This window comes from Porites lutea, chromosome 2 (genome assembly GCF_958299795.1).
Source record: "Porites lutea chromosome 2, jaPorLute2.1, whole genome shotgun sequence".
NCBI classification, from domain to species: domain Eukaryota; kingdom Metazoa; phylum Cnidaria; class Anthozoa; order Scleractinia; family Poritidae; genus Porites; species Porites lutea.
Window position 1 is genome coordinate 31,189,770 of NC_133202.1, and position 64,404 is coordinate 31,254,173.

The window sequence follows — 64,404 nt, forward strand, 5'->3', positions numbered from 1 at the left end:
CAAAATTGGCATGTTTGGAAATCAAAGATGGCGGATCCAATATGGCCGCCAAAAAGGTAATTTCATATTATAGCAGCGCCATAGGTAGCTTTAACACCTGAGTCAAGCTAGTATCCAGTTGTTATCTAGAACTATCATTTAACAGATTTTTCAAACAATTAATCTTCATTACTTTAGTTTTTATCGACCCTCTGGTTCAAAAGGCTACTTTTCTACGTTACCATGGCAACCAAAACCAAAATCCATCTAACTTTGCTACAAAAGCCTCGAAAATCACTTGCAAACCAGTGGTACCATTTAATCATCTAGACGTGCCCCATAACATGAGTAAAAACATGAGTAAAAACTTATGTACGTACATTTATTCGACATTGTTGAAAGCTGAGTGACGTCACTTCATCACGTGATAAACCCTATAAAACTACTAATTTGACGTGGTTATCATACATTAAAATAAACTAGAGGAGTCATAGTTTTTAAAAATATAAGCCACTCTTTGTCCCTCTTTTTGGTACCAAATCATCAAATTTGGGGTCCTGGCCCATGGACTATTTACTTTATTTACTCATTCCTTCGTCGGCTGAAACATGGAAAATCGTTACAAAGAAGGTGAGTCAATTTTTCTTCACTTAAGCTGACATTTTAAGCGAGAAAAATCCGTATTTTGCAAAGCATCTTTTTGCAAAACAAGAACTGATTACGCGTGCAAGACTTCGTGGGCAAGATTTTGCGACTAGTAAGAATTTTTCTTTTAATCAATTCCATACGAAGAGTTTTGCGTTTTTTTCTAGGAAAAGTTATTTTATAAAAGCAATAGAAAACTTTTTTCCTGTGTTTGCATAGCCTGATATAAACACTCGAGGCGTTGGGAGAATTCTCGACGGTTATGCAAACCCTCGACTTCGTCTAGGGTTTGCATAACTGTCTCGAATTCTCCCAACCCCTCTCGTGTTTATATCAGGCTATGCAAACACAGAAAACGTTTTCTATTGCCTAAATGAAACTATGGTATTTTTTAGGGTTGTATCCCATAATTTTGGCATGATAGGTTCACGTTACCCGGCCCAGTCTCCCACTGTGAATCACGCTGTCAACCTTCACTCGGGTGGACATTACGTGAACCTTACGTGACAGTCTTGTGCTCCTGTCATGACTTCGCTATTTTGATGATCAGAGCAGTGATCTAAGCAGTGATATTGCTTTGCGGAATTTCAAACTAAGACATGGCTTCGTCTCTTAAAACCTCTGCAGAGTTTTCTGCCTTGCAAAAACATTATGAGTCAGCCTCGAAACTCCATATGCGGAGTCTCTTTGAGAGCGACGCGCACAGATTCGACAAATTCAGGTACAGCTTAAATTTTAGCATGTTCACCAATGCATAAGAAAGCTTAATTATTTTCCGAGTTTCCCTAACAGTGGATTTAGTTGTAGTTTCCTTCGTCTCTTTCAACCTGAAAGTGCTTTTAAATACTTTTAATGGGATGTTTAACTGAGGTCGAGCTAACAGCTGCTAGTTTTAGTTGTTTTGTAACGTCAAAGTAAATTTCGTGACCCAACTTTCAGAACATTTTAAAGCTTACAAGCTCTTATAAAGATTGATTAGGTGAAGTAAACAGTTTATTCGATTTTAACATACTTTCCTTTTATGTTACTAAAAAAATTCCACAAGTATCGAAAATAACGTGCCTTGTTCACTTTTTCATGTTTATTTCATTCATCAATATCATTCTTTATTATCAAGTTAAGTTTATGTCTATGAAAAATATACCTATAGCCCGAAGTGTTTGGCCTAATTATGAACAACCTTTTTTTCCTTTTCTTATGTAAATCATATTGTTCAAACAATAATATTTCTTTGTATTATTTTTTCAACATGACTCCCAAAGGAAAAGTAACAGGAAAAGATATTGTCAGTCTATTCACTAAAGACTAGGGAGTACACTTTCAAAAAACAAACAAACGCCCAAGAACAGAAGACAGTTCACCAGCAGTCCCTTTTTGAATAGTTGAGAAGATGAGCTAATGAAAGGGAGTAGGATGGGGTTAATTAAGAGGAAGGAACGGCACTTGCACAGACTCTCACTGATAAGACTTTTTACTCTCTCAAGCAAGAGTAACAAAAATCAACCTGAAAACAAAAACCTGAAGTGAGCCCAGTGCTAATATTTGAACCTGTGAAATCCAGGAGCAAAAGTTTGGTGCCAATGAGCAGTCCAGGTGCCTTACTATCTGTTAATTTGAGCCTTATGGCCACATGAACGACAACTGTATGAAGTAAATGAGCTTCAATATTTTTTTCCATAGCACACAGATTGAAACTCCGGATGGCACTATTCTGGTGGACTATTCAAAAAACATCATTACAGAGGAGACCATGAAACACCTCATGAATCTGGTTTGTTTTAAGTGATTATCTGTTAAACATTTTATTCGAATTAAGAGGGCTAGATGACAAAGAAGTTTGTTTTTCTTTTTTTTTGGTAGGCCAAAGCAAGGGGTATTGAAAGTGCTCGGGATAAGATGTTCTCCGGAGAGAAAATTAATTTTACTGAGGTTTGTTTAAAACTTTGTATAATCTCAACTAAAGTATGTTGTAGTTTTACCGTAATTATTATCTTTTCATTGCTGAGTAATGGTCATTTCCCATTGCTGATTATCAGCAAAAGCTTTTAAAGCATGTAGTAGAAAAACATTAATACAACAATGGTATTGCTTTCTTCTTACCCACATTTACATGTACCTCATTACATGAAATTTTGGTGACACTTTAATTCAGCAAATTTAGCACCAAAATTAAGTGTCGCTAAATTTAAATTGTCGCTAAATTAAAGTAAGTACAATATGAAATTCTTCCATCTGGTCAGTTTTCACACATGTTTGCTATTTGATATAGTCAATTATGACGTGTCTGGTGCACATTTCAGTCATTTCAGCTTGATAACTGAAATGGATGAATCGCAAAAATTAAGTGACTTATGTTCCAAAATTTATGAAAAATTGCTTTATTAAAGCGTTGCTAAATAGTTCAAAATTGCTGATTTTTAGTGTTGCCAAAATTTCATGTAATAACTAAAAGGTTTTTCCAGGCGTCCTAGTAGAGGAGCATAGTAAGAAAGATATTGTTCTAATTATCCTGTTAAACTGATTAACCACCTTTCAGGACCGAGCAGTTCTTCATGTGGCTCTCAGAAACCGTTCCAATAAACCAGTCAATGTAGATGGCAAGAATGTAAGTTGCTGGTGTATGTGGGAATAAAACTCAGTACATTTTTCTGAAAAGATTTGTTCCATGTCCAAAACTACTTTAATTATCTTTTACAAAGAACAGTATTAAAACCTCATAATAAAATTAATTAAACATGATTATTATCTGACTTGCCTTAACTTGACCTTATCTTCAGTGTGCTTTATATGCAGTGGAGAAGAGTTTCCGAAACAATAAGTTCATAAGTGGATGGAATATGATTGTGCGGGTGATCACAGGCCTGAATAGGACTGTTGTTGACAGTTACTGACATTTAAACAACGTATGCAGTAGTCAACTTCAAAATCAACATGAGTTGTGTCACATCAATAATTTTTTTTTTTTTTTTTTTTTTTTTGATGGTCTTAAACTCTGGTTATTGACCTTATTGGGCTGACACCTGAGCTCGCGATACAGTCAAGTGATTCTGTCCAGCAGATATAGTTATACCCTGTTTTTCCAGCTGTCAAATGACCATAATATGGATGTATATATTACCAAGTTAAACACAGGTTACAGGCTCTCATACTAGCTAGAAAAGTGACGTCTCACACTGGTTTCCCTGTTGTGCGGACGGAAGCCAGACGGCGGACGTACGTTCACGTGACTACCAAATTTTTTCGGATACAAAGCTAACACAATTTTCTTACTCATGGTGCTCACGCACAAGAGTTCCGCAAATACATGTAATTTAGTGCAACAAATTATGTGACTTTAGAGCAATTATTTAAGCATAGCACATATGTGTACATTGATTAGATTTGCAATGACCAGCACTAATAGTTTTGATTTTTAAACATTATTTACTAGGTTATGGATGATGTAAATGCAGTTCTTAAGCAAATGCGGAATTTCACTGAGGTACAGTAAATACATACATGAACATTCGTTGCACATTTTACTTTGTTTTAGGGAGACAGACATCTATCTTCTCGGTTCCTTAAAATAAAATATTTGATGGCAACATAAGAAATTTTACTTTAAAAAAATAGATGGTTTGTTTGTAAGAATTGTTTGGTGCTGACAGCACTGAAAAATTGTAGGACAGTAGGTAACATATAATTTTCCTACATACATCATATAATTTTCCACTTCTTCCACAGGATGCATGCTCATGAGAACTTACAGTAGATTTAGCTATCTCCTTTTTGACTGACAGTTCTCATTACATTCTGTTATTTTATAGGCTCTTAGGTCTGGTGCTTGGAAAGGTATGTTGTAGCTTATACATGAGAAAGAAATAAGTGTTAAATGTCTTATTAACTCGACGAAAACACGATATCTCCTTGATATGCCCCTGCTTATGTACATCATACAGGTGTAGGAGCTGATGGACAGCACAAATTGCTGGCTCAGGCTCCAACTAACCCGTCCACTTCCCCACCCAACCCCTGCTAGACAAGGTTTCTTTCCGGTGTGGATTTTATTATGAACGAAGTCGTTCGCACCGCTAACATTCGTGTAGTTGGCGTGTTGCAATTACACGAATGTTAGCGGTGCGAACGTTGTTAGTATGCTTCCTAAAGACCTCTCTTTGCACGGTATGGGCAATATTAAACCGTGAAAACTAAAACGCCGCACGAAAATTCCTCATTTTCATGCGCATGAACATGAAGAATTTATCCCTTTTCTCGTGTCTTGCCTCTCCTTGCGCGCTGCGATTTTCACGCGCTTGCGTATTCGGTGCGCTTTGCTATCCTTCAGCTGAGGAAAATAAGGGACTTCATGTACTTTAGTTCCTTTTCCCCTTAGTCTAGCCCTAGGGGAAACAGTTATATATTTTGTTTCCGGAGAATCCCAATAGCTCGGTCCAAAAAAAAAAAGGAGTTTGTTGTCCGGTGGCGCAGTGCTTACTATAGTTACTGACCTTCCACCGGTGCAGAATCACATTTTTTTAGGCTATGTTCACACGTGCGGACACGAAAAATTATCCAGTATAGTATGAACACTTGTATATCCCATATGGGACTCTCTACTTTATAGAGATCGGCGCGGCGCAGCATCGCGTCCTCGCGTCCTTTCCCAGAAATCATCGTTCTTATGTGTGAATCGAAGCCCTAACCGGTATGGTTTTCGTTCTAGCGCAGAAGCTGTCCGGTTTAGTGTGAACTTAGCCTTAGTTTGGTTGAATGTGAGTTTTTAATCTCGTTAAACACGAACCTGTTTAGTGCCAGAATGGACAGTAGAAAGCACGTGCAATGTAGGGAGTTTGAGTTAACGAGATTCTGCAGTGATTACACTGAAATGAGCTCACGGGTGCAAAAAGTAGACGGTGTATTTTGGTGTATTGTACATGTAATAACCTATTGGCAATGAATTTTGTTTGTTTGTTTGTTTTTTTTTCAGGCCACACTGGCAAAGTAATTACAGATGTTGTCAATATTGGAATTGGAGGATCTGATTTGGTAAGCTTATCAATTGGTCACTTCGCGGTTGGGCGTAAGGCTAGGTCTACAGGTACGTCAGTTGTATCAAATTATGGGGCTATCAAGGGGACGCTAAGGCTTGTTTTATTGCCTACTGAAAGGTTGCTGCGTTTAAGATACGCAGCTACGTGACTCCATGGCTAGGTGGGTACAGTATGTTGCTAAGGTGTACATGGCTATCTGGCTACGTGGCTACGCGGCTAGGTGTCAACGGGGTTACAAGGCTAAGTGGTTACATGGGTGTGTTACATTTTTGGCTGCTGGGTGCTACGTGGCTACGTGGCTGCATGGCTATGTGGCTACCTAGCTATGTAGCCGCGTGGCTGCCTACGTGCCTATGCGGCAGTTACGCGGCTAGGCGGCTGAGTGGCTAAGTGGATACTTCAGCGCCTCCACATGGCAAGACGTGATGTACGTTCATAATTTCCTTTCAGGGACCTCTCATGGTGACTGAGGCGTTGAAGCCTTACGGCAAAAAAGATCTGCACGTTCATTTTGTGTCTAATATTGACGGAACTCATCTGGCTAAGACTGTTGCAACACTCGATCCAGAAACAACCTTGTTCGTTGTCGCCTCAAAGGTATGGTCGATTTGATATGCAGGAGTAGTTCAAATTGCTGTTAAGCTCCGTGCAAACGGACGCAAAATTGTTATCCACCAGTCACAACATTGTTGGATGTTACCTGTTGAGTCCGTTTGCACACCCTTTTGCATGTTGTTGCGCAAAGTTTGAAACGGGTCAAACTTTTAGCCAACAATGTTTGGAGTTGTTGGTCAACAATGTTGCGTCCTTTTGCATCTCCCAGCAATGTTGGGAGTTGTTGGCCAACAATTTTGCGTCCATTTGCACGGGGCTTTAGTTATTGACATTCTTATTATCTTCTCGAACATTAACTTCTCACTTTTGATCATTCACATTAACTTCTGTCCTATCTATCCTTCCCTCTATGTAGCTCGAAAAATCAGTCTAAACTTTTTGTTTTGGGGTACATGATTTGATTTTGGTTGGTTTACCTTTATGGCTTGACATGCGTTCCGCTTTGTTTTGTCTCTATTAAAATCGAATAACACGGGACTTCACGGTTCTTTTTTCCTACTTAACTGTGTGTTCAAACTTCTTTTGCAGACATTTACCACAATAGAAACTATTACAAATGCAAAGACTGCACGAGAGTGGCTTTTGAATAAACTAAAGGATGTAAGTTACTTCATTTCAGTTGCGTGTTGCCGTTGCGCTCGAAAAACCAATCATAAAAATGTTCAAATCTGTACTTGCACAGTGGACCAAACATATTAAAGTGTCAAAAAGTCATTTCACCTCTTTCAAAGATTTAATGATTGTGTTCTGTTCGTACCAGGTAGGGAATGGTAAATGCAAATAGATCTCGAACGTCGGTTTTGTGGATTATGTACCTGAGACATATTATAAAAAGCCACTGTTATTAAGAGAACAGGAAACTTTCAAATAAATAGTTGTTTAAATAAGAGGCATTTGCATGAGAATCAGTCCATTTGCGCTCAAATTATAATTCAATACCTCTTTCACCAATGAATCACTTCTAAGCGAGATGAAATCACTTAAGTCATTTCATGAACCGACGAGAGAATGAGGCGTGTTAAGTTAGAGTTAGTTTTATTTAAGGTAACACTAATCAAAATACCCTGGCTCCAGAGGTTCGTTATCTAAATACCTAGGATGAAATAACCGATGCACACGCTTTGGTTCGGATTCTGAGACGGAAGAATCAGGAATTAGGAAAGAAAATAGAAAAAAAAAAAATTCTTATACATATAGCACCCAGAATCCATATGATGCAAAGTGTCATTTGAAATTTCAAAGTGCCAGTAAAAAAGAAGCTGCTATTTATTTTAAAGAGTTCCTTTTCTTATTTCCTATCAGCGGTGAACAATGTTAACAAAGTGGTATTTTTTCTTTGTGTTAGAAATCATTGGTTTTAATTAGGCTTTTTCAGTCTAAAGGATCATATCCTTCCCTCGACAGAAATCAGCTGTTGCCAAGCACTTCATTGCTCTTTCCACAAACGAGGTATGCACATGGTATAGTTCAACTTTGTTAACATAGATTAACACATTACGAAGGGTTATCCTTCGCTTTTTCGACCTCACAACAACTCTCCTCACCTCATCTTGCCTCTTCGCGCTCTGTTGCGCAGAAGCCAATTGTGTCTGATTTCAGTTATGATATTTACATTAACCCATCGCCTACCTCCAACTTGAAGGTTCAGGCGATGTAATTCATCTTGTCTTTCACCCAAAATTTGCCCAGCACTTTTGAACCCAGCACGCCGACCAAGGACCCAACTGGTCTAGCCTTTGGGAACACCAAGGTACGAAAACCTCTCCACAGTCACAGACATTAAGGCGTAACCCTTAGAGAGGGATTGTTCGACAGCATCGTGTCATTCCGGAGCTATACTTATTCCTCCTGGAAATGTTGCCAAAAATAATGCTTTTGAAGTTTGTAGAGCGGTTTTCTGGTGGCTCGCTCGTTAAAAATGACCAAAATTGCCAAAACGTTGTTTAGAAGTTGCACACTACCTTGTTATCTATTCCTTGTGGGCAAACTTTCGTGATCCTCTCCTAATCTTTTGTTTCGCACCCATAGCTCTGTTGTCGTTTTCCTTCGCTGGCATTTACTAGGCTTTACTTCGGTGGGAACAGTTTTTTGCAAAGCCTTTGCTCGGTAGGATTAGATTGAAGGAAGTCCATGAGGGTAAGGGAAAAAGGTCTCCATGGGAAGTTTTTTTTCTATATAGTTCCTTTGCTTTTTTTGTACGGCCTGTTTACTCAACCTTGCTCAATCGGGTGTGGTTTGAAAGATCCATAAGTGAATGTAAACACATACGACTTAAAATGTGGATGCGGTCCTTAGTTCAGGAGAATCCACCTACAAGTAATCGCGATGGAGTCGGAAAGAACGCAAGTTCATTTTATAAGTGGTTCCCTATAGTCAGGCCCTTTCGTAGGAAATTGTTATAATCCCATGTAGTTAGCACTAACAACTAAATACCGCTTTTAGTAAAGGTTAGTTCACGTTTTTGGGAGTGGCGAGAAAGGTTTTTCATCAATGAAAAGAATTACCCATTGAGACGTTATGAAAGAAGTATGTCTGTCAGTTCAGATTGCAACTTTGCACACATTAAAATTAACGAATTTATTTGAACGCTATTTGGTCATTTCATTTACAGGAGAAAGTCACAGAATTTGGAATTCTCAAGGAAAACATGTTTGCTTTTTGGGATGTGAGTAATTTAGGCAATACAAAGACTGATTAAGCACTACTATTTAAATCAAACGGCAACCAACACATGACCACGTGATGAATTATTTCCGCCATTTTTCACGTTTGCCGTTGAGTTGCTTTTTACGTTCACAAAATGCTCGGGTAAAAGCTCCCTTTTTTGTCTTTAATGTTGTCGGATACATTACTGTACGATTCAATATAATGCTGTTATGTTTAACGGTGCACATGATGCAAAATGTGAAGAAAGTGATTTGTATTACAAAAAGCCGACTGTCCGTGCGAAAACACTTAAGAATTGAATATTCGCCTTTGCTGGATGGCATAGAGTGACAAGTTTCCCGTGATTTGGGGTTTGCGCGAAAATTAAGCACAACATTTCCGTCCTAAAACGCAAGGCTAGAGGAAAGAGGTTCTCCTTCTTTGTTTTAGGTTTCCAAGTTATTATCTTTTTATCGAAACCTTTCGAAAAATAATGACGATTTTGGTTGTTTACCATGTACAAAAAGTATCCGGAAAATCCTGTTTGAAAGTAAATGGAACACGACTTTGTGGGTCGTTCTAGTAGAGAATTTCCGGGAACAACCGAACATCTGATAAGGTAGTCTTGTTTTTCTGGACGGAATATTCCAAACGGAAATTCGTGTTCCATTTCTTCAAAGCTATCTTTGATAACAGTTTCACGCCTTCGCGGCCGTTTTCGGTGAATGAAACTGATTTTTGCAAATGGTAGACGCTGTTCCGGGACGAAATTAACCAGTCCCGAATTTTGCTTACCATCTGCCCTAACCGTGAACCGACTGGTTTGCACATGTAAATCGTAAACAACCTTTAATTACTTTTGTTTTCAGTGGGTAGGAGGGCGTTACTCTCTGTGGTCTGCCATTGGAATGTCAATTGCTGTGTACATCGGTGAGAAGATTTTTTCATATTCATTAGTCAGAAGTTTCTGTCACACCTAGTGATTTTAGCAACCAAGCGATCAGTAAATTACAGCTGTTAAAAGTGCAGAAAAAAAGGGTACTTGCTATTTGTTCCAAAGAAACCGATCGGAATGACCGCTGAATGATTGTAAAGGTTTTTCCGGCAGGAAGGGGAATGACGTTTACCATTTCCAATAAGCCATTTCCGAGTTGCTCCAAGCAAGGCTAAGTGGGAAGGTATTGATACGAAAATTATTATGTATTTATTCTTATGTTAATTAAGCTCGTACTTAGCCTCGTTTAGCCTTCGACTGAACAGCAGACGCATTTCCGGTCGTCGCTTCTCTCCCTCCGAAAAATAGCGTCTGCGGAGGGAGAGAAGCGACGACCGGAAATGCGTCTGCTGTTCGCAGGCTAAGCCTCGTTTTGAAAGTGAGAGTTTTCAGAACTCGGAAATGGCCTTCTCGCCTTCCGGTTTTGTCGAGATGGCGGATGAAACCTTTAGTTTGCACATGGAAAAGACTAGAAACAGGGGAAATGAGCCGAGAGTGCACAGTTTGTCGACTTCCCCTTCCGAAGGGTAAGAAACTGACATGTACCTCCAAATTTGGAATTTCTAGAAAATTGTTGTCATAAGGTAAACACCTAAGCTCTACAGTTGTACCTTTTTCTTTTGCTCTTATCTGTAGGAATGGATAACTTTGAAGCTCTCCTTTCTGGTGCACATTTTATGGTTAGTGAAAGACACTTCTCCATAATTTTATTTGCTGCATTTCTTCAGTCGAACCTCCGCTAACGTACGCCTTCGGTGATCGCTGGTCGACCTTAATTAGATTTTACTGCGTGTTGTTTTTAGTTTGCTTTGAGGTCCTCCAGCAACTCATTTTTAAAATAAATTTTTCATTGCAGGACAATCACTTCTGTTCAGCTCCTTTGGAGAAAAACGTGCGTATATCTTCTCTCTTGTGTCTTGTTACGTGTAGTGTAGATGTCATGAAGATTCAAAGAAAAGAACCGAACGATCTTCCTTCTCTAGAGTTTCAACCCAGTCGCTCCTGGGAATTTTGCCGAAAAACGCCTTTTGAAGCTAGTCAAGCCGTTTTCTGGTCAATATCTGGGGTCAATTTTTAAAACTTTTGCAAGTATTATTTACAAGTGTAGCCATTGTTTTAAAGTCTGGAAACAATAGCTAGACTTGTAAAAGTTTTATTTAATTGACTCCAGATTATAAAGGACCAAATGTTAAAGTTGTCATTGACCGTTAAAGTGATGACGTCATAAGTGGCGTAAAAAAAAGTCACGGTAAATCCGCACGGGTGGTTTTGAACGTTGTGTATTCTTCTAGTCGCGTGTTGGTCCGGGCGTAAGTATTGTGGAACCGTGCGTTTGCAATATCACCGGAGACAAAGGTAAGGCTCTGCTGAACGAGTGTTACGGCTGTCTTCTTCTTTTTTTTAATATTGCCAATTAAGCTTTCTTTTGCGCTGTGGAGTGATTTAACGAAAGCTAAGAAATGAATTTGTAAACGTCAAAAATCACAGCGCTTTGTCAAACAAATGTTTCTCCCAAGCCAGGGTTCTATCTAGGATTTATCATTTGGGGGAGAAGTCCTGAGTGGCCGAAGGCGACAAGCCTCCTAGAGGCTTTACCGTAAAAAGGCCACCTAGAATTTTCTGGAGCCTTTCTCTGGCTGAAATTTTCGAAATTTTCGGATCACTAGACTTTCAGCTAGGAAATCCGAACTGATGAAAAATTTTTAGGGGATAAAAATATGCCTATATCTACCGTTTAAATACTAAAATACGTTCAACAATGCTATGTTTAAGTGGTTTTGAACTATATTCTCGTCAGGTGCCCCTGACCTTCTTTTAATGTGTTGAGCAGTTATTTTTATGGTTTACTCAATTTGTTGGCCGTTTCCTACTGTTAGAAATTCGGGGTCATGGTATAGGTCCTTTAATGCCTTAAACAACTAACCACATGTACATGTACTTGATCGGAAACTCTATTATTACAATATAAATATGCTTCACTCTTTCCCGGGAAATGCTTTGGAGGCTTTTATTTTGTTTTAACATGCTTATTTCTAACATGGGACCGTGTTACAAAGTGCATTTTATGATTTTCAGTTAACGAACATTCCTTCACTGTTAACAATATTCTTGTTTGTCGTTCTTGTATGGTATTAGCTCTTGCGCGAAAGACTTTTGGTTGGATTACCACGATCCTTTGCGCAGCTAGGTAGGCACCATGATGGTGTCGGGTTTTTAAAGTAAAAAGCCCCACCAATTCTAACTGCCCGGTAGTAGACGTCGGCAAACGTCATACATGTCTTGCGCCTTGTCTTGCGCAACCATCCTTTGCGGTACTTGTTGCTACACACCTTTTTCATGTCGCGCTGGAATGCTTTGTCGCATTGGAGTCGCGTCCATTTATAATGTCGACCCTGAATTAAAAAAAAAAAAAAAACGGTAAGAACTTCAAACTAAGTTTTGTTCTTCTACATTATTTTTAATGTGTAGGCACTCAAAGGATCATTTCGATTATAAGAACTGATCCTTTAACCCAGTAGGATGAAGTATGCGACTCCTTCACTAACGAGCTAAAATTACCGTCCTTTGTGCAGGTACTGTCAAACGGTTGTCGAACAAATGCCTTGTTAAAATGCATGATACAATGTAGATTCTTTCTTTCTTTTCAATTGACAGAACCCTTTCGATTCTATGATTTATATATATATGTTGTAGTTAAGTTTTTATCTCAAGTAATTTTTGTTTTTCTTTTGTTTTTGAGTATGTTAATGTATGCTAATGAAGTTGAAATAAAGAAAAAATAAAAATTACCTGAGATAAAAAATTAACTACAACATATATATATATAGAGGATATTACACGGCGGCGCGAAGATATGAATTTTCTTTTCGAGTGGCAAAACAATATTTTACGAACGAGCGCAGCGAGTGAGTAAAATATTGTTTTTGCCACGAGAAAATAAAATTCATATCTTCAAGCCGCCATGAAAATGTTCTTTTTATTATATAGACAGAAAGACCTGGATAAAACAATAGAGAGAAATTACCGAAATTACGTCATCGATAAACTCACTTGTGAGATTATGGAAAATAAACCACTCGGGTCCCGGATGTAGTTTTTATGAATTTTACGAGTGGTATATTTTCCAGTAAAACACTCGTGTCTATATAATAAATATATATATATATATATATATATATATATATATATATATATATATATATATATATATATATATATATATACACCCGTTTTCAGAAAGGTTTTCATAGAGAGAGATATATAGATAGATATATGCTTTTGTTTTCTTGCACGTGCACCCGTGTGCATTTACACTTGTTATTGTCCAACTTGTGAGAAAAAATTGGTTCAACGATAAATTTTCTTTTCGTCAGGTTCTTTGTTCCAATTTGTCAATTAAAAAAATAATGCACGAACATTGTCTGCAATTCTCTTGATTTACATTCTCTTGAAAATTAAAGAATGAGGAATTCGGTCAGATCATATAATTGTTGTCGTTACAGGATAAGGGTGAAAACATCAAAGATTTTCATTTTTAGAACAACGCAGATGGAATGAAAAAAATGTGTTTCGAAACCGCTGAGAAGGAAGATGTGACGGTGGATGTCCATATTGGATATGTGGGAAGGAGCAACAATATTATAGCAGTCGATTAAAACGGACTAAGACGTTGACGAGGTTCATAGAAGCAGACTTTATCATAACCATGATGAGCTGGTCATATATCTTAATGTCTCACCTTTTTTCGTGTAAAAATCACGGCCTGTAAGGCAACGTCTCATTGAAGACAGAATAAACTGTCGGCCACAAATGCTTTCAAGTTAGTTTACAGTTTCTCTTAAGCACGCTCCTGGACAGCGCATTTTTTAATACACTCCATCAATAAAAATGCTTCGTCACTTGCTACAGATGCCACGGCATTTGGCCTACCAATTCGGTGACGCCGTATAACTCGCGGATCGGCTGCTTCGCGGGATGTTTTCCTCATTCCCTAACTCAGCTATATAATTCGCCATTGCAAATTTTGTATCGCAGGGCGCATGCATTTTTCTAAAAAAACAAAAAAACTCAAAACGACAGGTTCTTTTCAAATTGGAAAAAAAACCCGACGAAGAAAAAATTTATCGTTGAACCGAGTTTTTCACAAGTTGGACAATAACAAGTGAAAAATGCACACGGGCACACGTGCAAGAAAACAAAAGTATATATCTATCTATATATCTCTCTCTATGAAAACCTTTCTGAAAACGGGTGTATATATATATATATATATATATATATAACACGCTAGAGCCAAAAAAAATTACTTGATGTGACACCTAATGGACCAGTCAGTGGTTCGCAGCAGCTTACACAACAGAACAAGAAAAAAGGAAAAAGGTTTAGAACTAAGTAGTCATCAGGTTCCATTTCCAGTCAACATTGCAGGAGAAACTTGTGCAACCGGCTCTTAAAAGATTGAATTCCCGTGTCATTTACAAGGCAACGATGTTGTCCGGCAGGCTGTTCCAGATGTTAACAGCGCGATGGATAAAACTTCTCCCTGAAGAGTACGTTCCGGTTTTTATTAGCGAAAATTTCCCGCAATTCGGATTCCCTAACAAGGAACGACGCGTACAAGACAAGAAGAAAAAAATAACGACAAAAAAGTGTTTTTTTTTTATGAACTTAGTCGTGTGTATGTTCTCAGCTGACATCGGTATCGACCGATAAAAACGCGCTTCAGTATTCAGTGAATTATATAACTAAAAATCGCCAAATATTGAAGAGTTAATCATTTTAGCTCCAATTCTCTACTTGGCAACTCAAAGATACCAAAAACGGCTGTGTAGCAGACTAGCCCGCAATGTGATTTTACGGCATTTTTTAACACGGAAGTTTTCATTTAAGATTGGATCCGCGTTTATGACGTAGCTGACTCCAAATGGCCGCTTTCAGTCGTTCACACGAATTCACCAAACCCGTCGCACCCACACTAAAAACGGCTGTGTAGCAGACTAATTGCGGGCTCGATTTTCGCAAACCTACCAGCAAGCATTTAGTAGAGAAAATTCCAAAACTCAGAGCAAAAAATAAGAAAACGAAACGTCTTCGCCGGGGCTAGTGAAAAACCTTTTAGGCTACTAGTCAGGAATTAGCAAATGTATATCGCAGTAGCGTATTCGTGTGGACGGGTGAATCCAAACCGGATACTCCACACCGTGTTGACGCAAATATCATGTACGCGGTTTCAGCATCCATGGTTTCAGCGCATCCAGATTCGTTTGGACGTGTCCCTGAGCTATCCTTTTTTAGTAAGAAAATGAAGCAAGTCTTACACAGTAGTAGCAGACATCGTGTTTGTTGCAAGCATTTATAAATGTCTTCTTGTAGAAGAATGGAAGTTTTCCTGGTATAGAGCAGCCATTGGCTTTTACGTAGCATGAGGTCACTTCTGAGATCAAGAACAATACTACCAAAAGACTAAGCACGGCGCATAAGGCTGAGAGTCTCATGGCGATGTCAACCAGACAGGAAGAAAACCTTAAAAATAACAGGGAAAAGCATCAGCTGAAAAAAAAAAAAAAAACTAAGAGACTGCGAAATTTAGAAAGATTAGCTTTGAGCCTAGCCTGCGTAGTAATGCGGACCGCAAAATCCCATTTTTTTCTACCCTCAAGTTTTACATTCTCCTGGTTATTCAAAAACATATTCAGTTTTCTTCCTATATTCTAGATCAAGCAAATTTCTTTTAAAGAGGTTCAAGAAATTAGAATATCATTGGATAACATCACTGAACGCTGCAAACTAACTCGCAATAAAGGCATTTTAGATACTGTTAGTTCGGAATGTTTTGCACAAAAACTATGCTATAAATATACTCATTTGGTGTAATAACAGTGTCCATAGGTGAAAATGAGGTTTTCTTCAATGGGACAATTCTAGAGCATCAAGGAGATTTAAGAGTGTTCTTGAAAAGAATACAAATCGTGCATACGCTTAGTGAGATCTAACAGGAGGAATTGTCGGACAAGAAACATGCTAAACGAAGATATGACTAACGGAGTGGAAATTGCAATTCAAGCGATTGCAAATTAATCCCTTATAACAAACACAGTGTTATTCGCTATTCAAGCAATTGCAAATTAAGCCCGAAAAAATAACGGAGCTTCAACGGGAATTGAACCCATGGCCTCTGCGTACCGCTGCCGGTGACTTGATAAAAATATATTAACAACGAGCGAATTAAATTTTCCCTATCAGCAACAAAATTGCTAGGGACTCAGTAAATACTAGAAGTTAACAGATAACATTAGAGATCGAGTGTGGCATTATTGAAGCTTAATTCAAGGGCTCGTGTTTATCGTTAAGCCCAAGTGAATTAAGAACGGTTGGGAAATTAGTGAACTGGAAACATACCCAAATCCAAGATTTAGAAGATGATTCTTCAGAGCAACTTCTTACTTCTGATAGTGTTGCTTATTAACTCCAGTTTGTTAAGTTTTGAATTTGCTGACTTTTTAGTTGAACGAAAACTAATATTGGAACAAATGATATTCTTTAAGCAGCGAGTGTGTCAAATGTTGGAGTCATGATATTTGGGTTTTGCGCCCACGTATTTGCTATCAAGGGAACTTATGTTGTATATATTGTTACGTATCACGTCATGCATATTGTTAAAGGGGCCGCCAACATTATATTTAAAAAAATTCCCTCGCAGAATTAGTTTAGCATTAGTTTAGTTCCACTGACCACAAAATTAAAATTTGATAATCATCGAAAATTCGGACATTAAAATAAATGTGTATTCCTTGTAGAACAATGAAATAACGACGTTAATAACGATTTTTACGTAGAGAAGAATATTTAGGGTAGATTCATTTGCACCATACGAGTATAGCTGTCGCATTTGCCCGCTAGAATTTTTTTTAGGTTTAAAGGGGCTGTGTCACGGCAGTCCAGTTCATTTTGTTTAATTTTGCCAATTACTTGCCCTCAATCGCTATGGAATTTAAAGTAAGTAAAGAAATTACATGCAAATGACAAAATGAGAGATCCGAGAGAAACAAATATATCTCCTGAGCATTATTTTTGAAGTTGCAAGCGGCAGGGATCAACTTTGAAAAACTGTTAGGCTGAACATTTTTCAAAAATCCTAATTTCAATCCGTTTCAATCTTCTTCAGTTTTGCCCATGCGTGACATTTGTTGTATCTGTTATGTTGTTTTAACCTTCCTGTGAAGTTTTAAGCGGTTATTTTTATGTTTCTGTTAATTTAAAGGGCATTTTGTTATTTCCCAATTTGGTTGAATTTCGTGACCCAGATGAAAAATTCCAGCGGGCAAATGAGGCAGCTATACGCGTATACTGCAAACGAATCACCCTTAATATGCCAGGAAATTTTCGACTAATGGAAATGACAATCATTCTATGAAAAAATAAACATTTTCATGCACCATTTAAATGTTGGTTGACAAAGGAAATTATTTCATATTAAGATCTTCTCTTGTTTATATAAAGCAGGTGGAGCAATAGTCCATTTTACAGTGACAGTTGGAAACGAGGCTGGAGTTGACCTTGTTTTGATACAGCCCTTCCTGCTTTATTATGTTAATCATGTCTTTCTTATGCTAACAGTATTTTTTAAGCAAAATTTACATTAGAAAAGGATCGAGGAGGTTTTTATCAAAACAATGTCAACCTCAGCCTCACGTTCTCTCAAAGGCTAGGGCACCAAGCCCACAACTGTAAAATGGCCTATTGATCGTCCGGGTGAGTGTAGTTCTGAATAGGAATGTTGTTGACAGTGAAATTATTTTTGGCCAAACAAGCCAAACTATTGTTTTTTTGACTTTGCGGAGTTTTTGATTAGAGTGAACCAAAACAAAAGCGAACAATTTCTTGATGTTATCATGTTCATGATTATTTCATTTCCTTATTACATTATGCTCTTCGACCCATTAAGCCAAACGATAGGATTGTGACGTACTAATGACACTTGTTTCATATTGGGAAACTTTGCTCCCGAATTAAAGCGTGACTATTTTGCGAAAAAATGCTCATAAAGAAAATTAATTAATTAATGAGAATTTTACCTTTAGCGATTATTCTTTTTAATGCAAAATCGATTAATTTATGATGATTATGAGTATGCTACCAGCGTGTTACACGCTTAATGCCATTAGTGTTTAAAATGCATATTACATGTATTGTAATGACATGGTATTGTTATGAACGGCTTGCCCACGCACGAGAAATTTACGTCGAAATTCACTGAACTGTTGCAAAACCAATGTTAGGGCCTGCTTCATCCTCGGAGACCCAGGGGCAGATAGTTAAGGCGTGGGAAAGTCTAAACGGGCGGGAAAATATATATGGAACGAAGAAAAGTAAAGAACGGCGACAAGAGCCCCTGGGGACAATGTCTTACCAGACCAGATCCAAACGGTCGCCGCCGTTCTGGCTTCTGATTGGTGCAAGAAAAACACAAGTTTTCTGGCATACAGGGTTAGCCTGGCATACAGGGTTAGCCTCGATCTAAGGTATATTGACAAATTCCAGTCAGAAAAAGACCTTTGTACAACTGTGTCTATTGTTTTAAACTCAAATTCAGGCACTTTCTCGCTGGTATTTGTGAATATTTTGTGTTAGATCGAGGCTAACCCTCTACAATTAAGTCTTCGGCGATTTTTATTTAAAACCACGACGAATTCGAAACTGGACTATTTGACCAATATAGTGACATATATTACACTGACAAAAGCCAGTCAAAACGCACCACTCAGGTTTAGGCCATTATCTACAGTACATCGGATAGCTCTTGCGCCGGCATTAAAACCATATCCGAAAAGAATTTTTTTTCACACACACACACACACACACAAGAACGGTGATTTTGGTGCGGTTTCAGTATAGAGAGTTTTAGATCTGAGTTTACCGCGAACCTCTAACTGCTGGAGGTCACGTGACAAGTCTTTCGCGTCACGTTTGAGGTTTACGACGTGCGTTTCCAACGTGGGGAGGTAGGTTTTCACGTAGGTTATTTACCTGAGAGCTTTTAGCGTATAATTCTTGTTTTATCTCACGTAATGATACAAAAATCTTGTGGAGCAAGTCTTTATCCATTAACAGAGGCACAAATTCGGGCGAAATGCTAAGTTTGATAAAACCTATTGGATCTTGAAAAGAAGTGCCATTCACGGCTGCTGATTCAAAATGGCGGCCGTAAATTTGCAAGAAGAACTAATGTAAGAATTTACAGCTCTTTGCTGCTAGATGACCGAGTGTTATCGTAAATTTCTTTTATTTTCACTGATTGATATTTCTTCTGTTTCTAAATGGAAAAATAAACCAGAATCCACTTCTTTAATCCACCGCCAATCTAAATCGAATTATGTTTGAACGTGGAACTGCAAACGGGTAACTGCAAACCGCGGTTAGAGGTTCGCGGTAGACTCTGATCGAAAACTCTCTAATGTTGTGAATCTGCGCCTCCCCGATATTGGAAGTGGGTTGTCACATATTGGATAGCTTTCTGTGCCTTTCTTTGTGGCATTACGGACTGAGGCATTTGAACAGCAGCGAAAGAGTAAGAACCCACGCACACGGAAGTTAATACTTAGGAGTGACGTTGACGATTTATGCACCAAGCCCTTATTGCCAACCGCTCCAGTACGAACCTCAGAAGACTGTGAACGACTTGTTTCAGTTCTTGTTCATACAAGGCCGGAGCATTTTTCATGTCGACATAGCCTTAGAAAGTTCTGGGTCAAAAACTTTAAGGCATAACTGACAGACGATCAACAACATGGCGTCTTGGTTGACAAATCGGTTTAATAACCAGTGTCTGATACCATTAAAGACGAATATTACACTTAGTACTCGACTCTGAAAATGACTGACGCATAGGTTTTTCAAACGTCATTGACTGTCATTAGCATTCCTATTTAGGATTTCATTCAGCCAGATCAGCATATTTCACCTGCTTACGAAATGACTCCTGGGTTCAAACCGTTTACATTCGTACCTTTGTTAAATAGCTGTTGTTGTATTATGTTCCGCAGCCCCAGTCCCTCTTGGCTGAAAGCCTTTTTGTTTCACTAACATCATCACAAAGGTCTGAGAGAACAGGCGGAAAGAAACAGTCTTAGAACTAACAAAAGTCGTTCGATCCAAGGCATGCATGTTACCTGCGTCTAACTGGTTTTGATATCGCTCAGCGTGTTAGTCCTTGCCGCTCACGCGATGTAATCATTCGTTTGAGCTCCAAGGAAAGTCATTTTCGGTAACAAGTCTTTCAAAGCACAATATTTTTGTTCCTGTTTAGGTGTATCCTGCCCCTATTAAACTTGTTAGGTACAGTACTACGCAAAAGTGATAAGAGTGAAGTTCGCCTAATTTCGTCCTTTGCTCTCGCCGCCGAAGGGTCGCTGAAAGCTCGCCACGAACTTTTGCTGAAACGCCCGCGAATTTTGGTGTAATGAAACAAAATCTCGTGAAAATCTCTGCGAAATTTCCCCTCCAAATAAGCGAAAATTCGTTTCAAAGAAACTTAGGCAGAGCGAAATTTTGCACAGTCCAAAATTCGGGAGAGCCAAAATTCTCACTAACGAAATTTTGGCAAAACGAAATAATTTACATTGTTATTACTGATAAAGTAAAATTTATAAAATTTCTATAAACAGGTGCCTGTCATCTTGGCGATGCTTGGAGTCTGGTACAACAATTTCTTTGGTGCTCAGACGCATGGGCTCTTCCCCTATGACCAGGTGAGCCGTTTCATTCTTTTGTCTTCGTTGCAGCTTCAAGTGAACAATTACTAAACTCCAATATGAAACATCATTCACTTTGTTTCCCAGCCCTGGTCACTAAACTTCACAGCAAGCTTTTGGTATTTTCTGTAAGTGTAATAAGGTGTCCGATCTCCTGAAGGGTTCAAAATGTTGCCACGTTCTGGGTACAGGTGAATAAAGGCAAGGCCACGTGACCAGGAATCGACCAATGGTTGAGGGAAAGTCTAGGAATTTAACAATTCCCTTTTTTGCTCTTTTTCTCTTTAAACCTCTTTTTTCAAAGCGACGCTGACTGCGAAGCCCGCCAAGTTCTCCATTTTAGCTCGCAAAATGCGCCACAATGCGCAACAAAGTGATAATTATTTGACTTCTAAACTGAGTGCGTGAATGAGAAGTTTACCAAAAGCCCATTTTTTTTCCCATTGCGTCACAGTGATGATGATGATTTTTTTTTGCCATGTTGAGTTGTTGTGGTATTTCGGTACTTCAGTTATTTAACATTTTTTGTTTTGGAAAAGGCTGTGTATGATATGAAGAATAACGCAAAGTAAAGAAAGTGTTATCCAGCGATGCCGCACGTCGAGGTGGATGACACCCACCGATATCTGTATATCTGTGTGTATATTTGCATCTCTCTTTAAAGCGTATAGCCTTTTCAGATAGCCTACCTCAACATACTAAACTTCAATTTGATAGCGAAACAGAAAATCAATAATACTGTTTATTTATTTTTATTTTTTAAAAATAGATCTTGTTATCAAGTTGAATGATTTTAGTATGCTAAAAGTAGCCTATCGGAAAGGTCAATAGGAAAAAGATAATGTTGCACCGTTTTTTGCGCGTAGCTCTGACTTGTGAAAGCGTGCCCAAAGATTTAGTCTACAATAAAGTTATGTTGGTTGATGTTGGTTAGCCAAATCTAAGCAAAACCGTGCTAGGTTGTGTTCTTTAACGGCTTTTTCTTCTTATTGCAGTACATGCACCGCTTCGCCGCCTATTTTCAGCAAGTAAGTTGTGTTTCTTTAGGTTTTGATCTGAATATTTGATTTCGGGCCCGAAAAGTTACCGGGACTTTCGAGAAGCGGCCCCCTGGTTCATTATTGGCCTGATTAAAAACCAAACTTGGGCATTTTGTAAAGCTCGGTTCCTAAACATGACACCAAGCAAAGGAAGTAATTATCTTTGTTTCTCTTTTTCTACAAGGGTGATATGGAGTCAAACGGTAAATCTGTAACTCGTAGCGGCGCACGTGTTGATTACTCCACTGGTCCGATTGTGTGGGGAGAACCTGGAACTAATGGACAACACGCATTTTACCAGCTTATACATCAGGGTATGTTCACAATTCTAGATAAGCTCTAGTTTTGGGCTTTTAGAGACTGAAAAGTACGTTACATGTAAAAAAAATGCCATAGGAATTTAGGCACATCTTCTCGACTAAACTATCATGCAACTTGCCTCGTACTGTTTGCGAGGCTTGTTATTCTGGAGCATTAAATTTGCAAACGTGAGATTATCTCATTATTAGTATTAGTGATTTTACACCCAAATGGCCATTGGCTGAAAATGTGTACTATTTTATTTATCCCTGTTTAAAATAAATTTTCCTAGTGGCCTCTCGCAACTCCTATCCTTGGTACTCATTTCCAAGTTCCTGACTGTTTGCCAATTGCATTTTAGGAAGCAAGGAGCCTGTAAACGAGGCGCTTATGTTGTACTTTACAAATCGACAACAATTTTCCATGGACTGTATTCTTATCGACCATAGAAATGTCGTCAAAATGTTCAAAACTCAAGCGGAACCACGAGCCGCAGGCGAGTTGTTTCACTGTAAAGTTTGAACATTTTGACGTCATTTCTACGGTCGATAACAGAACAGATCTTGGAAAATTGTTGTCCATTTATTGCTTACAATAACATTGACAATTTTGACGTCCATTTCCGTTGCGTGCGAGAGAGAGAGAGAGAAAGAAACAAACAAAAACAAATTGTGCCACCATCACGTTATTTCTGTGGTCTGTACTCTTATCGAACATAGCTCTCGACAAATCAGCGAGCGAGAAATCGCTCAGTTATGGTAAAATACTTAATATACCTATGCTGCGTTGGTTTTTGTTCAGGCACCAAACTGATCCCAGGAGACTTCTTAGCGCCGGTCGAGACCCAGAATCCAATTTCTGGTGGATTGCATCATACGGTAATGTTTTTGCCAGTTTAAACAGATTTGTTGAATTCAGAGAAATGTTAGAGGAACGAGCTGTCTGCTTCATAGATTGCAATTGTGCTCTGTTGCCTCGATCGGTTGTAGTTTGGACAGACAAAGTTACGATACTTGCCTGCATTACTTTGCAAGTTCTTTTAAGTAAAGTGCACACTATTCATATAACTTTAAGTAGCAGCAGCTGTAGCAGCTTATCGTTTTGTGTGCACGGGCATTGTGTCCGCTTTTTCTAACGTTGTTCTCTATAAAGCGCGATCCTAGTGAGGGCTCCGGTTCTTTTATTTGTATTGAATTTCGGCTTATACCAAATTCTAGGATTTTAGTACCTTTTTTCGCACATTGCACTGCTTGTCAGCGTTTTATAATTTCTGTGTGAATAATGTGTCTTTATTGATGCCTTTAGATTCTTTTAGCCAATTTCTTGGCCCAGCCTGAAGCTCTGATGAAAGGAAAGACGACAGAAGAGGCCCGGGCAGAGTTGGAGAAAAGTGGAAAGACGGGAGAAACTCTGGGAAAAATTCTGCCACATAAGGTACAACCATCTACGTAAACCTTCATTTGTAAGCACGCTTGAGGTCGTTCCAGTGCCCCTAGATTAAGGAATACATTACTTTCTGAAATAAGAGTAATTAGAAGCTTTGCTCTTTTCAAAGGAGCATTTAAGGGCCTGTTTACATAGAAGTGGGGGACCCCAGGTAGGTGGGGTAACCTGCCAGTCCATATAATCTCTCATTTTAATTTGATCACGTTTACATGATAGGTGGGGTGACCCACCGAAGGTTACCTTACCTACCTGGGGTCCCCAACCTTCATGTAAACAGTCCCTAAGACGTACTTGTTCAAAAAAGCATTTGCTTGTAACACCTAGAGCCTCTGTTAGCATGATTACTCGTGTAGTATTGTCTTAGATTTAGTTTTACATTTAAATTTTTATTCCATAACAATTCTTTAAATGCAATTTTATGTCTCTCCACGGCAAGAAAACCCTCATTTACCAATAATTTTACAAAATGGTAAATCCTAGAAAAGTCGGCATTCACCATCTGTTTTCCCACTCCTGAAAACATCCCGAAAATTACTAATTTTCCTTGTGTGAATCCAAGGAAAATTGGGAGTTAACTTGGCGTTTTCCTGCACTTGAAAATCTCAGGCAAACACCGTATTTTACAAGGCGTTTACATGTATTTTCCAGACCAGGTGAACGCGCAGTTTGTGCGGCATTTTCCTACTGTATTTGTTAACAGTTAACGCAAGGAAAACATTTCATTAACCTACAGTTTTCCACCTCTAGTAAAATATCGACGAACATGTTGTTTTCTAAGCGTTTTCTGTTGTTTTCCGCGGTGGCCAAATGAGAGTTTTTCGCGGGTTTTCATTTGACAGCAAAACATAAGGAAAACATGACGTTCAGTTGCCATTATCCTTCCAATGATAATGCTACGTTAGCTCCTCGTTTACCTTAGTAGGTGAATGCGGTGTTTTCTAACCGTACCTGTTAACGGTTAACGCGAGGAAAACATCATCAGGGACACAGAAAACGTGGGTCTCGGGAAAAGTTTGGCCCGATTTCGAAGATCTCAGAAGCGTTTGTGATGCCGGTCTCGAAGTCTCGTTTTCGGGTGACTCCGTGCGTTTCGGAGTTTTTAAATCACGGCCTCGAATTTTAAAACCGGGGTCTCGCAGTCTCGCAGTCTCCAATTTACAGTTCTTTACCATTATCATCGATCAGGTTCCAGCGTGAACCGAGATCGAACCACCTCGATCTACCGAGCCGTTTTCTGCAACCCGTATGCCGACTTCTGGTCACTTCTGTAACGTACCATTACGAGAGACCGTTGTGATCATCAAAATGCCAGTCTAACCTTATTACAGAATGCATCATTCAGAAAGCGGACTTGTTAATAATTTATAGCCAAATTGGGACGTTGCTGTAGACCCTGTGAACAGAAAGGACAATTTTTTTTTTGCCAGCTTATACAGGTTGTTTTAATTTTACTAGAACGAAAATGGATTTGATGATATTTGCCTCAAATTCAAATCTAAGACAAATCTGATGTCAGATTTGTCCACCCAACAAATGTTTCAAATGTGAGACAAATCTGTTATTACACTTGTCTTGAAGAAATGTAGGACAAATGTGTTTCAAATATGCTTTTATGTTTGCCCTTGTACAAAGTTTTTTTAAAACAAGACAAATGTGACGAGTAAAGGCTTTTGATAAATTTAGAACTATGTTATTGTATAATTTTGCTTGTATATGGTCAGATATATATGTAAGGTACATTTGAATCATATTCATATGTTAATTTGCACCAAATGAGCAATAAATTATTATTATTATTATTATTATTATTATTGTTGTTGTTATTAGAATTCTAAAAATTAAGTTTTAAAAGATTATTTCTGTTAGATTTTTGGTACTTCAGGAACTCAGCAACAGATTTGTTTCCTGTGTTAAAGGCATTTGTACAGCAAAAGGATAACTGACTTATTACTAGTTAATTTAATTCATTGACTTGAGCCTCAGAGTCATCCAACACAGTAGAAACTCTTAAGTTGTTACTTATTTATACACTTTAGATGTTAATGTATCATTTTTCATCGTAGGTTTTCGAAGGAAACAAACCAACGAATTCCATTTTGTTTTCCAAGTTGACTCCCTTCGTCTTGGGTGCCCTAATTGGTTAGTTGCTGGTATTTATTTATTTGTAAATATACAATCATACGTTTTTTGAAAACCGGGCTAGGGAAAAAGAATTCATTCATCCCTCTCCTTGGCAATTTAGAACAACAAAAAAAACTCAACCAAAGGTCGATCCCAAAGCCATTAAATGACGGCTTAAATGTTAGCAAAACGCTACGTTTGCTCAGGCCAAAACGGGATCAATTTTTAGGTTTCTGGGAAACTGCCCACCTACCCCTACCCTAAGTCAACGTTCACACTTACTTCTCACTTACGGCAAAATGTTGAGTTAGGAGAGGGGTACGTGAGCGGTTTCCCGTACAACATTTATCACCTTCTGATTCAACACTTTAGAAACGAGAGGGAAAGTGGGACGAGATATCTTTTGTAAAGACGTCTATGATCGTTACTGGGATCGCGCCGGTCTGCTATTGGCCAATTTTTCCCCTGTCCCCAGTGAAAGTGCCAGAAGTCTTTGCGAAAGTTAACTTGGCGCAGTTTCCTTCTAGTTTCTAAAGTGACGAATTTAATAGTATAACAACATGCCTGTCTTTTGTTTGTCAACAGCATCCAAAAATTACACAATGAAGCACTTTCTTTCCTGGCAATGATAACACTCCCGACCACTACTCAAATCATTTTTACATTTGAAACGAGCGTAATATCGTCAAATTAAGTCACTCTGAAAAAAAACTCAGACACGCTTTCTCCAGATTGACACATGTACGTAACATTTCTCTCCTCATCGTTTTATTCAAGTTTCCGGATGAGATTAAACGGTTGGCAGACAAGGAAAGAGATTGCTTTCAAACTTGGTTTTTACTTAGTCTTGGCCCGATATATTTTTGAACTGCAATCTCTCGTCGAATAAATACGACCCTAGAATCTACCTTTTGAGGCTAATGACTTGATACCTTCTAGAGCAAAGTGCACAATGTCCATTACCTTTTCTTTTCGTCTCGAGGCCGTTTTTTTTTCTTTTTATTGAAAACATATTAACATCATTAATACACAGCACAAAGTAAAAGAATAAATAAATAAGTCAGTAAGTAACAAAACAAATTACAATAAAAATAAAATGTCTTGAAGGATACTGTCAGTTGCCACACATATTTAATATTGTTTGCCACAATTTTCAATGCGATATTGTTCAAAAAGCTTACGTAAAAATTCATCTAAATTAAGTTTCGTTACAATTTTCTTACAAGTATACAAGTACTTCTTTTGCAGTAAAACCACTGACAAAGGAAGTTTGCTTTGAGTTGAATTTGGCATTTGCATTGGAAGGGAGTCGTCGAATGTGTTGAATAAAATTTGCTTGCTTGAAAGTTGTACGTTCTCTTTATAATATTCATTAAACCAACTTAAAGTTTTGGAAAAGAATTCCTTTGACTCTTGACAATATAAAAAGATGTGTTCAATTGAATCTGGATTAAGGCAGAAAGGACATTTGTCATCAGAGGCTAATTCATATTTTAGTAATTCTTTCTTTGTCGTGATTATTCTGTGCACGTTAAAAGTGAATTGTATAAGCTTATTATCTTTCGAGGCCGTTTCATTATTTCGCCCTTGCAGCCAAATAAAACGAAATACGGAAAGATATTACAAGAAGCAGGCTTTGCCAATCGTGAGCCAGCTCATCTCATTCGAAAGACTTAATGAAGTTTTTTCTTAAAACTTTGCGGGCCAGGGCGGAATCCAACGACATAGAAACTAGCTTTCAAATCGATGTCATTTCTTTTAGGCAGATAACTACTCGTTCATCTCTTCATCTGCAATTCAAATGTATGTTTTTTTTTTGCATGTGTCAAAGTCATTTATGTTTTCTTAAAGACCCAGTTGTTTCGCCCCAAATCGAAGACGTCTTTTTCATATCTGTTCGTAATTAAAACGAATTTCTGTCCCTTATCACTTCATAAGGCTGTACAATTGAAAGGAGTATGTTTCTTTAAAACTAATATAATCACATGTTGCTAACTATACCGTTTATTTTGAAGCTATGTACGAGCACAAGATATTCTGCCAAGGTGTTATTTGGGACATCAACTCTTTTGACCAGTGGGGGTGAGTACAAGACATTGCTTTTAAGACTTCGCCTCTTGGCTCGCTCATTTGTTTTTCCTTGATGCTCAGGGACGAGTCGTTCGAAGGACGACTAGCTGGGGTGGATCCAGAAAACTCAGAAAGGGGTGCCCGGGACACTTGCCATCTGAATAGATTCTATTTATTTTACTGAGAATTTTTTGAAACAGTAATACAAAATTTCTTAGAAAAAAACGGAGGGCTTGCGGTCCACTCGGCCAACTCCTAAAGCCGCCCTTGATAAGCTCTAATCCAGGTCTGGATAACATGACAACTTATATGCTCTGTTTGCAGTAATTCAGGATTAGAGTCAACCGAGCTTTTAACAGCTTGGTCCAGATAATGATGTTGATGGTGATGATGATGGTATTGATGCTAGTATTGACGGTTCTAATGATGTCAATGATGTTTATAATGACGATGATGATAATGACCAGTATTGATGATGTAACGTTGACTATTCACATCGTGATTCTTGTTCACCATATTTGTATAAATCGAATCATAATTTTAAAATGTTTTTTTTCGAGCAGAGGGGATAGGAGAACTAACAACAAACTCAATCCACATAGTGGGTCGGGATTCGAACCCAGGCCCCCTTAATAAATGTGCGAAAGCTTTCACCACTGAAACCCGTCGATCCTTGTTAAAGTTGTGTATGTCTTAAGAACGTCCCTGCACAGTAAGAAATGAAATCTACACCCAGCCACTTACATGTGATGGTTCCTTTTTGTTGTAGAGTTGAATTAGGCAAGCAACTTGCAAAGGCAATTCAACCAGAACTTGAGAAACCGGGTACAGTCACGTCACACGATTCGTCGACCAATGGACTGATCAACTTTATCAAGCAACACTCTGCTAAGTAGTGCTTTGTGGAGTCTTGTTACAGTCACTGTCAGTCGTGATTTAGGCCCTATACGCGATACGCAAAATTTTGTTTGTTTTGCAAAAAAAGTCTGTCATAGGAAGCCATTTCTAGTGCGAACGATTTGTTTTTCACCGACCAAAATTTTCTTAACTGTCACCAAACTTCAAAGATGCCGTCGAGAACATTTGGAGGCCTACAATTTTTTGTCAGGCGGCAAAATTCTTTGTTCCTTGACAGCTAGCCTTCGTCAGGTCATCTTATTTCTCGAATATGGCGTTTCTGGTTTTACAAAAAATTTCACTTGTCTCAGATGCGAACACGGTTGCAAAAAAAAAAGGAAAAAAAGGTGATTACACAATTTTTTGCAAACGCCAAACTCCATTTTTCGTCCTATTGCGAACAGGGCCTTAGGTTTTAATTCCATTAACACATTAACAAAGTAGAACTGTAAAATTATTTTATCATTTTTCGTAATTGTGCCATGATTGATTAAATACAATTTCTTGCATGGCAAGGCAAGATACGTGAGTGTTAAATGACAGTAGAGTTTAAAAATTACTAAGGGCATAAACATGCTGCTAATTAATTGCTGTAGGAGAAATGTGCTATTAGAATTGGTTTGCTGAGTTTATTTCTCAGCGGAAGCCTCTTTAAAAACAGAGATTGAAGGGGTGCTTTGAAAGGAGGCAAAATTCCAGAAGCTTGTTTACACTATAATGGACAGGCAAATCGAAGGTGATGTAGAACATCTGCATTATTTAGTGACCTGTTAAGCAAAATGCTTTATTTAAACGACGTAGAAAAGAAAGTAATAAAAATAATAACTAAAGCGTTACTGCAAGTAATAATCGATGGTTATAAATTTTTGCTTGAATACTTAGGAACTTATTCCACTAAAATTTCCATAAAAGGCTTTAATTTTTCTGGCACAAAGGCAAACGTCGAATGGATTTGGGTGGCAGAAAAGGCGGCAGATTGGTTCGAGCACGGTTGTTTTTACGGTGTTTTATGTCCTTCTAACGTCACACCACGCCTGAGCAGCTCTTTTCTTTCTTTCAGCGTGCTCAAAATGTCATTTGCCTGACTCCTCCTCAGGCATCTCTTAATATTTTTAAGCGGTCACGGAACGGTTGCGACAGGCTATAACGGCATATCGGCGAAGGGGACTTTGGGAAGGAGAAAGGAGAAACTGAGACTCTTTGCTTGTTCGCATCACCCCTCGCGCCTCCTCCTTGACCGGGTTAATAGGAGACTGGGAGACGACTGAAGACGAGTCAGGTTACATTTTGAAGAACGTTGAAGAACTGTAGCACGATAGAACTCTTAATTTAGTTTCGGTAGAGCCTTGTACTGCAAAGCGGGAGATCGAGCCGGACCAAAATCAGGAGAAAGAAAGGTTAGAAGCCGAAAGAAGCTAACACGTGTGCGGAGTTTATTTTCTTTTAGTTTTTTGAAGCTAAAGGTCCAGATTAACATTTTTTTTTCTTTAAAATACTTCTACTGTCACAGTCCATCGCTAAAAGAATTCAATGGTCGTTAAAATGGCTGCAAAAGTAACTGACCATCTCGGTTTGTAGAAATAAAAATGTGTTACAGTAGTATTAATGAGGCATTCGATCTCTCTTCGCGATCCACGCGCGACCTCTCTTCCCGAGGAATTACCGGGCTGAAAACTGAAAAGTATAACCGAAATTGTTTTTCCTTCACTGCCCTTCTCGGAAGAAAATGACTGGAGACCTTTATAGCTTAAACGTTTATTGCGGATTACAAAGCGTTATACGTGTACTGACATAAGATATGATTTTCAGTTAAGGGCCATTCTCTACACTGACTTGAATACTTTCCTTTTTATCGTCTGTGGGATTTTAACCTCAACGACTTCCGTTTGGATCTCCAAGATCCTTTGCGCAACTAGTTAGGCACCATGGTGGGGTTGTTGCTTTGAAGAATAAAACCCCACCAAGTCTAACCGAAACGAAGTATACATCTGCAGCTCTCCGACACAACCAGTTGCGTGCGCACAGCTTCTTCATGTCACGCTGGAATGCTTTGTCACACTGGATTCGCGACCATCCATAATGTCGTCCCTGAAATCAGTGAAGAGTTTTAGAACTTTAAACTTAGTTTGGTTCCTCTGGGATTTAATGATGTGAAGACAGCCAAACAATCGCTTGTTTTCTTTTTTATACAAAACCTAGCTTAGCAATGCTGTTTCTCTCTAAGTGGACAAAACTGATAATGTAGCCTATATAGCAGGAGTATTTTTCAGAGGGGCAGGCGAAGATGATTGTGTTCCTGTTACTGGTGCCAGCGTAAAATGCGACTCTTTCTTTACAAGGCCAATAAACCTCTTTAGTATAATACTAAAACAGTGGATAGTGTTTTTCGCGCACTCTGATTGGCTACTCAATCAGTGAATATCCTGTACTATTCACTGGTTCACCTCCAGTTCCTCCGAGTGAACGACGCCAAACTCGCGTAAGTTGCGAGCAAAATGCCTTCCCGTTTTGCTGCCGTAACAAACAAAGAAATTTCACAACTAATCAAGCAAGCTGTTCCCGAAATACACGAAGAAGGTGACGAAGTTCGGTTTGGAAGTTTTAAAAGGGAAAGCTTTGTCTTTTTGACTCGAATTTATCGATAAAACCGGTGAAAAATTCTTTTGTTTACAAATGCAAATTAAGCCTAAGTCTTGCGTTACTTTATTTAGTTGACTTGTTAATAAATAAACTTAAAACTAAATTTAATAATCTTTTTTTTACAGAATGATTTTAAATAGAAAAAGAATTCACAACTTTCTTTTGAAGAAATTTCCCCGCAAGAGCTAAACAAATGCTTTCAAAAGTTTTATTTGTCGGTAACAAAAAGCGACGGCCGCGGCTGTTCGGTCATTACTCGTCAAAATTGTAATAGACCTTGCCACGGTTTTCGACGCCATCTTGACGAGTAGGCAAACGCGTGAGAAATTACAGTGTTTGTATGAGAATCTAATGTCGAATAATTTCCGGCGAGCGATTGTTCTGAAAAAAATATCAATTGTAAACTAAAGCTTCTCTCCTAAGGATTTTACTGAAAAAAAAAATTAAGGGCGTTGTATGCGCTAGAAGACCTAAAACCACTTTTTTTTAAAATTTTCTATACATTTGTCTGTATGAAAGTCCCGGGAACAATTACAGACAAATATATGGAAAATCTAAAGCAAGCCTCTGGAGAAATTTAAGCACAGGTACGCCCCCAAAATTTGCAAGTGCAATCCTTTGCTTTGTAGCTTTAGTTTACAGTTGATATTTTTTTCAGAACAGCCGTTTTACGGAAATTATTCGACATTAGATTCTCATACAAACACTGTAATTTCTAACATGTTTGCCTACTCGTCAAGATGGCGTCGAAAACTGTGACAAAGTCTATCGTTGGCAACATTATTTGAGTTAAAAATCATCATTTTTGTGCTCAGTTATCTCACTGTTTTAGTATATACTAAAACAATTATTCACCTCAGTGTCGGTGGCTAGTGGTGGCCTCGCAGCTTGGTAAATGATAACGAGTAGCCACCTCCACGTCGATGAATAATTGTTATTTAGTTTGTATGTTTTGTTTTCCCATGACAGGTCATGTGATAATACTCTAGAGGACTGTTTCTTTCAACTTTCATCTTATTCACGTGCGTATCTGTGCTTAATTTATGAAAAGACAAAGAATACTAAGAGTTTCCCTTCGACCTCTATTGGAAAAGCAAAACATACAAGCTTAAGAGGCCGTCTATTCTTAAGGAAAACTTCGAGCGAACAAAATTATTGCTTCAAAATCTATAAATATTCAGTCGGCAAAAAATAAAACCAACAAAGAAAGCAAATTTTCACGTTCGGTTATGGGTAGCGACCGATGTGAAACGCGCTGGTCAGTATTCAGGGAATTCTATAAAATAATTAGAATCGCGTACATTTAAAGAGTGAAATTAAGTTTGTTTTTAGGTCCAATTCTTTATCAGGTATTTACGATATTGCTTTCATTGTTGACTAGATGTATTAATCACATTCATCCTTTTATATGTTATATATTTATTTATACATTTTATATTTTGGTCTAAACTGCGTAGTATGTAGTATATGAATTGCGTACTAAGCTAATATTAACCCCTTAAATTTAAGATAATCCCTTTTTTAGTAAGAAAATGAAGTAAGTTTTACACAGAAATAGCAGACATCGTGTATGTCACAAGCAGGTTTAAATTTCTTCTTGTAGAAGAATGGGAGGTCTCCTGGTATAGAGCAACCGTTAACGTCTACTTCGCATGAAGTCACTTCTGGGATCAAGAACAACTGTACCAACGCACTAAGCATGGCGCATAAGGCTGAGCGTCTCATGGTGATTTCTGCTAGTCAAAAAGGAGAGAACCTTAAAAAATAAACAACAGAAATTGCAGCTGAAAAACTTTAAAAGGTCATCTTTCAGCCCAGCCTGCGTGGTAGACGTTATCTAACCCCGGTTAGTAACGTCTGCGAAGCAGTGCCGAGCCGATATCCTCGTTCTATGCCTGCGTGCAGACGTCTCCTATTTCCTTTGTTGCACGCGGAAAAGGGACGTCTGCGTAACGCCGTCGCTAATCGTGTTCCAGCGTCGCGCTGGGTTCTCAAGATCTTGGGAATATGCTGTGATAGGCTGACACACAGTGCGCATTGTTTGACATAACGCTGATTGGTTGTTATCGAATCTGGTCTGATAATGTATGCGGTGATTTATGTAATCGGGGTTTTCCAGCCAAAACAAATCAAAACGTGTGCCATTGTGTGCAGACCGTTCGAAATCTTGTGCGAGGCCGCGGAAAATTTAACGTGTACGAGGAAATTATTTCTTTACAATTTACTGTGCATGACACATCACATCATATTTGCAAACAGTGTCTAAGAAAACTACAAAAACGGCGTGGACTTTCGCACCAGGCAGGCATTTCGGAGAAAGCCAGCCAAAGAAACTAAAATCTTTATTTAGCCGTAACAAACAGAGGTCAAAGAAAACTTAAACACTTTACAACTGTATCTGAAATCAAATCCAATCAGGAACACCCACAGAAGCATAAACCACAGGAAATGATTACTCAGTATGCATGTAACAAACCTGCCTCATGACTTCTAAATGTAAGAATTAGTGCGGCAAAAAACGAGATTTACTCAGTCAGAGTTTAGAATGCTACGTGCACTGTGTAGTGCTAGTAACCTTCGCGCGAGAGAGAAAAGAAGAAAAACCTCTGTTCAAGCAGACCCTCAAGGTCACGTTTCGCATTATCACGAGCTTATGATGTTGAGTTTGGCCTGTCAACTCTTATTTCTAACCGGATATTATTTCAGTGTTGTCAGTAGCCTGTTCACAGGCTCTCTGTTCACAGGCTATGTTGTCATTGGACTGCGGAACCCCATTTTTTCTTTTTTAACTCTTGTGTTTTAACCCCCCCCCCCCCTTGTTCAATTATTAGAACACTATCTGATTTTTCTTCCCCAGTTAAAAACCACAGTTTTGTCCCCTGACATTATTTCAAGCACTAGATCGAACCAGTTTCGTCGTCTTGAGGAAGTTCGAACATATCCGGTGCGCCTCTTAAACTGCCCTACAATTGGTGTATAGCATTAAATGGAATCGAAATCGATTGTGGCCGTCGTACTGATGAAGAGTCACGGATTATCAGATACTTCCAGCTCCTTAATAATTTGCAGTTTGTATATGTTGTGGTTCAGTTTTATCTTTGGTTTGAATTTTATTTCTCTTTGTTTCAAACTCATTATCGGGCATTACCATATCCAGAAAAAAAGGAAAATACCATTTAAACCAAGGATAAAACTAAATTACAACATATATACCCTTTGAATTGGATAATACCTGAGAAAGACGTAAACTAAGACGTAGTACAGGCATGTAAATAAACATGTCGTCCTAGGATATTGTTCATTAAAACTGTGCCATAACTTGCTATAAATATTGTTATATAATGCTATAGTAGCTTTAATGTAAATTACTATAGGCTTGACTGAATGCGACATACTGTAATTCTTGAACAAGAGATGGAGTTTTTGAAACGAATACAAACCGTTGACGCGCTCAGTAAGGTCTAGCAATAGGAAATACGGGACAAGAAACATGAATTAAATACGTTGGGTAAATAAACTGCTTTTGATGTATATATGTTGTCTGGCCCAAAGTATCTAGTTTCTTTAAAGCAAATGCAAATAATAGAACTAAGAACGACCAAGGTGAAATAAACCGCTATAGGTTGGCCTGATAAGCCAAAAAAAACCCTGAAAATACCATAACCTATATACCATAATGCTCTTTGTTTGTCGCCCCAAAGTTTTGCATAAGTATTGTCTTCAGTTTCTCTTGGGAGTTAAAATGGCCTCAAAGAGAAACTGGAAACAATGCTTATGTAAAAATTTGGGGTGACAAACAAAGAGCATTATGGTATGTTATGGTATTTTTAGAGTGCGGTCAATATCTAGGAAAGCACCAAATAACATCGACCTAAACCAGATGAGTCATCGATATGTCAGCGGCGACTTACAAAATGACTGAAATGATCCCGTCAACTTCCGCTCACTTGATCGATCATAGCAAAGATGTTATATTGGAGTTAGCTTGAGTTATAAAACGGTCAATACTGTCGTTTCCAGTTTTTATCACTAAACAAATGTTAAATCTGTAATAGACTCAGCTGTATTGCATTGAACGACGCGGCTTATGGTCTTCCCAGGGAACGCTAGTCTCGGTCGATGTTATTTAGTGTCAACACGTCACGAAGTCCTATCTAACATCGACCGAAACCTAACCGGAACTCAGCTGCAGCTAGGAAAAAAACGAAATAAAATAAATGCCGCGAGAGTGCGAATCCCTGGCGAATCCCATCCCAGTTTTATTGCTGTCATTTGACTGTTTTTAAGTTATGCTAATTTTTCCAAAATAATGCGCACTATACATACCTCCATGACTAGTACATTTTAGTTTGAATTTATCGCATCTTCTGAATGTAAAACTTTGACAATACTCACACTGAAATGTACCAGTCATGGATGTATGTATTGTCCGCAATGTTGTTGCGCGGATTTTTGATCGGTTCGTAGGATAGGTTTGTCTTGAAATTTCAAGGTGTTGCGGTGAATCAATCTTACTGAAAGTTTCAGACATATTCATTATGAAGATTATGTGAAGAGATTTTAAAAAAATTCGTTCTATTCGTTTCAGAGACATACAAAAAAGGGCTAAAAGCCCAAATTTTGAATGAAGTTGCGCTTATACAGGTGGTGAGAAAACGGGTTAGTTCTTAAGATCGAAAGAACGAAAATACACCAAACTTTCCTAGCATCGATATTAAGCAGTATTCTGGCGCTGCTTAAGAATACTTTGAGTCAATCTATCACGGCTTTGAAAATTTAAGGCCTGAAATATACTTTCGTCCTATACTTTTATTCGCAATAATAATGCCGTAGATCGGCTGACAGCTTCCTGGTTTGCTAACGAAAAACAAGAAAATAGAAGAAATGTGCGTGATCCCGAAGTCTGCAGTGGTTTTTCACTTCGCGGCCTTCGAGTTGTGGAATTATTAAAATGTTCTGGCTGAAGCTTTGGATTATGGGGGTTGTGAAGCCTGTCACAGGGACAGCTCTACGGCTCTCCAACTGCATAAGCGAGCCAGTATCCGGCCTGAGATCGCTACTGTACATATGTTGTTCAAACTCCGAGAGTGGAGAGACGAATATTTCTGGAACAAATAACTTGACCCACCGTAGCACCAGAACCACGCGAGGGAGACCAGTGTTTGATGTAAATACGAAGTTTGCTGCTCAATCCACATTTTGCTGTGTATAGAAAGCAAACAAGCGAACATACGAGGAATAGGAATCAATAGTCTTTTCTTCATGTTTCTTTGTCAAGCATTATTGTGCAAAAGCAAAACAGTTGAACCCTAGCTCACTGGTATTAAACGGAACGCGTGCGCTACAAAATAGTCCAGAATAAAAGTTCATAACTCCAAAATATCATCAAATCTTGACTTACCTCATTCCTTGGTATTTAATGTACTCTTTTCAAGTTTAAATTTCTGTGTTGGCGATATCAAATACATAAAAACAACCGAAAACAAGCTTGATCTCGAGTGTATACTTCGAACACAATGGCCGTTATTTTTGTATCTCGCCCCAGTCCCCGTTGCGCAAATTATCCATCCGACTGCTATCTCAAAACCACGTTCACCTTTCACAGCAGTTTGTGAGGAAACAAGCACGGTGACCCCCGATTTTTTCCTCAGGTATTTGCTAAGGACAGTCTAATAAAGAACATATTTGAAGAAGAAAAAAAGTTTGACAGTAGACTATGATTTCATGCGCATGAACTTGAAGAATTTTATCTCCTTTCTTTGTGTCTTGCCTCTCCTCGCGCGCTGCGATTATCAAACACTTGTGTATTGGGTGCTCTCTACTATCCTTCGGCTGAGGAAAATGAGGGACTTCATGTACTTTAGTTCCTTTTCCCCCTAGTCTAGCCCTAACGGAAACAGTTATATATTTTGTTGCCCGAGAATCCCAATAGCTTCGTCCAAAAAAAAAAAAAACAGGAGTTTGTTGTTCGGTGGTGCAGTGCTTATTATAGTTACTTACCACTCCACCGGTGCAGAATTGCATTTTGTAGGCTATATTCACACTTGCAGACACAAAAAGCTATCCAGTATAGTGTAAACACCTGTCCGATATGTGACGCACCACTTTATAGAGATCGGCGAGGCGGTCATCCAGACCCTGCGATAAGGGGGGGCCCTGTCTCCAACCAATTTTTTCGGCCCTTCAGGGCCTCAGTTTGGTCTAAAAATATAGGGAGGGGGCCCTCCCCTGGGGCCGCCACTGGAGGTAATAGAAAGCACATAATGTTGGGAGTTTGAGTTAACTAGATTCTGCAGTGATTACTCGTATTTTTGAAACGAGCTCTCTGTTACAAAATGTAGACCGTGCATTTTGGTGTATTTTACATGCAATAACCAGATGACAATGAATTTGTTTGTTTGTTTGGTTGTTTGTTTCAGGCCATACTGGCAAAGTAATTACTGATCTTGTCAATATTTGCATTGGATGATCTAATTTGGTAAGTTTATCAATTGATCACTTCGCGGTAGGGCGTGAGGCTAGGTCTACGTCAGCTGTATCAAATTATGGGGCTATCCAGGGGACGCTAAGGCTTGTTTTTGCCTACTAAAAGGTTGCCGCGTTTAAGATACGCAGTTACGTGGCTCCATGGCTAGGTGGCTACAGTATGTTGCTAAGGTGTACGTGGCTACCTGGCTACGTGGTTACGGGGCTACGTGTCAACGGGGGTAACAAGGATAAGTAGATACACTGGTGTGTGTTACATTTTTGGCTGCTGGTTGCTACGTGGCTATGTGGCTGCATAGATATGTGGCTACCTAGCTATGTAGCCCGGTGACTGCTTACGTGCCTATGCGGCAGTTACGCGGCTAGGCGGTTGAGTGGCTACGTGGATACTTCAGCGCCTCCACATGGCAAGACGTGATGTATGCTCATAATCTTCTTTCAGGGACCTCTCATGGTGACTGAGGCGTTGAAGCCTTACGGCAAAAAAGATCTGCACGTTCATTTTGTGTCTAATATTGACGGAACTCATCTTGCTAAGACTGTTGCAACACTCGATCCAGAAACAACCTTGTTTGTTGTCGCCTCAAAGGTATTGTCGATTTGATATGCATGAATAGTTCAAATTGTTGTTAAGCCCCGTGAAAACGGAAGCAAAATTGTTATCCACCGGTCCCAACATTGTTGGATGTTACATGTTGAGTCCGTTTGCACACCCTTTTGCATGTTGCGCAAAGTTTGAAACGGGTCAAACTTTTAGCCAACAATGTTTGGAGTTGTTGGTCAACAATGTTGCGTCCTTTTGCATCTCCCAACAATGTTGGGAGTTGTTGGCCAACAATTTTGCGTCCGTTTGCACGGGGCTTTAGTCACTGACATTCTTATTATCTTCTCGAACATTAACTTCTCACTTTTGATCATTCACATTAACTTCTGTGCTATCTACATGTATTCTGCCCTCTATGTAGCTCGAAAAACCAGTCTAAACATTTTGTTTTGGGGTACATGATTTGGTTTGGTTTCCTATAGTTTACTTTTGTAACTTGACATGCCTTCCGCTTTGTTTTGTCTCCATTAACATCGAATAACACCGGGCTTCACGGTTCTTTTTTCCTACTTAACTGTGTGTTCCAACTTCTTTTGCAGACATTTACCACAATAGAAACTATTACAAATGCAAAGACTGCAAAGAGTGGCTTTTGAATAAACTAAAGGATGTAAGTTACCTCATTTCAGTTCAATTCGATTTAAGGAGTATTATAGGATGCCCAGGGGGCATGAGCACATTTCGTTTGCATTTTCAAGCGCTTTTCGGGACATTTTTTCTTAAAGTTTTCTTAGGATAAGATTGTAATGGGAAAAAAAAGATCCTTGTGCCGTGTTTGAATGTAATAATGATCACCTTTTTCTAGTTTAGTATTAGAAGGTCTTTCACTGTATATTTCTCGGGAAAAAGGCGATCATTATTACGGCACAAGGATCTTTTTTCCCTTTAGAATCTTATTCTAAGAAAACTTTAAGAAAAAATGTCCCGAAAAGCGCTCGAAAATACAAACGAAATGTGCTCGTGCCCCCTTGGCATCCCATAATACTCCTTAAATCGAATTAATTCAGTATGGCCGCCGTATCGGTAAAAAGGTCTATTATAATTCAATACCTCTTTCACCAATGAATCACTTCTAAGCGAGTTGAAATCAGTTTTATGAGCCGACGAAGGCGTGTTAAGTTAGAGTCAGTTTTATTTAAGGTATTACTAATCAAAATACCCTGGCTCCAGAGGTCCGTTCTCTAGAAATCTAGGATGAAATAACTCGTGCACACGGTTTCTCAGCCGGAAGAATCAAGAATTGGGAAAGAAAACAGAAAAAAAATCTGTAGCACCCAGAATCCATATAATCAAAAGTGTCCTTTGAAATTTTAAAGTGCTAATAAAAACGAAGCTGCCATATATTTTAAAGAGTTTCTTTCCTTATTTCCTGTCAGCGGTGAACAGTGTGTTCTTTGTGTTAGAAATCATTGTTCTTAATTTGGCTTTTACATTCTAAAGGATCATATCCTTCCTTTGACAGAAATCAGCTGTTGCCAAGCACTTCATTGCTCTTTCCACAAACGAGGTATGCACATGTTATGGTTCAACTTTGTTAACATAGATTAACACATTACGAAGGGTTATCCTACGCTTTTTCGACCTCACAACAACTCTCCTCACCTCACCTTGCCTCTTCGCGCTCTGTTGCGCAGAAGCCAATTGTGTCTTATTTCACTTATGATCTTTACATTAACCCATCGCCTACCCCCAACTTGAAAGTGCAGGCGATGTAATTCATCTTGTCTTTCATCCAAAACTTGCCCAGCACTGTTGCCTAAAACCCACCACGAGGACAAGGACCCAACTGGTCTAGCCTTTGGGAACACCAAGGTACGAAAACCTCTCCACAGCCACAGACGTTAAGGCGTAATTATAACCCTTAGAGAGGGATTGTTCGACAGCATCGTGCCATTACGTAGTTATACCTCTTCATCCTGGAAACGTTGCCAAAAATAATGCTTTTAGAGCTAGTAGAGCCGTTTTCTGGTGACTCTCTCGTTAAAAAGGATCAAAAATGCCAAAACGTTGTTAAAAAGTTGCACACTACCTTGCTATCTATTCCTTGAGGGCAACCTTTCAAGATTCTCTCCTCCCCTCTTATTTTGCATCCATAGCTCTGTTTTCTTTCTCTTTTGCTGGCATTTACTAGGCTTCATTTCGGTGGGAAAAGTTTTTCGCAAAAACTTTGAGCTTGGTAGGATTAGATGTGGGTGAGGGAACAAGGTCTTCATGGGAATTTTAGGTCAATTCTATATAGCTCCTTTGCCTGTTTTGTACGGACTGTTTACTCAACCTTGCTCATTCGGGTGTGGCTGGATTGATTAATTGAAAGATCCTGGGAATTTTGCCGAAAAACGCCTTTTGAAGCTAGTCAGGCTGTTTTCTAGTCGATATCTGGGATCGTTTTTGTAAAACTTTTGCAAGTACTATTTACAAGTGTAGCCATTGTTTTAAAGTCTGGAAACAATAGTTAGACTTGTAAAAGTTTTATTAAATTGTCCCCAGATTACAAAGAACCAAAACTTATTATTATTATTATTATTATTATTATTACAATTTATTAGGCTAAGCTTCATTTTGGTGGAAAGAGTTATTGGGAACATTTATACGATCGTAGGATTAGACAGAAATAATTCTAGGTGGGTAGTGGAAGGGGATTTTCATCGGGGGTTTTCGGGTCAAGTTTACAGGGTAAATGTTAAAGTTGCCATTGACCATTAAACTGATGACGTCATAAGTGGCGCAAGAAAATGTCACGGTAAATCCGCACTGGTGGTTTTGGACGTTGTGTATTCTTCTAGTCGCGTGTTGGTCCGGGCGTACTCATTATGGAACCTTGCGTTTGCGATATCACCGGAGACAATTGTAAGGCTCTCTGCTGAACGAGTGTTACGGCTGTCTTCTTCATTTTTTTAATATTGCCAATTAAGCTTTCTTTTGCACTGTGGAGTTATTTAACGAAAGCTAAGAAATGAATTTGTAAACGTCAAAAATCACAGCACTTTGTCAAACAAATATGTCTCCCAAGCGTTACATCAAACGTTACAAACAACAAAAATGAACTTTGGAAAACTCTTAGGCTGACAAGTTGTCAAAAACCCACAATTACAATCCATTATAATCTTCTTCAAGCTTATCCATCCGTGCCTTCTTTTGTATTTACTGTGTTATTAATACCTTCCAGCTGACCTTCTTTTAATGTGTTGAGCAGTTTGTTTTTATGGTTCACTCAATTTGTTGGCCGTTTTCTATTGTTAGAAGTTTAATGAAATTCGGGGTCATGGTACAGGTCCTTTAATGCCTTAAACAACTAACTACATGTACATGTACTTGATCGGAAACTCTATTATTATTACAATCTATATATGCTTCACTCTCCCCCGGGAATTTTTTGGAGGCTTTTATTTAGTTTTAACATGCTTATTTCTAACATCGGACCGTATTACAAAGTGCATTTTATGATTTTCAGTTAACGAACATTCCTTTACTGTTAACAATATTCTTGTTTGTCGTTCTTGTATGGTATTAACCCCTGCGCGAAAGACTTTTGGTTGGATTACCACGATCCTTTGCGCAGCTAGGTAGGCACCATGATGGTGTCGGGTTTTTAAAGAAAAAAGCCCCACCAATTCTAACTGCCCCGTAGTAGATGTCGGCAAACTTCATACATATCCTGCGCCTTGTCTTGCGCAACCATCCTTTGCGGTACTTGTTGCTACACACCTTTTTCATGTCGCGCTGGAATGCTTTGTCGCATTGGAATCGCGTCCATTTATAATGTCGACCCTGAATTAAAAAAACGGTAAGAACTTCAAACTAAGTTTTGTTCTTCTACATTATTTTTAATGTGTAGGCACTCAAAGGATCATTTCGATTATAAGAACTGATCCTTTAACCCAGTAGGATGAAGTATGCGACTCCCTCATTTACGAGCTAAAATTACCGTCCATTGTACAGATAATGTCAAACGGTTGTCGAACAAATGCCTCGTTAAAATGTATGATACAATGTAGATTCTCTCTTTCTTTTCAATTGACAGAACCCTTCCGATTCTATGATTTTCTATATATATATCTGACTGGATTTATGAAAACATGGCTTCAGTGAGTGTCTAAATGTCCTATGCTAAGTGCGTCCTTGGTACCAAGACTTTGACCCTCCCCACCCAGCACGATGGGTGACCGTCTGCACCTCCCACTGAGCTCTGCAATTATCATAATAATCATTCTCAGGAGAGTCCTGATTCAGCTGGCTAGGGCAAATTAAGCCCAAGGTACTCGCCAGTCAAAGCCTGCACTGAACACTGCTGCTTACTGAAGGGGCTATGTCAAAACATCCCCCTCCCTACCCCACTAGTTTTGACCCCAAGACCTGATCCACCGGCCCACTGTTAGGGCAGTCCCTGGGCTATCCAGCTGTACCGACCGAAGCGTCAAGCCCCCTACATTTTTGGGCACCGGGCTGGCCTGGAGCCGAGCTGAGCCCGGTGCCAGGCGAAAATCCAGTGGCCACGTTTTAACGAAATCAGAGAGATATATATAACACGCTAGAGCGAACAATAGCCCAAAAGGCGAAGTACAAGTATTTACAGTGTATTTAAAACATAGAGAAAAAATTTACTTCGTTTGATGCCTCATGGACCAATCAGTGGTTCGCAGCAGCTTACACAACAGAAAAAGAGAAAAATGAAAAAAGTTTAGAACTAAGCAGTCAGCAGGTTCCATTTCCAGTCAACATTGCTGGAGGAACTTGTGCAACCGGCTCTTAAAAGACTGAATTCCCGTGTCATTTATAAGGCAACAATGTTGTCCGGCAGGCTGTTCCAGATTTTAACAGCGCGATGGATAAAAACGTTCCGGTTTCTGTGTGCGAAAATTCCAGGAATTCGGATTCCCTAACATGGGTCGACGCGTACAAGACAAGAAGGAAAAAATAACAACAAAATAGATTTTTTTTGTATGAACTTAGTCGTGTGTATGTTCTCAGCTGACATCGGTATCGACCGATAAAAACGCACTTCAACGATGAATTATACAAGTAAAAATCACCAAATATTGAAGAGTTAATCATTTTAGCTCCAATTCTCTACTTGGCAACTCAAAGATATTTACGATATAGCTGTGTTTTGGTGGCAACATATATTAGATTCATTCCACTATTAATTTATTCATTTACGTATGTTGTATGACATAATGCGGGTATTGATTTATCTTTTGCTCTGGATTGGCGTATGAAACATGAACATGATAATATCTCTAGTTAGGCCGCATCCATACGAATCCAGATACATTTAAAACCGCATACTTTTTTACACGAATCGGCCATCTGTCCATACGAAACCAGTGAACCGCATATTTTTGAAACCGCTTTCCGGAGTGGATTTTTCTGGATCCGACGGGTTTGGTGAATTCGTGTGGACGACTGAAAGCGGCCATTTGGAGTCTGCTACCTCATAAACTCAGATCCAGTCTTAAATGAAAACTTTCGTGTTAAAAAATGCCGTGAAATCACATTGCGGGCTCGATTTGCGCAAACCTACCAGCTAGCATTTAGTAGAGAAAATTCCAAAACTCAGAGCAAAAATAAGAAAACGAAACGTCTTCGCCAGGGCAGGTGAAAAATTTTTTAGGCTACTAGTCAGTAATAAGCAAATGTACAAATTGCAGTAGCGTATTCGTGTGGACGTGTGAATCCAAACCGGATAGTCCACACCGTGTTGACGCAAATATCAAGTATGCGGTTTCAGCTCATCCAGATTCGTTTGGACGTGTCCCTAAGCTATCCTTTTTTAGTAAGAAAATGAAGCAAGTCTTACACAGTAGTAGCAGACATCGTGTTTGTTGCAAGCATTTCTAAATGTCCTCTTGTAGAAGAACGGAAGTTTTCCTGGTATAGAGCAACCATTTACTTTTACGTAGCATGAAGTCACTTCTGAGATCAAGAACAATACTACCAAAAGACTAAGCACGGCGCATAAGGCTGAGAGTCTCATGCCGATGTCAACCAGACAGGGAGAAAACCGCTTAAAAATAACAGGAGAAAAACATCAGCTGAAAAAAAAAAAACTAAGAGACTGCAAAATTTGGAAAGATTAGCTTTGAGCCTAACCTTTGTAGTAATGCGAACCGCAAAATCCCTTTTTTTTTTCCACCCTCAAGTTTCACACCCTCCTGATTATTCAAAAACTGGTTCAGTTTTCTTCCTGTATTCTAAATCAAACAAATTTCTTTTAAAGAGGTTCAAATAATCAGAATACCATTGGATAGCATCACTGAACGCCGCAAACTAAGTCGCAATAAAGGCATTTTAGATACTGTTAGTTCAGAATGTTTTACACAAAAACTATGCTATAAATATACTCATTCAGTATAATAACACTGTCCATAGGTGAAAATGAGGTTTTCTTCAATGGGACAATTCTAGAGCATCAAGGAGAATACAAACCGTGCATACGCTTAATGAGATCCAACAGGAGAAATTGTCGGACAAGAAACTTGCTAAACGAAGATATGACTAACGGAGTGGAAATCGCAATTTAAGCGATTGCAAATTAATCCCACATAACGAAGGAAGTGTTTTTCGCTATTAAAGCAATTACAAATTAAGCCCGAAAAAATAACGGGGCTTCAACGGGAATCGAACCCATGGCCTCTCGTACCGCTGCCGGTGACATGATAAGAATATGTTAAGAACGAGCGAATTAAATTTTCCCGATGGATAAAAAAATTGCTAGGGACTCAGTATATACTACAAGTTAACAGATAACATTAGAGATCGAGTGTGGCATTATTGAATTTTAATTCAAGGGCTCGTGTTTATCGTTTAGCCTAAGTGAAATAAGAACGGTTGGGAAATTAGTGAACTAGAAACATACCCAATCCAAGATTTAGAAGATGATTCTTCAGAGCAACTTCTTACTTCTGATAGTGTTGCTTATTAACTCCAGTTTGTTAAGTTTTGAATTTGCTGAGTTTTTAATTGAACGGAAACTAATATTGGAACAAATGATATTCTTTAAACAGCGAGTGTGTCAAATATTGGAGTCATGACATTTAGGTTTTGCGCCCACGTTTTTGCTACCAAGGGAACATATGTTGTATATATTGTTACCTATCACGTCATGCATATGTTGAAGGGGCCGCCAACATTACATTTTAAAAAATTCCCACCCAGAATTACTTTAGCATTAGAAGAAAAAAAAAAATGGCTTATTGATCGTCCGGGTGGGTGTAGTTCTGAATAGGAATGTTGTTGACAGTGAATTTATTTTTTTGACTTCGCAGAGTTTTGGTTAGAGTGAACCAAAACAAATGCGAACAATTTGTTGATGTTATCATGTTCATGATTATTTCATTTCCTTATTACATTATGCTCTTCGACCTATTAAGCCAAAAATAGGATTGTGACGTACTAATGACACTTGATTCATATTGTGAAACTTTTCTCCCGAATTAAAGCGTGACTATTTGGCGAAAAAATGCTCATAAAGAAAATTAATTAATTAATGAGAATTTAACCTTACGCGATTCTTCTTTTTAATGCAAAATCGTTTAATTATGAATATGCTACCAGCGTGTTACACGCTTAATGCCATTAGCATTTAAAATGCATAGTATTGTAATGACATGGTATTGTTATGAACGGCTTGCCTACGCACGAGAAATTTACGTCGAAATTCACTGAACTGTTGCAAAACCAATGTTAGGGCCTGTTTACATGGAGTTGGGGACCCCAGGTAGGTGAGGTAACCCGCCTGTCCACATAATCTCTCATTTTAATTTGATCACGTTTACATGATAGGTGGGGTGACCTGCGGCAGGTTACCTCATCTATCTGGGGTCCCCCACCGCCTTGTAAACAGGCCCTTAGGGCCTGCTTACATAGCGGTGGAGAACCCCAGGTAGGTCCACATAATCTCTCATTTTAATTTGATCACGTTTGCATGTACATGATAGGTGGGGTGACCCGCCGCATGTTACCTCACCTATCTGGGGTCTCCCACTTCCACGTAAACAGGCCCCTAGTTTATTCTGAACCAAGAATATTCCACACGAGGCAAAAGATCATGAAGGTGCATGAGACAGGGGAGAAGTGCTTTAAAATATGCGGGCTTTTTTGCTGATAGTTATGAGTTGTTAAATACCTCTCTTCGCCGTAAAATTCGGTTTGTTGTTAACCTTTTACTGATCCTAAAATCATTCATTACCTTTTGCATCATCGACTTTTTGACAATTTTATGGGGAATAATTCAGTGGTCGAAACGTGCTTTTTGTATCACGACATGCGCATTTGTTCGGAATAAACACGGGTGAAACACCGGTGTCCTTAAAGGAGTCTAAGTTATTACTATCGAAATCTAACTGTTTTTCAATTAATTTTCAATTAATTGTGTGTAAGTTTCTAGCGTGGGGAGGGTATTTCTTAGTTTGCATGCACCTGTATGAATGTATGTTGTTTCTAGCATTCAGGAGGAAGTGGTGAAGGAGAAAACTGGATAACTGGATAAATTGTCAATTACGCTCGGAGAAAGCGTAGTTGAGAAGGAGGGGACGTTTGCCGGGGTGAGACTTTTGGCGATCCAATCCGCGCAGTTTTAAGTTATTTGCAAGCAATATTTGTCTAAATATCAGCCGTAAAAATTGCTAAATTACTGGGTGGCAAAAAAGATGTCCTTAGAACTTTAAAAATAGAATGTGTTCAAAAATTTATCGGGCTAATTCTGCCACGATCTCATAATTTTAGGAGCTGCCATTCAGTTTTGTAGCTGGGTTTTAAGCAGAAAGTCTTACTTATTGACTACTACCAAGGAACGGGACTCGGTTTAGAACAAACGCCTCTGTCTTGAAGCCAACAGTCATTGGCATCATACGGGCGAATCATTGACAAACTCAAAGAAATTTATTAACAACAATAGACTGACTAAACAAAACCGACAATAGTCTAGTTTCGAATTCGTCGCGGCCGCTGAATGGAAGCACTGAAGAGTAGGGTTAGCCTCGATCTAAGGTATATCGACAAATTCCAGTCCGAAAAAGACCTTTGTACAACTGTGCCTATTGTTTTAAACTCAAATTCAGGCACTTTCTCGCTGGTATTTGTGAATATTTTGCTTTAGGTCAAGCCTAACCCTGTACAATTAAGGCCCTGTTTACATGAATGTGGGGCACCCCAGGTAGGTGAGGTAACATGAGGCGGGTTACCCCACCTAACATGTAAACGTGATCACATTAACATAAGAGATTGTATGGACAGCCGGGTTACCCCACCTAAGCGGGTTACCTCACCCGTCTGGGGTACCCTACCTCCGTGTAAACAGACCCTAAGTCTTCGGCGCTTTTATTTAAAGCCACGACGAATTCCAAACTGGACTATTTGACCAACAATATAGCGACGGATATTACACTGACAGAAGCCAGTCAAAACGCACCACTCGTGTTTAGGCCAATATCTACAGTACAACGGATAGCTCTTGCGCCGGCGTTAAAACCATACCCGAAAAGACTTTTTTTTTACACACGCACACACACACAAGAACGGTGATTTCGGTGCGTTTTCAGTAATAGAGAGTTTTAGATCCGAGTTTACCGCGACCTCTAACCGCTGGAGGTCACGTGACAAGTCTTTCGCGTCACGTTTGAGGTTTACGACGAACGTTTTCAACGTGGGGAGGTAGGTTTTAACGTAGGTCATTTATCCGAAAGTTTTGGCGTATAATTCTTGTTTTATCCTACGTAATGATACAAAAATCTTGTGGAGCAAGTCTTTATCCATTAACAGAGGCACAAATTCGGGCGAAATGCTAAGTTTGATAAATCCTATTGGATCTTGAAGTGCCATTCATGGCTGCTGATTCTAAATGGCGGCTGTAAATTTGCAAGAAGAACTAATGTGAGAATTTACAGATCTTTGCTGCTAGATAACCCAGTGTTATCGTAAATTTCTTTTATTTTCACTGATTGCTATTTCTTCTATTTCTAAATGGACAAATAAACCAGAATCTACTTCTTTAATCCACCGCCAATCTAAATCGAGTTATGTTTGAACGTCGAACTGCAAACGGGTAATCGTAAACCTTGGTCAGAGGTTGGCGGTAAACTCCGATCTAAAACTCTCTAATGTTGTGAATCTGCGCCTCGCCGATCTTTGAAGTGGATTGTCACATATTGGATAGATTTCTGTGCCTTTCTTTGTGGCATTACGGACTGAGGCATTTGAACAGTAGCGAAAGAGTAAGAACCCACGCACACGGAAGTTAATACTCAGGAGTGATGTTGAGGATTTATGCACCAAGCCCTTATTGCCAACCGCTCCAGTACGAACCTCAAAAGTCTGTGAACGACTTGTTTCAGTTCTTGTTCATACAAGGCCGGAGCATTTTTCATGTCGACATAGCCTTAGAAAGTTCTGGGTCAGTAACTTAACTTAAAGGCATAACTGACAGACGATCAACAACATGACGTCTTGGTTGGCAAATAGGTTTAATGACCAGTGTCTGATACCATTAAAGACGAATATTACAATTAGTACTCGACTCTGAAAGAGACTGACGCATAGGTCTTTCAAACGTCATTGACTGTCATTAGCATTCCTATTTAGGATTTCATTCAGCCAGATCAGCATATTTCACCTGCTTACGAAATGACTCCTGGGTTCAAATCTTTTATATACGTACCTTTGTTAAATAGCTGCTGTTGTATTATGTTCCGAAGCCCCAGTCCCTCTTGGCTGAAAGCGTTTTTGATCCACTGACACTCTCACCCTTTCAAATCACAATATTTTTGTTCGTGTTAAGGGTCTGTCCTGCCGCTATTAAGCTTAGTAGGTACAGTACTGCGCAAAAGTAATAAGTGCGAAGTTCGCCAAATTTTTCCTTTGTTCTCGCTGCCGAAGGGTCGTTGAAAGCTCGCCGCGAAATTTTTCTGAAACGCCCGCCAATTTTGCACTAATGAAACGAAATCTCACGAAAATCTCTGCAAAATTTCGCTTTTAAACAAGCGAAAATCCGTTTCAAAGAAACTTAGGCAGAGCGGCATTTTGCACTGTCGAAAATTCGGGAGAACCAAAACTCGCATTGACGAGATTTTGGCAAAACGAAATTATATACCGTACATTGTTATTGCTGATATAGTAAAATTTATAAAATTTCTTCAAACAGGTGCCTGTCATCTTAGCGATGCTTAAAGTCTGGTATTACAATTTTTTTTGGTGCTCAGACACATGGGTTCTTCCAGTATGACCAGGTGAGCCGTTTCTTTCTTTTGTCTTCGTTGCAGCTTCAAGGGAACAATAACTAAACTCCAATATGAAACATCATTCACTTTGTTTCCTAGCCCTGGTCACTAAACTTCACAGGAAACTCTTGGTATTTTCTGTAAGTGTAATAAGGTGTCCAATCTCCTTAAGGGTTCAAAATTTTACCACGCTCTGGGTGCAGGTGAATAAAGACAAGGCCACGTGACCAGGAATCAACCAATGGCAGCCCCTGTTTAGTTGAGGGAAAGTCTAGGAATTTAACAATTCTCTTTTTTGCTCTTTTTCTCTTCAAGCCTCTTTTTTCAAAGCGAAGCTAACTGCGAAGCCCGCTAAGTTCTCCATTTTAGCTCGCAAAATGCGCCACAATACCCAACGAAGTGATAATAACTTGACTTCTAAATTAAGTGCGTGAATGAGAAGTTTATAAACTTCTTCTCATACCAAAAGCCCAATTTTTCCCCATTGCGTCACAATAATGATGATGATTTTTTTGGCCATGTTGAGTTGTTGTTTGTTGTGGTAATTCAGTACTTCAGTTATTTAACCTTTTTTTTTTTTGGAAAAGGCTGTGTATGATGTGAAGAATTACGTAAAGTAAAGAAGGTGTTATCCAGCGATGCTGCGCGTCGAGGTGGATGACACCCACCGAAATCTGTATATCTGTGTGTATATTGGCATCCCTCTTTAAAGCGTATAGCCTTTTCAGATAGCCTACCTAGACATACTGTACCTCAATTTGATAGCGAGACAGAAAATCAATAATACGGTTTATTTATTTTTAATGTTTAAAAATAGATCTTGTTATCAAGTTGAATGATTTTAGTATGCTAAAAGTAGCCTATCGGAAAGGTTAGTTGGAAAAAGATAATGTTGTGCCGTTTTTTGCGGGTAGCTCAGACTTGTGAAAATTTGTCCCAAAATTTAGTCTACAATTAAATTATGTTGGTTGATGTTGGTTAGTCTTATCTAAGCAAAACCGGGCTAGGTTGTGTTCTTTAACGGTTTTCTCTTCTTATTCCAGTACATGCACCGCTTTGCCGCCTATTTTCAGCAAGTAAGTTGTGTTTCGTTAGGTTTTGAGTTGAATATTTGATTTCTGGCCCGGTTACCTGGACTTTCGAGAAGCGGCCACCTGGTTCATTATTGGCCTAATATTAAAAACCAAACTTGGGCTTTTTCTAAACATGACAATAAGCAAAGGAAGTAATTATCGTTGTTTCTCTTTTTCTACAAGGGTGATATGGAGTCAAACGGTAAATCGGTAACTCGTAGCGGCGAACGTGTTGATTACTCCACTGGTCCTATTGTGTGGGGAGAACCTGGAACTAATGGACAACACGCATTTTACCAGCTTATACATCAGGGTATGTTCTCAAGCTCTAGTTTTGGGCTTTTAAAGACTGAATAGTAAGTTACGTGTAAAAAAAAATGCCATAGGAATTTAGGCACATCTTCTCGACTAAACTATCATGCAATATGCCACGTACTGTTTGCGAGGCTTGTTATTCTGGAGCATTAAATTTGCAAACGTGAGATTATCTCATTATTAGTATTAGTGGTTTTATACACAAATGGCCATTAGCTGAAAATGTGTACTCTTTTATTTATCCCTGTTTAAAATAAATTTTCCTAGTGGCCTCTCGCAACTCCTATCCTCGGTACTCATTTCCAAGTTCCAGACTGTTTGCCAATTGCATTCTAGGAAGCAAGGAGCCTGTAAACGAGGCGCTTATGTTGTAATTTACAAATCGACAACAATTTTCCATGGACTGTACTCTTATCGACCATAGAAATGTCGTCAAAATGTTCAAAACTCAAGCGGAACCACGAGCCGCAGGCGAGTGGTTTCACTGTAAAGTTTGAACATTTTGACGTCATTTCTACGGTCGATAACAGAACAGATCTTGGAAAATTGTTGTCCATTTATTGTTTACAATAACATTGACAATTTTGACGTCCATTTCCGTTGCGTGCGAGAGAGAGAGAGAGAGAGAGAAAGAAACAAACAAAAAACAAATTGTTCCACCATCACGTTATTTCTGTGGTCTGTACTCTTATCGAACATAGCTCTCGACAAATCAGCGAGCGAGAAATCGCTCAGTTATGGTAAAATACTTAATATACCTATGCTGCGTTGGTTTTTGTTCAGGCACCAAACTGATCCCAGGAGACTTCTTAGCACCGGTCGAGACCCAGAATCCAATTTCTGGTGGATTGCATCATACGGTAATGTTTTTGCCAGTTTAAACAGATTTGTTGAATTCAGAGAAATGTTAGAGGAACGAGCTGTCTGCTTCATAGATTGCAATTGTGCTCTGTTGCCTCGATCGGTTGTAGTTTGGACAGACAAAGTTACGATACTTGCCTGCATTACTTTGCAAGTTCTTTTAAGTAAAGTGCACACTATTTACATAACTTTAAGTAGCAGCAGCTGTAGCAGCTTATCGTTTTGTGTGCACGGGCATTGTGTCCGCTTTTTCTAACGTTGTTCTCTATAAAGCGTGATCCTAGTGAGGGCTCCGGTTCTTTTATTTGTATTGAATTTCGGCTTATACCAAATTCTAGGATTTTAGTACCTTTTTTCGCACATTGCACTGCTTGTCAGCGTTTTATAATTTTTGTGTGAATAATGTGTTGTTATTGATGCCTTTAGATTCTTTTAGCCAATTTCTTGGCCCAGCCTGAAGCTCTGATTAAAGGAAAGACGACAGAGGAGGCCCGGGCAGAGTTGGAGAAAAGTGGAAAGACGGGAGAAACTCTGGGAAAAATTCTGCCACATAAGGTACAACCATCTACGTAAACCTTCATTTGTAAGCACGCTTGAAGTCGTTCCAGTGCCCCTAGATTAAGGAATACATTACTTTCTGAAATAAGAGTAATTAGAAGCTTTGCTCTTTTCAAAGGAGCATTTAAGGGCCTGTTTACATAGAAGTAGGGGACCCCAGGTAGGTGGGGTAACCTGCCAGTCCATATAATCTCTCATTTTAATTTGATCACGTTTACATGATAGGTGGGGTGACCCACCGAAGGTTACCTTACCTACCTGGGGTCCCCAACCTTCATGTAAACAGTCCCTAAGACGTACTTGTTCAAAAAAGCATTTGCTTGTAACACCTAGAGCCTCTGTTAGCATGATTACTCGTGTAGTATTGTCTTAGATTTAGTTTTACATTTAAATTTTTATTCCATAACAATTCTTTAAATGCAATTTTATGTCTCTCCACGGCAAGAAAACCCTCATTTACCAATAATTTTACAAAATGGTAAATCCTAGAAAAGTCGGCATTCACCATCTGTTTTCCCACTCCTGAAAACATCCCGAAAATTACTAATTTTCCTTGTGTGAATCCAAGGAAAATTGGGAGTTAACTTGGCGTTTTCCTGCACTTGAAAATCTCAGGCAAACACCGTATTTTACAAGGCGTTTACATGTATTTTCCAGACCAGGTGAACGCGCAGTTTGTGCGGCATTTTCCTACTGTATTTGTTAACAGTTAACGCAAGGAAAACATTTCATTAACCTACAGTTTTCCACCTCTAGTAAAACATCGACGAACATGTTGTTTTCTAAGCGTTTTCTGTTGTTTTCCGCGGTGGCCAAATGAGAGTTTTTCGCGGGTTTTTTTATTTGACAGCAAAACATAAGGAAAACATGACGTTCAGTTGCCATTATCCTTCCAATGATAATGCTACGTTAGCTCCTCGTTTACCTTAGTAGGTGAATGCGGTGTTTTCTAACCGTACCTGTTAACGGTTAACGCGAGGAAAACATCATCAGGGACACAGAAAACGTGGGTCTTGGGAAAAGTTTGGCCCGATTTCGAAGATCTCAGAAGCGTTTGTGATGCCGGTCTCGAAGTCTCGTTTTCGGGTGACTCCGTGCGTTTCGGAATTTTTAAATCACGGCCTCGAATTTTAAAACCGGGGTCTCGCAGTCTCGCAGTCTCCAATTTACAATTCTTTACCATTATCATCGATCAGGTTCCAGCGTGAACCGAGATCGAACCACCTCGATCTACCGAGCCGTTTTCTGCAACCCTTATGCCGACTTCTGGTCACTTCTGTAACGTACCATTACGAGAGACCGTTGTGATCATCAAAATGCAAGTCTAACCTTATTACAGAATGCAGCATTCAGAAAGCGGACTTGTTAATAATTTATAGCCAAATTGGGACGTTGCTGTAAACCCTGTGAACAGAAAGGACAATTTTTTTTTTTGCCAGCTTATACAGGTTGTTTTAATTTTACTAGAAGGAAAATGGATTTGATGATATTTGCCTCAAACTCAAATCTAAGACAAATCTGATGTCAGATTTGTCCACCCAACAAATGTTTCAAATGTGAGACAAATCTGTTATTACACTTGTCTTGAAGAAATGTAGGACAAATGTGTTTCAAATATGCTTTTATGTTTGCCCTTGTACAAAGTTTTTTTAAAACAAGACAAATGTGACGAGTAAAGGCTTTTGATAAATTTAGAACTATGTTATTGTATAATTTTGCTTGTATATGGTCAGATATATATGTAAGGTACATTTGAATCATATTCATATGTTAATTTGCACCAAATGAGCAATAAATTATTATTATTGTTGTTATTAGAATTCTAAAAATTAAGTTTTAAAAGATTATTTCTGTTAGATTTTTGGTACTTCAGGAACTCAGCAACAGATTTGTTTCCTGTGTTAAAGGCATTTGTACAGCAAAAGGATAACTGACTTATTACTAGTTAATTTAATTCATTGACTTGAGCCTCAGAGTCATCCAACACAGTAGAAACTCTTAAGTTGTTACTTATTTATACACTTTAGATGTTAATGTATCATTTTTCATCGTAGGTTTTCGAAGGAAACAAACCAACGAATTCCATTTTGTTTTCCAAGTTGACTCCCTTCATCTTGGGTGCCCTAATTGGTTAGTTGCTGGTATTTATTTATTTGTAAATATACAATCATACGTTTTTTGAAAACCGGGCTAGGGAAAAAGAATTCATTCATCCCTCTCCTTGGCAATTTAGAACAACAAAAAAAACTCAACCAAAGGTCGATCCCAAAGCCATTAAATGACGGCTTAAATGTTAGCAAAACGCTACGTTTGCTCAGGCCAAAACGGGATCAATTTTTAGGTTTCTGGGAAACTGCCCACCTACCCCTCCCCTAAGTCAACGTTCACACTTACTTCTCACTTAGGGCAAAATGTGGAGTTAGGGGAGGGGTAGGTGAGCGGTTTCCCGTACAACATTTATCACCTTCTGATTCACCACTTTAGAAACGAGAGGGAAAGTGGGACGAGATATCTTTTGTAAAGACGTCTATGATCGTTACTGGGGTCGCGCCGGTCTGCTATTGGCCAATTTTTCCCCTGTCCCCAGTAAAAGTGCCAGAAGTCTTTGCGAAAGTTAACTTGGCGCAGTTTCCTTCTAGTTTCTAAAGTGACGAATTTAATAGTATAACAACATGCCTGTCTTTTGTCTGTCAACAGCATCCAAAAATTACACAATGAAGCACTTTCTTTCCTGGCAATGATAAGACTCCCGACCACTACTCAAATCATTTTTACATTTGAAACGAGCGTAATATCGTCAAATTCAGTCACTCTGAAAAAAAAAACTCAGACACGCTTTCTCCAGATTGACACATGTACGTAACATTTCTCTCCTCATCGTTTTATTCAAGTTTCCGGATGAGATTAAACGGTTGGCAGACCAGGAAAGAGATTGCTTTCAAACTTGGTTTTTACTTAGTCTTGGCCCGATTTATTTTTGAACTGTAATCTCTCGTCGAATAAATACGACCCTAGAATCTACCTTTTGAGGCTAATGACTTGATACCTTCTAGAGCAAAGTGCACAATGTCCATTACCTTTTCTTTTCGTCTCGAGGCCGTTTTTTTTTCTTTTTATTGAAAACATATTAACATCATTAATACACAGCACAAAGTAAAAGAATAAATAAATAAATAAGTCGGTAAGTAACAAAACAAATTACAATAAAAATAAAATGTCTTGAAGGATACTGTCAGTTGCCACACATATTTAATATTGTTTGCCACAATTTTCAATGCGATATTGTTCAAAAAGCTTACGTAAAAATTCATCTAAATTAAGTTTCGTTACAATTTTCTTACAAGTATACAAGTACTTCTTTTGCAGTAAAACCACTGACAGAGGAAGTTTGCTTTGAGTTGAATTTGGCATTTGCATTGGAAGGGAGTCGTCGAATGTGTTGAATAAAATTTGCTTGTTTGAAAGTTGTACGTTCTCTTTATAATATTCATTAAACCAACTTAAAGTTTTGGAAAAGAATTCCTTTGACTCTTGACAATATAAAAAGATGTGTTCAATTGAATCTGGATTAAGGCAGAAAGGACATTTGTCATCAGAGGCTAATTCATATTTTAGTAATTCTTTCTTTGTCGTGATTATTCTGTGCACAACGTTAAAAGTGAATTGTATAAGCTTATTATCTTTCGAGGCCGTTTCATTATTTCGCCCTTGTAGCCAAATAAAACGAAATACGGAAAGATATTACAAGAAGCAGGCTTTGCCAATCGTGAGCCAGCTCTTCTCATTTGAAAGACTTAATGAAGTTTTTTCTTAAAACTTTGCGGGCCAGGGCGGAATCCAACGACATAGAAACTAGCTTTCAAATCGATGTCATTTCTTTTAGGCAGATAACTACTCGTTCATCTCTTCATCTGCAATTCAAATGTATGTTGTTTTTTTTTGCATGTGTCTAAGTCATTTATGTTTTCTTAAAGACCCAGTTGTTTCGCCCCAAATCGAAGACGTCTTTTTCATATCTGTTCGTAATTAAAACGAATTTCTGTCCCTTATCACTTCATAAGGCTGTACAATTGAAAGGAGTATGTTTCTTTAAAACTAATATAATCACATGTTGCTAACTATACCGTTTATTTTGAAGCTATGTACGAGCACAAGATATTCTGCCAAGGTGTTATTTGGGACATCAACTCTTTTGACCAGTGGGGGTGAGTACAAGACATTGCTTTTAAGACTTCGCCTCTTGGCTCGCTCATTTGTTTTTCCCTTGATGCTCAGGGACGAGTCGTTCGAAGGACGACTAGCTGGGGTGGATCCAGAAAATTCAGAAATGGGTGCCCGGGACACTTGCCATCTGAATAGATTCTATTTATTTTACTGAGAATTTTTTGAAACAGTAATACAAAATTTCTTAGAAAAAAACGGAGGGCTCGCGGTCCACTCGGGCAACTCCTAAAGCCGCCCTTGATAAGCTCTAATCCAGGTCTGGATAACATGACAACTTATATGCTCTGTTTGCAGTAATTCAGGATTAGAGTCAACCGAGCTTTTAACAGCTTGGTCCAGATAATGATGTTGATGGTGATGATGATGGTATTGATGCTAGTATTGACGGTTCTAATGATGTCAATGATGTTTATAATGACGATGATGATAATGACCAGTATTGATGATGTAACGTTGACTATTCACATCGTGATTCTTGTTCACCATATTTGTATAAATCGAATCATAATTTTAAAATGTTTTTTTTTTCGAGCAGAGGGGATAAGAGAACTAACAACAAACTCAATCCACATAGTGGGTCGGGATTCGAACCCAGGCCCCCTTAATAAATGTGCGAAAGCTTTCACCACTGAAACCCGTCGATCCTTGTTAAAGTTGTGTATGTCTTAAGAACGTCCCTGCACAGTAAGAAATGAAATCTACACCCAGCCACTTACATGTGATGGTTCCTTTTTGTTGTAGAGTTGAATTAGGCAAGCAACTTGCTAAGGCAATTCAACCAGAACTTGAGAAACCGGGTACAGTCACGTCACACGATTCGTCGATCAATGGACTGATCAACTTTATCAAGCAACACTCTGCTAAGTAGTGCTTTGTGGAGTCTTGTTACAGTCACTGTCAGTCGTGATTTAGGCCCTATACGCGATACGCAAAATTTTGTTTGTTTTGCAAAAAAAGTCTGTCATAGGAAGCCATTTCTAGTGCGAACGATTTGTTTTTCACCGACCAAAATTTTCTTAACTGTCACCAAACTTCAAAGATGCCGTCGAGAACATTTGGAGGCCTACAATTTTTTGTCAGGCGGCAAAATTCTTTGTTCCTTGACAGCTAGCCTTCGTCAGGTCATCTTATTTCGCGAATATGGTGTTTCTGGTTTTACAAAAAATTTCACTTGTCTCAGATGCGAACACGGTTGCAAAAAAAAAAGGAAAAAAAGGTGATTACACAATTTTTTGCAAACGCCAAACTCCATTTTTCGTCCTATTGCGAACAGGGCCTTAGGTTTTTAATTCCATTAACACATTAACAAAGTAGAACTGTAAAATTATTTTATCATTTTTCGTAATTGTGCCATGATTGATTAAATACAATTTCTTGCATGGCAAGGCAAGATACGTGAGTGTTAAATGACAGTAGAGTTTAAAAATTACTAAGGGCATAAACATGCTGCTAATTAATTGCTGTAGGAGAAATGTTCTATTAGAATTGGTTTGCTGAGTTTATTTCTCAGCGGAAGCCTCTTTAAAAACAGAGATTGAAGGGGTGCTTTGAAAGGAGGCAAAATTCCAGAAGCTTGTTTACACTATAATGGACAGGCAAATCGAAGGTGATGTAGAACATCTGCATTATTTAGTGACCTGTTAAGCAAAATGCTTTATTTAAACGACGTAGAAAAGAAAGTAATAAAAATAATAACTAAAGCGTTACTGCAAGTAATAATCGATGGTTATAAATTTTTGCTTGAATACTTAGGAACTTATTCCACTAAAATTTCCATAAAAGGCTTTATTTTTTCTGGCACAAAGGCAACCGTCGAATGGATTTGGGTGGCAGAAAAGGCGGCAGATTGGTTCGAGCACGGTTGTTTTTACGGTGTTTTATGTCCTTCTAACGTCACACCACGCCTGAGCAGCTCTTTTCTTTCTTTCAGCGTGCTCAAAATGTCATTTGCCTGACTCCTCCTCAGGCATCTCTTAATATTTTTAAGCGGTCACGGAACGGTTGCGACAGGCTATAACGGCATATCGGCGAAGGGGACTTTGGGAAGGAGAAAGGAGAAACTGAGACTCTTTGCTTGTTCGCATCACCCCTCGCGCCTCCTCCTTGACCGGGTTAATAGGAGACTGGGAGACGACTGAAGACGAGTCAGGTTACATTTTGAAGAACGTTGAAGAACTGTAGCACGATAGAACTCTTAATTTAGTTTCGGTAGAGCCTTGTACTGCAAAGCGGGAGATCGAGCCGGACCAAAATCAGGAGAAAGAAAGGTTAGAAGCCGAAAGAAGCTAACACGTGTGCGGAGTTTATTTTCTTTTAGTTTTTTGAAGCTAAAGGTCCAGATTAACATTTTTTTTTCTTTAAAATACTTCTACTGTCACAGTCCATCGCTAAAAGAATTCAATGGTCGTTAAAATGGCTGCAAAAGTAACTGACCATCTCGGTTTGTAGAAATAAAAATGTGTTACAGTAGTATTAATGAGGCATTCGATCTCTCTTCGCGATCCACGCGCGACCTCTCTTCCCGAGGAATTACCGGGCTGAAAACTGAAAAGTATAACCGAAATTGTTTTTCCTTCACTGCCCTCCTCGGAAGAAAATGACTGGAGACCTTTACAGCTTAAACGTTTATTGCGGATTACAAAGCGTTATACGTGTACTGACATAAGATATGATTTTCAGTTAAGGGCCATTCTCTTCACTGACTTGAATACTTTCCTTTGTATCGTCTGTGGGATTTTAACCTCAACGACTTCCGTTTGGATCTCCAAGATCCTTTGCGCAACTAGTTAGGCACCATGGTGGGGTTGTTGCTTTGAAGAATAAAACCCCACCAAGTCTTACCGAAACGAAGTATACATCTGCAGCTCTCCGACACAACCAGTTGCGTGCGCACAGCTTCTTCATGTCACGCTGGAATGCTTTGTCACACTGGATTCGCGACCATCCATAATGTCGTCCCTGAAATCAGTGAAGAGTTTTAGAACTTTAAACTTAGTTTGGTTCCTCTGGGATTTAATGATGTGAAGACAGCCAAACAATCGCTTGTTTTCTTTTTTATACAAAACCCAGCTTAGCAATGCTGTTTCTCTCTAAGTGGACAAAACTGATAATGTAGCCTATATAGCAGGAGTATTTTTCAGAGGGGCAGGCGAAGATGATTGTGTTCCTGTTACTGGTGCCAGCGTAAAATGCGACTCTTTCTTTACAAGGCCAATAAACCTCTTTAGTATATACTAAAACAGTGGATAGTGTTTTTCGCGCACTCTGATTGGCTACTCAATCAGTGAATATTCTGTACTATTCACTGGTTCACCTCCAGTTCCTCCGAGTGAACGACGCCAAACTCGCGTAAGTTGCGAGCAAAATGCCTTCCCGTTTTGCTGCCGTAACAAACAAAGAAATTTCACAACTAATCAAGCAAGCTGTTCCCGAAATACACGAAGAAGGTGACGAAGTTCGGTTTGGAAGTTTTAAAAGGGAAAGCTTTGTCTTTTTGACTCGAATTTATCGATAAAACCGGTGAAAAATTCTTTTGTTTACAAATGCAAATTAAGCCTAAGTCTTGCGTTACTTTATTTAGTTGACTTGTTAATAAATAAACTTAAAACTAAATTTAATAATCTTTTTTTTACAGAATGATTTTAAACAGAAAAAGAATTCACAACTTTTTTTTGAAGAAATTTTCCCGCAAGAGCTAAACAAATGCTTTCAAAAGTTTTATTTGTCGGCAACAAAAAGCGACGGCCGCGGCTGTTCGGTCATTACTCGTCAAAATTGTAATAGACCTTGCCACGCTTTTCGACGCCATCTTGACGAGTAGGCAAACGCGGGAGAAATTACAGTGTTTGTATGAGAATCTAATGTCGAATAATTTCCGGCGAGCGATTGTTCTGAAAAAAATATCAATTGTAAACTAAAGCTTCTCTCCTAAGGATTTTACTGAAAAAAAAAATTAAGGCCGTTGTATGCGCTAGACCTAAAACCACTTTTTTTAAAATTTCTATACATTTGTCTGTATGAAAGTCCCGGGAACAATTACAGACAAATATATGGGAAATCTAAAGCAAGACTCTGGAGAAATTTAAGCACAGGTACGCCCCCAAAATTTGCAAGTGCAATCCTTTGCTTTGTAGCTTTAGTTTACAATTGATATTTTTTTCAGAACAGCCGTTTTACGGAAATTATTCGACATTAGATTCTCATACAAACACTGTAATTTCTAACATGTTTGCCTACTCGTCAAGATGGCGTCGAAAACCGTGACAAAGTCTATCGTTGGCAACATTATTTGAGTTAAAAATCATCATTTTTGTGCTCAGTTATCTCACTGTTTTAGTATATACTAAAACAATTATTCGCCTCAGTGTCGGTGGCTAGCGGTGGCTTCGCAGCTTGGTAAATGACAACGAGTAGCCACCTCCACGTCGATGAATAATTGTTATTTAGTTCGTATGTTTTGTTTTCCCATGACAGGTCATGTGATAATACTCTAGAGGACTGTTTCTTTCAACTTTCATCTTATTCACGTGCGTATCTGTGCTTAATTTATGAAAAGACAAAGAATACTAAGAGTTTCCCTTGGACTTCTATTGGAAAAGCAAAACATACAAGCTTAAGAGGCCGTCTATTCTTAAGGAAAACTTCGAGCGAACAAAATTATTGCTTCAAAATCTATAAATATTCAGTCGGCAAAAAATAAAACCAACAAAGAAAGCAAATTTTCACGTTCGGTTATGGGTAGCGACCGATGTGAAACGCGCTGGTCAGTATTCAGGGAATTCTATAAAATAATTAGAATCGCGTACATTTAAAGAGTGAAATTAAGTTTGTTTTTAGGTCCAATTCTTTATCAGGTATTTACGATATTACTTTCATTGTTGACTAGATGTATTAATCACATTCATCCTTTTATATGTTATATATTTATTTATACATTTTATATTTTGGTCTAAACTGCGTAGTATGTAGTATATGAACTGCGTACTAAGCTAATATTAACCCCTTAAATTTAAGATAATCCCTTTTTTAGTAAGAAAATGAAGTAAGTTTTACACAGAAATAGCAGACATCGTGTATGTCACAAGCAGGTTTAAATTTCTTCTTGTAGAAGAATGGGAGGTCTCCTGGTATAGAGCAACCGTTAACGTCTACTTCGCATGAAGTCACTTCTGGGATCAAGAACAACTGTACCAACGCACTAAGCATGGCGCATAAGGCTGAGCGTCTCATGGTGATTTCTGCTAGTCAAAAAGGAGAGAAACTTAAAAAATAAACAACAGAAATTGCAGCTGAAAAACTTTAAAAGGTTATCTTTCAGCCCAGCCTGCGTGGTAGACGTTATCTAACCCCGGTTAGTAACGTCTGCGAAGCAGTGCCGAGCCGATATCCTCGTTCTATGCCTGCGTGCAGACGTCTCCTATTTCCTTTGTTGCACGCGGAAAAGGGACGTCTGCGTAACGCCGTCGCTAATCGTGTTCCAGCGTCGCGCTGGGTTCTCAAGATCTTGGGAATATGCTGTGATAGGCTGACACACAGTGCGCATTGTTTGACATAACGCTGATTGGTTGTTATCGAATATGGTCTGATAATGTATGCGGTGATTTATGTAATCGGGGTTTTCCAGCCAAAACAAATCAAAACGTGTGCCATTGTGTGCAGACCGTTCGAAATCTTGTGCGAGGCCGCCGAAAATTTAACGTGTACGAGGAAATTATTTCTTTACAATTTACTGTGCATGACACATCACATCATATTTGTAAACAGTGTCTAAGAAAACTACAAAAACGGTGTGGACTTTCGCACCAGGCAGGCATTTCGGAGAAAGTCAGCCAAAGAAACTAAAATCTTTATTTAGCCGTAACAAACAGAGGTCAAAGAAAACTTAAACACTTTACAACTGTATCTGAAATCAAATCCAATCAGGAACACCCACAGAAGCATAAACCACAGGAAATGATTACTCAGTATGCATGTAACAAACCTGCCTCATGACTTCTAAATGTAAGAATTAGTGCGGCAAAAAACGAGATTTACTCAGTCAGAGTTTAGAATGCTACGTGCACTGTGTAGTGCTAGTAACCTTCGCGCGAGAGAGAAAAGAAGAAAAACCTCTGTTCAAGCAGACCCTCAAGGTCACGTTTCGCATTATCACGAGCTTATGATGTTGAGTTTGGCCTGTCAACTCTTATTTCTAACCGGATATTATTTCAGTGTTGTCAGTAGCCTGTTCACAGGCTCTCTGTTCACAGGCTATGTTGTCATTGGACTGCGGAACCCCATTTTTTCTTTTTTAACTCTTGTGTTTTAACCCCCCCCCCCCCCCCTTGTTCAATTATTAGAACACTATCTGATTTTTCTTCCCCAGTTAAAAACCACAGTTTTGTCCCCTGACATTATTTCAAGCACTAAATCGAACCAGTTTCGTCGTCTTGAGGAAGTTCGAACATATCCGGTGCGCCTCTTAAACTGCCCTACAATTGGTGTATAGGATTAAATGGAATCGAAATCGATTGTGGCCGTCGTACTGATGAAGAGTCACGGATTATCAGATACTTCCAGCTCCTAAATAATTTGCAGTTTGTATATGTTGTGGTTCAGTTTTATCTTTGGTTTGAATTTTATTTCTCTTTGTTTCAAACTCATTATCGGGCATTACCATATCCAGAAAAAAAGGAAAATACCATTTAAACCAAGGATAAAACTAAATTACAACATATATACCCTTTGAATTGGATAATACCTGAGAAAGACGTAAACTAAGACGTAGTACAGGCATGTAAATAAACATGTCGTCCTAGGATATTGTTCATTAAAACTGTGCCATAACTTGCTATAAATATTGTTATATAATGCTATAGTAGCTTTAATGTAAATTACTATAGGCTTGACTGAATGCGACATACTGTAATTCTTGAACAAGAGATGGAGTTTTTGAAACGAATACAAACCGTTGACGCGCTCAGTAAGGTCTAGCAATAGGAAATACGGGACAAGAAACATGAATTAAATACGTTGGGTAAATAAACTGCTTTTGATGTATATATGTATGTCTGGCCCAAAGTATCTAGTTTCTTTAAAGCAAATGCAAAAACTAGAACTAAGAACGACCAAGGTGAAATAAACCGCAATAAGTTCGCCTGATAAGCCAAAAAAAAAGGGGAAGAGATGCAAAAATCAGCTGAATCGGAAAATACTGGCGACTAAATGCGGCATTATTTAAACTTGCTTTCAATTCTTGTTAGGGCTCATGATGTAAAAGAGCGTAAAGAACATTCCCAGGAGAAATTCAACGCTTTGGAATTACAAAATGAATCTGAACATACCAAAATTCCAGACGTACAAAAGTCGTTCGTCACCGCAAAATTCGTCTTTCTTACAGTGGTGCTAATTCACCACAATTAAGTAATTTTAATTATCAGAATTTTTATTGCACGAAAACAAATATTGTAAGAAGTATGTCAACCGTAAATCTATAAAGAGTGTGTCAAATGTTGGACTGATATTCTAAGTTCACGCCAGCAATGCATAGTCGCCTTTAAGGTTACCCGGGTGGCGCAGTTTAACTTACTTTTATAAGGCTGGCTCTGCAAGAGGCAAAATGAAGTTAATTCTTTGTTCTGTTTGGTTACCCGAGTGGGTTAAGATGGGCATCGCTTGCCTGCTCGGGACTATGAATCCATTCACCCAAGAGTTTTCTTTCTGCTAGTTATTAATTATGAATCCTTCACTTTGCAAGCTTGTTCGTTCAAGATAGCCGGATGTTGGCCACGACCTTTGCCTAGGTCTGTAAATAACGCAAAATTAAAAAAACAAAATGATTAAATGAAAAAATTAAATGAGGTAAAGAAAACAGAACTTCCACCGGGTGATTTGACCTCACGCTTGGTTAGCAAAGCG

At 38.8% G+C, this 64,404-nt stretch overlaps 1 protein-coding gene and 1 long non-coding RNA gene across 2 annotated transcripts; one reads left to right on the top strand and one right to left on the bottom strand.

Moving 5' to 3' along the window:
• The first annotated feature begins 1,120 nt into the window (after positions 1 to 1,120).
• LOC140928317 (glucose-6-phosphate isomerase-like) lies at positions 1,121 to 58,227 on the top strand. The gene is given in 23 exon segments (XM_073378052.1): positions 1,121 to 1,345; positions 2,305 to 2,395; positions 2,485 to 2,553; positions 3,161 to 3,229; positions 4,055 to 4,105; positions 4,431 to 4,455; positions 5,591 to 5,649; positions 6,105 to 6,251; positions 6,798 to 6,869; positions 7,674 to 7,718; positions 8,881 to 8,934; positions 9,785 to 9,845; positions 10,546 to 10,589; positions 10,766 to 10,801; positions 49,402 to 49,443; positions 49,445 to 49,486; positions 50,521 to 50,553; positions 50,734 to 50,863; positions 51,649 to 51,725; positions 52,153 to 52,281; positions 54,339 to 54,414; positions 56,423 to 56,489; positions 57,250 to 58,227. Coding segments are annotated over 23 exon segments (1,668 nt in total). The 5' UTR covers positions 1,121 to 1,223; the 3' UTR covers positions 57,377 to 58,227.
• On the bottom strand, positions 11,797 to 16,449 carry LOC140926832 (uncharacterized). Its single transcript, XR_012164486.1, has 2 exons — positions 16,309 to 16,449; positions 11,797 to 12,302 (listed from the first exon to the last, which is right to left on the bottom strand). It is a non-coding gene; the product is annotated as an uncharacterized lncRNA (long non-coding RNA).
• Positions 58,228 to 64,404: the final 6,177 nt, after the last annotated feature.